We start from the raw sequence: 72,089 nt of genomic DNA on the forward strand, positions 1-72,089 counted from the left end.
CTGGTGTCAAAAGGGGTTCCAAAGAAAACTTTGAAAAAAGTAGTTGCTCTGGCTCACCATGCTTATAACATCAAAAAACCCATCTGTATACTGACTGGAGGGGAGACAACTGTGCAAGTAAAAGGTTCAGGAAAAGGAGGGAGAAATCAGGAGATGGTTGTGGCTTGTGCTTTGGAAATAGACAAACAATGTCAAGGTGATACATCAGTTCTGGCTAATTTTGATTTAATATTTCTGAGTGGTGGAACTGATGGTATAGATGGACCAACCCCAGTTGCTGGTGCAGTGATAGATCAAACATTTATACAAAAATGTAATGACAATAATATGGATGCATTGACCTACTTACGAAACAATGACACATTTAATCTATTTGAGAAAATAAGTGAAGAATGTTTGATTCTAATAGGTCACACAGGCACAAATGTAATGGATATACAAGCTTTGGTAATTAAGAGCAAAAAATGAAATATTTACACCAAAGAGTGAATGTTTATCCTCTAATGCATATATTTTTCATCAAAATGAGTTCGCAATATTTTGAATATCAGCAAAGTTTGAGTCATTCTGGGGATTTAATGAGAAAACACAGGGCCACCTAGTCACATTTAAGATTAAGAAACAAATGACCAAACTGAAGGTTTATTTTTAGATCCTTTTATATTTGTATTTATATTTATATATATATATCTATACAGAAATCCAGACAATTTGTATTCAAAACCATATTTGTATTATGTTTTGTTGAGATGTAAAGTAAAATGTAAAGCACAGCTTTAATATTAAATAATTAGGATTTTTTTTACTCGCATTTATACTGGTGAAAGATAAGCATCAATAGATATGTTTATTTGTCCCTTGAAGAACCTTTGAAATACAAATGTTTTCTCTCAACAAACATACAGTTTAGGGGGGAGGGGGCGGGGCATCAGATAGCAGTGCAAGTTTTTTATAATCATTGATTGTTGAATGAATAATTCCCCTGAAAAACATCTGCTGCCAGTATAGGAAATATTAGCTGGTTTAATACTTTGATTGTGTATAGTATTCAGTAAAGGTCTGTGAGCTTTATTTAATACAGTATTTTATACCCCCGCTTTGAAAAAAAGGGGGGTATACTGTTTTACCTCTGTCTGTCCTTCCATCAGTCTGTCAGTCAGTCCGTCCGTCCCATGAATATTTTTCGTCACATTTTTCTCAGGAACTACACTACCAGGATTTCTGAAATTTGGTTTCAGGCTTGATATAAGTCAGCTATACCGTGTGATGCGTTTTCAGATTCATCACTCAACAACTTCCTGTTTACCGAACACTTGTTTGATTTTACACATGATAGCCAAGTTGAAAAATTTTCGTCACATTTTTCTCAGGAACTACAATACAAGGATTTCTGAAATTTGGTTTAAGGGTTAATATAAGTCAGCTATACCGTGTGATGCGTTTTCAGATTCATCACTCGACAACTTCCTGTTTACCGAACACTTGCATATTTTTACACAATTAATATTATCCAGTTGCCGCTGGGGTATCATCAGTGAGCAGTAGCTCGCAGTTTCACTTGTTTGTAACTATTTAGCTTTTATGAATGTTTTATTTTACTGTTACATTTGTATTTAAGAATAAAGTGCTTCTCTTTTACTGATTGTTCTTATAGTTATATATTCTTTCATGCACCGTTTGTTATTCTAAGCTGTATATTTAAAGAGAGTTGAGATCAAATAAATGGAAAATATGTCCATGTGAGACAGTTGATGGCCCTGCTTGCACATACTGTGATGAAGGGAAATCAGTAGAGAATTGTAAATTAAGAGGACGGAAACCTAAAATTCAGCAATTTTTCCATTTACAAAGGGACATAACTGTAGAACGGTAAAAGTCAAACCACCCAAATTCAAAACTGAGTTTTGGGGTAATACACATTCTGTATATGTTTCATAACATTTGATTGAGGCAAACTTAAGTAAGAGATGAAAACTTATATTGTAGTGTATATATACAGATGAAGGGAATGCCCCCTCCATTGTTGCAGGGGCTTGAAACAATAACGCTTAACCTGCCATCTTCATGCCAACCTGATCAGTGCTTTTATTTTGTATTTTGCTTATTTTGTATGGCCCACCTACAACAGTAGAGAAGCCTAGTGTTTTCCTGTCTGTTTTATCTGCCTTCACAGAATGCCAGACCTAGGGATTACAAAAGTGGTGTTAACTATTTGTACAAAGCTTTATTTTTTAGACGGTAGTAGACTTGGATGCTTGATACCTGGTATGCAGAGACCTCATGTTACTGAGTTTCCCTCTGTCATATCAGGAAAAATATAGGTTTATTGGTCATGTGAAATTCTCTTTATTTTGAGTACATGAGATAGAATGGTGATGATGAAAGTCTTTAACAACCTTGACTGGCTATACAGCCCTCACAGTCAGTGTAATAGAATCACTATATTTGGTACATAGATTCCTAGCAAGGTCTACATGTCTATGGGCAAAGGTTAACCTGATCTCACCTACATTTCATTGATCCCTGATGTGTTTAATTTTTGTTGTCAAGTCAGTTTCTCAATATACTACAAGAAATAGATAAATTTTGTTTGTTGTATAGAATAATTGTCAGGTTTTATGTGACCTTGAAGTTGACCTCAAGTTCATGGTTCATGTAATTTGTGGTTTTGTCAGTTTATCAAATACTGTTAAATGTATTAGCAATAGGTCAACTTTTACATGTCTGACTGGTGGGCTTCATCTGACCTTAACCTCAATTTTATGGTTCATTAGTCAATGTTTAGTTTTTGTGGTTTGAGCTATTTTGTTGACACTATAAGCAATAGCCATAAGAGCCACTATATTTTGTGCATGGAATGACTTCCGTGTACAGGTCTGACTGGCAGGTTTCATTTGACATCATTTCAATAGTTCCGAGATAGTGTTAAGTTTTTGTGGTTTGATCTATTTCGTTGATACTATGATCAATATGGCCACTATATTTTGTGTATGGAATGACTTTTGTGTACAGGTCTGACTTGCAGGTTTCATTTGCCCTTGACATCATTTCGATGGTTCACTATATATAGTGTTTAGTTTTTGTTGTTTGGTCTATTTTTTAAATCTATGAGCGAAAAGCCACTATATTTTGTTATGAAATGATTGTAAGGTGTACATGTCTGTTTGACAATTTTCATATGATGTTGACCTCATTTTCTAATTTCTTGTTTTTTGTTGATGTCAGTTTGTATGTTTTTCGTGGAGTTCGAGTTGATCAGTTTAAATAGTTTTCTTCATTGTGTTTTGAGTACTGTTGTTTGTACTATGGTCTTTTTATTTCAATTTTTTTGCCATGGCGTTGTCAATTTCTATTTTTTTCGCGACAAGTTGAAAACAATTTTTTTCTTTCAATTTTAGCATTACATATAGTGGCAGCTGAGGGTGAAACAAACAATTTTTTTTTTCAGAATCAAAAAAACAAATTATTTTTTTCTCCAAAAAATGGAAACAAACTTTTTTTTCGAAAAAAAACCATAGCCCCCCCAGAAAATCAAATGGTTGCTGCCTAAGCAGCTTCGTGTAAGATTTGTGTTCACATCTTTATTTGGAAGGATGTTGTGCACTATGTTGTGCACTATGTTGCATACTATATCTGTTATAAGTAAAGTACATGTATTTATATACATGTATAGGCTTTGCTCATTGTTGAAGGCAGTAAGGTGACCTAGTTGTTAATTTCTGTCATTTGGTCTTGCATGGAGAGTTGTCTCATTGGCAATCATATCACATATTCTTTATATATTCTCTACCGCAAAAGAAGCGTCGTATTTTTTGAAAACCAAGATTTTCAAATGCATTGAGGAAAATATTGATGTATTTTGGTTTAGGTAAATAACCTGCAAATGATGGTAGGATTATGTCAAAATCTCCGTTACAGCTGACTGTGTTCATTAATTCAGGTGTTCTAATAGTGGTTTTGCTGAGTCCATGGGGCACGTTTCGCAGTCAAATTTTAAGATGATGAGATGCACGTTGAATCCGTGCCTTTATAAGGGTATTTTAGAGGTGCAAAGTTTTTGTGTCATCATAATCTGTTTGATGCAGTACTGATGCCACGACTTAACCCACTACAAAGAGAACAGGCAATATGATGTTTGAATGCTGGACAGCGACCTCAGGTCATTGCAAATGCATTTAACTGAAATGTTTACGTGAATGCCACAATGAAACAAAGAGTACAAATGACCGTCCAATTACTCAACACTAATGGCGGACACACACGCTACTGACTGTGATATGGTGGTGAAAAACTTTATCATGAACTGAAATGATGAGAATTTGTTAAATAACAAGGATATTTATACGCCCATTCAATAAAAAATATAGCATTTATTCTTTCGTTGTTTGCCTTAAATTTCTGCGACGTATCTTTTGTGGTTCAGTGTATATAAAGTCTCTAAAGTACTTATAAACATGATAAATGGGTAAACAGATTTTGCATTTTCTAAAAAAAATAAATGTATATATTTCCAAAATTACTTCATAGCTAATTTAATTTCTTTTTTGTTGAAACATTCAACCAAAGAAGTCTATCTTTATAAAACATATTGAATTCAAAGTTAATATCCAGGAAAACGGCTACAGTTTATATTTATGTATGTTGTATTCAATACGACTAGAATTACTTCAACAGAAACAATTTATTCAATTTCAAACATTCATAGATACTTAAATTTCAAAACACTTGCACAACATATTCAGAGAATATAACCAATCGAATACATATATAAAACATGTTCACTGGATTAAGAATGTATAATCACTAACACTTAAAACTGTCATCATAAATGCTTCTGAATAATTAGAAAAATATGTTTATTACATTATTTATTCTACTGCTGAAGTTAAAAAAAAACTGCATGTCATATGGTAATAAGCATGATAAGACTCTTGTTAAATAGTAACGTAACAATCATGAAAAGTGTTAAATATTGGATGGAAACTTGATAAACTACATACTATGATCTGAACCTTTCCATTTTCTAGAATTCTTCATAAATTCTTATATATTCAAATAATACTCTGTTTAAAGTACTTTTTCCAGTAGAACAAACTGGAAGTAAACCATGTTAACAGGGAAGTGTATTACTTTCCATCCAGAATATACTACAAGGCATGTTTGAATGAAATCTGTTTATTTGGATCTGTTGTACATTGTAGCACTGCAGATTGTTTGTAAGAGATATAACAAGACTTAGTTAATAGGAAATAAGAGATATGTCAAGTTAATAGGAAACATACTCAAGTTCAGTTCAGATTATCATGCCATTTTAAAGATTTTTAAACAGAAGTATGAGTGGGTGTCATCCCAAATTACCAAAAATAAATAACACCAAATCTCTATTTTTAGAAAAATAAAGCATTCTCTCGAGCTCCCTGATATATATATATTTTTTTTATTCCAGATAGGTTTGAATCATTAAATCCCCCCAAAATAAAGATTTTAACCTGAAGTCTAGATAAGGGTCCTTCTGTACATGTACCTCTAAAACAAATTTCTTTGAATTCACATATGAAATATTGTACACTGAAAGCCATTGCTTTAATTCAGAATTGGATATTCTTAAGTTATGCCAAAATCATGTAAACATTTTGAATGAATCAGTCTGCACCAAAATCTTTTCTGACTTCTTGTCTGAAGACCAATATTTTTCAAGGAACAAAATGCCAATATTGATTACGGTATCAAGTACAGTCAAACCTTCACATAAAAGTTAACCATGGAAACAGAGAAAACTGACCTTTATAAGAGAGAGGTTCAAAATATATAATATAATATTCTACAACAAGACAAGAAGAACGTGACCAAAGTGACTGGGCAGGACAAGTTTTCATTTAAAAGAAGTGAATTTTTAGCAGGTTTGACTATGTCACAAAAAATTTGGAATTAATATGTATAATAAATGTTATAGTATTCCCTCAAATATTGTTGTAAATTTATAACATTAAAAAGACTGAATAATATATATATGATAATTATGCAATTTAGAAGAGAACTTTTTGCTGCTTTTTTATAATGACTGAATTTGAGCCATGATATCTGGTTTTAGAATAGAACTTGTAGCTCCTCCTCCTTGTGCTGCATGCACATCCTTCATTACAGATTCATCCCATACAAAATGCAACACTACTGCAGGACATAAACCAAGCTCAGCCATAGTTTTTGTCTCTTCTGTTAACTTACTGCCATTGCTCGTTTGTAAAATAAATGGCATCCAGTCATTCTCTAATGATGATCTTATAAAATCATACAAACAAGATAATTTTTCATTAGCTTTGAATATTCCTTGGATAAGGATACCATCTGGCAATCTTACTCTTATAAGAGTGAAACGATATTTACGTAGTTCCTTCATTTCATCCCTTTCACGCATTGCCTTGGTACGTAGCATGCCCAGTTTTTCCACAGCTTCTTGCCTTCTTTGTTGTTCTTTTTTAAGCTCTTCAGGATTTATAGCGTAAAATTCTTCAGGAATGTCAAATTTGGATGAACCGGAAGATTGATGAAAAACTTTTAAAGCACGATCAAGTTGACATTGTATTGGTTCAGCTGCACTTAAAACTTCTTTTATTCCATTAAGCCTCTCGACATTCTCTGCAGTTTCCCCTGACATTACATAGAAATTTTCTTCTTTATCTTCAAATGGTAGCTGTTTAATTTCAAATCCACAAGCTTGTAAAAATTCATCTGTTCCATTTAACTGAGATACCCTTTCTTTAAATGCTTTATTTGACATCCTTATTTTTCTATATTTTTCTTCACCAGGATTATTTGTTATATTGTCTAAATATTTAATTAAAGTTTCTACACAGATTTTTACTTTTTCTTTGTCTTTATTTAAAGTTTGTATCATAACTGCAGAAGACATTTCTGGCTCTTCGGCAAGCTGAGTAAGAAGGAATTCATGAATATAAGCATCTATTTGGTCCTTTGGAAGTACTGCTGGCCCAATATCGGGACAGGTATATAAAACATGACTTATCACAGGAGAATGATCTTTTTCTATTTCAACTGGTCCTTGCATGGCTTGGGCTTGTGATATCATTTTTTCTGTGGCCTTTTTTTCTGCCTCCATCTCTCTTCTCATTCTAGCTTTCATTGACATAATGTTTTCATCTGTTAAAAAACAATAACTTATAATTCAAAAATACATTACTGGGCAGACCTTCATTAAGTTCAATAAGGCAAACTAATCTTGTCAGATGAAGACATCTATAGAAATATGACTCTACTTATACTGCATTTCCTGTACTGTTTTTTATTGTACAAAATTGTATATGTTCTTTAGAAAATCTATTGTTAGTCCACTGTTTGTCTGCAGATAAAGATTGAAAAGGGAAGGTGTGACATAATTTTAAGATTGCTACATACATTTGTTTTTTTTTTAAATGCCTGTCTAATGTCAGGGACTTTGCCCTTGTATTTTTTCTTATTTTAGGAAATTTTTGTATTGATGGCAGATTCATGTCATGTATAAGACAATTTCTATTTAATTTATTTACAACTTTTTATATTTATGAACTTTTGATGATTTATACCTTTCTAAGGATTATACAAATCATGCACATGTATACCTGTTTTTTTGTTAGACTGTATGTTACCCTCTAGATGTCTTTTTGATAATTTTTTGGTGTCATTAGGTTTATCGAGTGACAACAACCCCACATATTTTGGGGAGCATTTTCGGCATTTACAATGTATGTCTCTAATAAAACTGTTAATCCTTTCCTCCAAGGATTTTTTTTTACATTCTTGATTGGCATAGGACTTTTTCAATAAAAAAAATATCATCAGGTTTAAAGTATTAATGCATTGCAAAAACAAATATTTCATCAATGAAATTCCAGTCAGATATTCTCATGAATATCCTTTTTATATTAGATACAAATTTTATTAATTGGTTATCAAAGGTACCAGGATTATAATTCAGTACGCCTGACGCGCGTTATGTCTACATAAGACTCATCAGTGACGCTCATATCAAAATATTTATAAAGCCAAACAAGTACAAAGTTGAAGAGCATTGAGGATCCAAAATTCCAAAAAGTTGTGCCAAATACGGCTAAGGTAGCACTCCACAGTTAGAAAATAAAATTAAAAATGAGCCACAAAATGTTTTATCATCTCCTATTCCTGGATTTCTAATACATTAACCTAACTGTTTGTGTTGTACATGTGCATACATGTATGTATGTAATCAGTATCTTCCATAGATTTGATTTTCAAAAGTTAAAAGGGTGAAAATTTATTCCTTTTATGTGTATCCATGGCAACATTCTGCATTTATTTCTCATAAAATATTGCAAAAAGGGGGGTGAACATGTCACATTTTCCCTCAAAATTTGGATCAAACTAGAATTTCAATGCCTTTGAGTGATACCTTTTAAGAAACTGTTTTCATAAATCTTCCTAATGATCAAATAAAAAATGGGTGTCTTTCGCCTCATTTTTTCGTAAAATCCAATCACAAAGTTTGTGCGATAAAAAGTTGGAAAAAAACATTACAATAATTGCCGGACCAATGTATGGTAGGTACATGCAAATACCAACTGTCATACAGAAAACAGCCTATATTACATACATTACATAACCTTGATGTTCATATAAACCCAATACAAAGGCTATTTTAATACTCATCTATCCAAAAATGAAATTTATTGCACACTAGCTCTCATATTTGAAAAATCCACAGGGGCCAAAATGCGAAACTACACACCTAACTGTGGAGTGCTACCTAAGGTAATCTACAAATGCATGCCTGGGATAAGAAAATCCTTAGTTTTTCGAAAAATTCAAAGTTTTGTAAACAGGAAATTGATAAAAATGACCACATTATTGATATTCATGTCAACACTGAAGTGTTGACTACTGGGCTGGTGATACCCTCGGGAACGAAACGACCACCAGCAGTGGCATCGACCCAGTGGTGTAAATAGTTATCAAAGGTACCAGGATTATAATTTAGTACACCAGACACGCATTTCGTCTACATACGACTCATCAGTGACACTCATATCAAAAAATTTATAAAGCCAAAGAAGTACAAAGTTGAAGAGCATTGAGGATCCAAAATTCCCAAAAGTTGTGCCAAATACGGCTAAGGTAATCTATGCCTGGGATAAGAAAATCCTTAGATTTTCGAAAAATTCAAAGTTTTGTAAACAGGAAATTGATAAAAATGACCACATTATTGTTATTCATGTCAACACCGAAGTGTTGACTACTGGGCTGGTGATACCCTCGGGGACCAAACGTCCACCAGTTTGATACAGATTTTTCGTAGGTAAGACGTTTCAACTGAGGTACTACACAAGCATTGAAAGGCTTCGTTATGGAGGAAAGGGTTAAACTATAATCATGACAATGGTTTATTTCTCTGATATCATATACATGTACAAAAAATTATTTGCCATGTTGAAGTTCCCCATATTATTTCTTTTTCATATATTAACAAAATCACAAAATGTAGGAATGTTAAAATCATAAAACTAACAGGTAAATTTCCAACCAATCATTACCTTGTTTAGATTGTTTCTCTTTCTGTTCCATTCTTGCCAGTGCTGCAGCTGCTGCCCGTTTCTTCTCCTCTGACACAGCAGCATCTCCCCTGGAAGAAATTGGTGGTTGACTACTGGTTCCTGGTTGTGGTACAGGTCTGTGTGTGGGTGGGGGTCTTTGTGCGGGCTCATCTAATTTATGTCCCTCACCATACTTTTTAAACTTAAAATCCATCTTCTTCTTCTGAAAAAACTTCTTTATGGCCGACATCTTGGTGTTTGGCTTTATTCCCTTTTTAAGTGAAGATCAGGCCTTACTGTAGTCCCAAATAAATCTGTTTTAAAATAATGATGATGAAATTACGGTATTATTTGCAATAATCACGATAATCCAACATTTATTGATTTTTACAAATGTAGTCCATTTCTTTTGCATGTTTAGCCTGGCATAACTTTTTACCCCCAATATACCCCCCTCCCCCCCAAAAAAATAAAGTTTCAACATAATGTGATTAAATAATAATGTTATTGCACATAGTGATACTTTTATTTTGTTCATGTTAATTTAACAAAAATATTTTTTAAATTTTATGAATATATATATTTAATTTTAAATCACTCTTTCCCTTGTAACTTGTTCCGTTAATGTCTGCCGCTTATGATCACAATATAACTTATTACCCCAATATACTCAAATAAAAAGTTTCAATATTATACAATTTTCATGTTATTGGCTCAATATTTAGTTAATTTTGTATATATATATATATATACATGTATTTCAAATGTTTCTACAATGTATCTTTCACTAAATCAGGACATTGGTCAGCTTAACCATTGTTAACATGAATAAACAATTAAACTGTGAGGAAACTGTTTGTTTGGGTATATTGGGGGTAAAAAGTAGAACCCTTAATAGGAGCCTGTTGTTCAGTGGTTGTCATATATATGTCATGTATGTTGGTGTGATTCATAGGTACATTTTATTTCTTGTTCCTAGTTTTTTATAGATTAGACTGTTGGTATTCTTGTTTTATATATACAATGTACATGATATATGCTTGTCATTTTGGTGCCTATTGCAGCTTGCTATTAAGTGTGATGGATAGACAGCTGTCTCAATGGCACTCATACGACATTGTACAACATCTTTTTTTATGTTAAATATATATATTCGAGTGATCAATAACTGCGAAAATGTTTTCTCCATTGTACATGTTGTATGCTGAATACTCAATTTTTTCTCAAGTTTGCATTGATCTGTAGACCTAAAATTTCTATCTTGTAGGTCCTCCTTCATCAGAAGTGTTAGCTTATAGTTAACATATTGAAAATTGCATATCTCAGTGTTCTCCGCAGAATTTTCAAATAGCACTGTGGAAATGAACTAAGCACTGGTTTTCAAAAAGTAATCTAGTGGATGCAGTTTGAAGGTGAAGATAGACTGGTTATGTGTCTAATAATGTTGAAATGTTATAGATGAGATCACATGTGTCTACAATGAACTATTAATCAATTGAAACAAGCACTTGTGCCCAGCAGAAACATGTTATAGGGTAGCTTCATAACGAATAACAGTAAAAAATCTTGCCAAATGACTTTTAGGTACTTTTTAGTGCCTGAGAATAAAATGTACTTTCATTTTGACAATAAAAAAAAATACTGATTTTAACTATAAATCACAATAATCCTCTCCGATTTGACGCTTAGTAACGGTAGCAGAAAATGACTGTATGACAGATGTCTGTAAAGGGCATTCCTACCCTTTTAGTTTTATGGTTAAATGAAACAAATTCAATAAAAAATGTATGTACATTTATGTTATGGACAGATCATATGTTTTCGTACGTCATATGAATTTGTACTATGCATGCTTTTTCAATGGAAATTGTTACGTCACAATGCATTCTTAATAGTGCGAAAAATTGAGGCAAAGAGGATATAATAAAATTAGGAATCTACAGAAATTCTTTTTTTTGTTACTTACTAACCCTGTCTCAAAAACTTTTCACAAATGTGCTGCCCATACAATGACCATGCAATCTTTATAAGGATGACGTTGACCAATAACCAGGCTAATAAAAAGAGCAGTATGGTGCTTTGCACATCTCCAACATCAATTTTTAACCAGGATAAAATTTCGATTTTCACTTGCTGAAACACTGAACCGATATAGTCTGACGTAACTATATCTTTAAAATATGAATAGAATGTTTGGTCACTCATCACATGACAATTGTTAACAATTATGCTGCTGGCCCTGGCAAATAGCAAACTATTTATGACTGTGACAGTGTTTGCAAATCGAAACCGGTGTCAAGGGAAAATGGATCCGGAATTTTTAAACCGGAAGATCTTTTATAAGTTAATTCTCTAATAAAAAGTGTTCTGAATGGGAAAATGTCTTTCAAACAGAACATACTTGAACAATTCATTTTTAATTTAACTTGTTCAACCGTTATATGTTGGTTGCAATCGTTAAACAACAATCGGAAAATCGGAAAATGCAGCGCAAAACCGCATCCACACTGACTTCCGGGATAAATAATGACGTACAAACAAATGAAAACACTTGTGGTGCCGCTTGTGTATACATAGAAGAACCAGTCCATATCTTACAGTATGCCTAACAATACCTCTGGACGACTGACGTCACGAGGATTCTCTTCTACTTCCGTTTACTGTATTAACCACATGTATTATTATATTGCTGTCTACTGATTCATCAGATATACAGAGATTTACAGATATTAAAGGTATTCTGTTTATTACACATACACTTTACTTATTTGTACCATATCGGCACAACATTGGCGTCGTACGACAAAGAACGAATTATTTTTAGCAAGTGAGGCGGACTCCACGAGGGCGCCTTTGCAGATTTGAAAACTTTAGATGCTTCATTTTTTTGTAAATTTATTACGTAAGCATTGCAATAAATTTACTTCAAATTGATTGTAGATTAAATTGCATCAAATTTTTACAGTTTATCACGTATGAAATCTTCATATTTGATATTTTTCATCAGATAATACTAGGAGCTTCCGGTTATAGCCATTAGGTCCTTCTTCACGGAAGTCACTTGTCTGCATTACTACATTGCGCAGACGCAAACCGGAAACGGTCTTGATTTCAGTAACTTAGTTTCGTACATTATTTTACACTGAATTTAGACTGATATTTTATATTAAAGAAGGTATATACACTCATAAATATTTATGAACAAAATCTTATACACCGTATAATAAAGTACAGTGTGTCAGCTGAGTCTCTGTTCCAGTTCTGCCCTATTTTGTTGCCTGCATTTTTGAAATTGTAAAAGTAGTAGCTTTTATAAAAAAGCTGCATTGTTTATGTCTTGAATCGCATATAAAAGTTGTGATTTTGAGATTTATTTGCCTTGAGTAATTACTCAGTGCATATCATATTGTTTTGAGTTGCAGAATATTTCAATTTGAAATATTTTATTGTAATTTGAGAATAAATTGTGATATTCTATTAACAAGTTAAAGGACAAAATGGCAGGAATTGGGGATGATAATGAACTTAGTCAGAAGGAAAACCTTGATGAGTTGACACAGGTAGAGATATTAAGCAAAGAACAAATAGCTGACAACACTCTAACTGAACACAAAAACAACATACCATTAGAGCAGCTTTACCAAGAATTTAAGGAAGAGAGAAAGGCAAACGAAAAAAGAGCTGCTGAGATTGATAGCAGGGTTAAACAAAGCGAGGAACGCATTAACCAAATATTCAATGGTTTGTTGAATTTTAAAGCAGAACAAAAGGAAGCAATGAAAACTTGCTCAGAAAATATTGGAGCAATATCCCAGCAAGTCCAACAGTCGGAACATAGAATTGACCGGAAGATAGATGACAACGCTAAGCATTTAGAAGAATTAACATCTGAAAAGTTTAATGCCTTAGCAAGAAAGTTGGACAAAATGGATCCATCGGAGGAGGCGAGTACAGTCCAATTTAAGAGTGCCTTTGAGCAAACAGGATCATTTCAAGAGATGACATCAGTGGTTAGTGATTTGGTTACCAAGAGGAACAAAGAAGTCCAACTCCCACCTATGGATACCCCAGTGAAACAAAAAGTTGAACCCAGTCAATATATTGCCAGGACACAATTAATGCAAAATAAGCCTCCTGCTTTTGGCTTCTCAACAAGCAGTTCAATTGACCATACAACTACACTGCCTGAATCCAAAGCAGGTGTACTTCCACTTTCAAGTGCCAAAGGTAATGTGTTAGGGCCCTCGGCACTACACAACACAGTGTTGTTTCCACAGCCTCATGGCAACGACATGCTAGAAAGTGTTGGTACTGAGAAGGAAACTTATCACATGCAAGGTTCGCTGTCACTACCTAGTAGCAAGGGTAACGTGCCAGGGCCCTCTGCTCTGCACGGGACGACCTCAGGTATGCTAACACAGCCTCCATTCAAAGGCACAGATGGAGCATACACAGAATATAGACCCACATATTATACTACTCCAGCAATGGTTCCTTTAACATCGTCCTATGTTGGTACACCATATGTAGCTCAAGGTACACATGTTAGTAGTACACCATTACATATAAAACCAGCTGCAAGTAGCGAGTCACATGCAGCTTCCTTGGTGCTGAATAGACCAGCAATGTACGCTAATATGGAATCAATAGTACAACAACCCCCATTCGCGTTCATGACCCCTGTGATGACTACAGACCAGTCACCAAAGCAAATTGATAAAAGAAGGTCAAGATCGCGCATTAAAAAGGAACAGAAACGAAGCCATAGCTCTTCCTCAGATTCCTCTCTTGATAGGGAGTACTCAAGATGGCATGACAATTCTGGGGCTAGGGACAGAAGCAGAAGTCCTCAGCTTCCGAAGATGCAAGTCTTTACAGGAAGAGGATCCCTTAATTGGGAAGCATTTGTTTATCAATTTGAAAGGACTGCAGGCCGAAGACAGTGGGAGGATCGGAAGAAGGTTTGCAGACTGTTAGACTGTTTAGCAGATGTGGCATTAGAATATGCCCGCAAAGTTAATATCAGTGATGATTACAAGGCGCTACGAAAAGCCATTAAGCAACGTTTTAGCCGAAAGGATGAACCAGTTTCAGCAAGACGTCAGTTACAGTATTTAAGGCAACAGGACAGTGAAACCCTGGAAGAGTTTGCCGAACGTGTCCATTTTATAGCCATGGACGGATACAATAAATGTGACAACTCGGTTATTGATCAAATCGGTACAGAGGCATTTCTCAGAGGTTGCAAAGATAAGGAATCTGCCCGTCACGTAATAGAAGGAAATCCAGAGTCTATCAACAAGGCATTGAAACATATGAAAACGTCTATTGCAAACCAAAAAGCTATATATGGGTCAAGAAGTCCGAATTTTGCCCATCGACAAGTTTCATTTGCTAGCAGTATCAATAACTTGACTGACATAGTACATGTCGATCACAGCCCATTGGAGGATGAAGTACAAAACTTGACAGAGCTTGTGTCTAAATTATCAGATGTAATGCTTTCCTCAGATCAATCTGCGTCTAGAAGATCCCCAAAGTTCAATGTATATCGAACAATTACACCCCCACAAATTCAAAGGTCATATAGTCCTTCACAGCAACGATCACCATCACCAGGACCAAACTATAAGAATTCAGGATACCTCAGACAACAGTCTCCGTTATCCAATGGCAGTGTTAAGCATAGCCCTAATCCATCAGCTGAGTCTTTAAACATCAGCGGGAAGAGTGGGTAGGTCAACGCTCGACCCTTAATTCTGATGGCCAAAATGAAATGACAAATGACATATCAGAACAGAGGCCCACGGCCTCGTCTGATGTTGTTAGAAGTCGTGTTTTGACAGGAAGGGTTACATCGTTATATCCAAATGAAAGTATAATTGTGAAGAATGCATCGACAATAACACTGATGAACAATACATTAAGGCCAGCAGAGATAGGCTATGAAACTGTTACAGTGATATTTGGCTTAAGCAAGAAACTGGTTATTAGCCAAGTTGGAATGAAAACACCCCTGAATATTGATAGAATACATATATATTTGTGCATGACATTACTGCTGTCACGCTGTGAGGTTGAGTTTTCCTGGCACATGTACCTATGGGACATAACAGTCACTCAGAGATGCAATCTGGGGCCTTTGGCCTCGTTTGCATGTTTATTTATATAGGAACATTTATTGTATGGACTTTGTAAATATATTTGTTTTTACCAGGACGGTACTGCAATTTGTAAAAACGTTAATTGATTGTATTTATATTCTGCTACTTGTGAATCTGCTTGAATGTTCAAGGATGTTTCTAGTGGCATCCTGCACTTTGGGGTGCAAATGTAGAGGGTAACGTACTTATGTTTTCGGTAGTGTTTTACCTTGTTTTTTAGGTTTATTTTATAGTTTAAATATGTGACTGATTCTACATGAAGGGGACGAATGTGGTGCCGCTTGTGTATACATAGAAGAACCAGTCCATATCTTACAGTATGCCTAACAATACCTCTGGACGACTGACGTCACGAGGATTCTCTTCTACTTCCGTTTACTGTATTAACCACATGTATTATTATATTGCTGTCTACTGATTCATCAGATATACAGAGATTTACAGATATTAAAGGTATTCTGTTTATTACACATACACTTTACTTATTTGTACCATATCGGCACAACACACTGAACAGAAAATAATATTCAACTATGAACATATCTAATATGCTAGCAATCTCGATGTGCTTCTTATTTTTCAGTTAAGGAATAATGCATTCTTCAAAACAGACATGGCTTATATACTTTATTTTTGTTTATGTTACTGCTTGCATGGGAAACTTTGTAAAACCAAAACCAGCTGCTAATATAAATGAACCACAGCAAATCCACATTGGCTTTGGTCAGCGATTAACCGACATCATTATTTTATGGTCAACTAAAAACAATGATTCTTCAGTCGCAGAATATTATACAGGAAACACAAATTCAAAGGTATTCCAAAAGTATTTGTATTATACAGTTATCTTTTTTATAGTCATTCCGTACCAATACACCTTATCGCTAAACCCGGTTGACCCGGCCTCTTGAACTTTTGACGTCAAACTACAATCACTTTTCCATTGTGGCATCAGATATTTTGTTTTATGATGTCAAAATTTTACGGGAACCTGTGTGATATCCAGTAATGGCGGACAAATAGCGATAAGGTGTATAAAAGAGGGTGGTAATACACCTTATCGCTATTTATTCCATTCCGGGAAAAACAGTCATTTATACAACTTCCTGTTTGGGTCACCGGCCGAAAAAATGGAGGTCATCAGTAGTGAGCTGAGGGAGAAAAAACTTTAGAAAGTGATCATCAAGAAACTTTGATATAGTATGATCCACTTATTTCGAAATTAAAATTGAAGTAAAAAAATATTTTGTTTGAAGTATTTACGGTAGTTTAAACAGGTCTCAATAAAAAGTATCATGCATGGTGAATTGTTTAAACAGGGTCCCAGATAGCTTCAACTGGATGAAAAAGTTGTGTAATTTTAGAACTTACCCGGAATGGAATAAATAGCGATTAGGTGTATGGGGGTATCTCCATGACGAATCACGTAAAAATTCTTGCCAAATGACGTTAACAGTATTTGATGCATGACAATAAAATGTACACTTTCTTTTCAACGACAAGAAAATTGACTGATTTTGACAGATCACTTTAAATTTTCCCCCAAAATGACGGCAATGATAATTATTTGAGACCTCTGACGAATAACGATAAGGATAGTTTGATGAATCGCGATAAATTTTTTATCAATTTGATGCTAACGGTAGCTGAACATGACCGTTTGACGCCTGACGGTAAAAGGCATTACTACCCTGTGGCCTCATAAAACTAAAAGGCCTTATTATTTGGTCATATATGTCATTTACATGTATGTCAAGAAATTAGTGCTAAATATTTTTGGGTACCAGGTCTGTTCTCAAAACACATTCACATCCTACACATTGGCTTCTAAAATGTTTGCACCTTGTGTCCTTTTCAGCTTTTGCATTCTACACTTTGAATTCTAGTTAAATTGGCACCTGGTTCAAACAGCATCTGGTAAAATTGTCAGATATTGTCATTTCGGCACATATGTTAAATATCTTGAATATATATCTCTTTTTCTGTATTTTAAGCGTAAAGATTAATATAGTTTAAGAAAAATACATCATTTCAGATTGGTTACAATTGGAAGATAACAGCAAACAATGTCATTTATCCTTTAAAACTGTATTTGCAAGATGAAAAATCTGCCTACATGTAGGTACATGTAATGAAAAATTCTTAAATAAATTCCTTTCTGTTACTATCTACATGTACTATACTAGAATTGCACAATGTTCTCTGCTGTTATCAAAAGCAAAAAACCTATTTTTTCATTCAATATACTGTATGACTGTATATTATTTTGAAATTTATTTGCCAGATATGTTTTAATGAGGGTGGTAAAGGGGGGCTCTGAACACGGAAACACATGAAATAAAAATCGCCAAAACGTTGCACAGTAATGATGCATGATGCCAGTCCACCAAGTTATTCCTTCAATTTTTAAAACATGTTCAATTTCATGGAATCCTGGGTGAAGTAATTGAATCTGATAGGTACATAAATAGGAAAGGATTTCTGCAATATTCTTACCGGCACACATTTTCATTTCTCATTTCAGGCTATTAAAGGGGAGACAATCCATTTTGAAGGAAATCCATTAGGATGTCAATACCTACACAGAGTATATATTTCAAATCTAACTCCTGGTAAAAAGTACTTCTACAAAGTTTTTGGACAGGATTCAGATTCTACAAGCAGTCAATATAGCTTTACCATTCCAGATGTGAAGAAACCTCTGACATACATGATTTATGGAGATCTTGGTTTACTTTCAGCAAACCTTCAGTTTTTAAAACATGAAGTTATTCTTGATCCACAAAAATATAGTGCTATCTTTCATATTGGAGACATTGCATATGATCTTGGTAGTGATGGAGGGAGAAGGGGGGATAAATTCCTAAATGCAATTCAACCAATGGCAGCTCATGTGCCATACATGACCATTCCAGGAGATCATGAATTGTTTCCTGGAAGTAAAGACCATTATAGGTTTAGGTTTTCAACTCCTAATGCTGGTTGGCCTATGCCAATGTACCAGTTATGGTATAGCTTAGATGCTGGACTAATACATTTTGTCTGCATTTCTACTGAAGTGTTTTTCCTAGATAAAGATAATATTGATAGACAAATGAAATGGCTTGAAGAAGACCTGGAAGCAGTAAATGAGGATCGTAGCAAGCATCCATGGATAATTGTTTTGGGACATAGACCAATGTATTGTAGTGTTAATGATGATAGTGAAGATTGTCGGAAGACTGATTCTGTTGTCAGAACGAGGCTTGAGGATATATTTTACAAGTATGGTGTTGATCTCTTTATAAGTGGACATCAGCACTTATATGAAAGAACTTATCCTGTGTATAAAAATAAAGTTCTGGCATTCAGTAATAGGAATCCAAGAGCCACTATCCATTTCATTGTTGGTTCTCTTGGAAACCAGTATTTGACTGAATTTAGCTCTAAGCCAGGTGGACCTTGGTCAGCCAATGTCGTTTCAGCAATGGAGATGGAAATCTATGGTAAAGTGAAAGCTTTTAATGACACCCATTTATTCTGGACTGCTAATAAAGCTATGGACAATGGTGTGGTGGACAAAGCATGGATAATACAGAATCAACATGGGCCTTTTGATCAGGTGGTCATTCCAGATCCACTCGGTGCTGCAGGAAAACAATGGAGGAAACACAATCAAGAGGATGATAACACTTTTATCAATTTGAATTTCTTCTATGTTGATAAAGACGATTACAACACAAGAGTGACAGTGCTAATGTTCACTTTTATTTTTCTTATCTTTGGCATTTGCTTTCGAAAGAAAATCTTAAACAGTTTCAGATATTGTTGTATTAATCATGATAAATGTAAAAATGGCCAGCTCATTCCAATGTAGATTTATTTTTCATGGCTTACTAAAATCTACTAGTTTGTAAATAATGAAAATGTAAAAAATATTAATATATATGCAGCTAAATATAGATCTGAAACATGTGCTATGAAACCGCTATGAAACCTAGATATGAAACCAACATTTTGGTACCAATGCACATGTCAAAATATTTGGAACAACTGGACACTGTTTAATAATAAATGTTCAGTGAATGAATAAATGCAGAACATGATTCAACAACAAATTTTACTATATTTGAAGATTAACTATTACAATCTTGTTTACTTGTAACTTTGAAACATTGTATAAATTCTTATGTATTTATCTCATACAGTTGTCTAGGGTTATCTCCCTTATGATATGTAATTTTTTTTTTCTTCTTTTTATTTTATCATTTTTATTGTCAATATACATTGTAGTTGGACAAAAAAATGTAGGGTTAGCCCTAAAGATACAGTATTCAACAATAGACTGTATCTATATGAAATGTCATACTCTTCTGTTTCTAATATAATATTTGTGAATCAATAAAACAGAAACACTAAATTCTCTAAATAACAAAAAATCAAACATTGACATGATTTAGATATGTTACATGTTCAGTAGGAACCAATTTTATTATAGAATTAACACATTGATGAGCATTTTTTATATAAAAATATACATTTAATGGTACTAGCATTATTACTTCATGCAAGTTCATGGTGTCATTCGTGTATAACTACATGTATTAGATATATTTTTTTTACAGATCTGACTGATCATTAAATGTTGGATTAGAATTCATTCATTTAATTTATTATCATCATTTTGTGGCATTGCATTTAATATCAATCATGTTCATAATTTTCTTGATGACTATTTTATTTAAATTATCATTTGGGATTAATGTCAATTTCATCATCCACATGTGTGTGCATATACATAAATGGTGTTTTTAAAGGAGTTTGCCTTCAAATAATTTGTTGTAAATATGGGAAAAAACTTTATTTTTGATTCCTTGATAACATTATTTCTTTTACTTTGTCTGTTAACTCATATACTTTGATAGACATGATAGAAAGAAAGAAACTGTAGACATTGCAGTCAAAATTGAATCTAACATTTTTTTACAGTTTTTTTTATTTCATGCATGTTATTGCATATTTCACGCGTAAGGCATTTGTAATTTATTTTTAAAACTATTTTCCCAATGAAGATCTAGAAGAAACACCAATTTAGATAATTTTTTTTTTTTGTTGTTGATGACAAATTAAAGTGCATTCCCAATCTTCAGTGTCATAATTTTTATAAAGAATCAATAAATGATCAGGTAGAAAAATTGCATACCTATGTTTAAAAAGGAAATATAACACGGTAATTTTTTAGTAAAATAATAATGAAAATGATAAAGTTTTAAATTTAATTCTTGTGTTGTCTGGGTTTTTTTTAACATATGATATACATGTAAGATTGTCCCTTGGTATCTTTTTGGATTGAACATGTGTACACAAATTAACATTTTCTGCATAAAATAACTTATTCAAAGTTGTGATTGTTGTCTCTATGAAATGTCTTGCAGGAGCATGGATACATTAAAAAAAATGAGATCAGAAAAAAATCCATCTGTCTACCTGCAATAACTAAAAAATCACTTTTATCTGTTGTCTTTGTTTAAAATTGTGATGACTTATAGGAGGAGGCCACTTGTAAAAAGGAGTGGTTGAGTGGGGACTTAAAGCATTTTGATTGTGAAAAAGTAAAGATAAATATTAAAATGTCATATTTTTGCAAGGCAAGCAATTCAGGCATTAAGGAGCATCTAATTTTAATTTTTATTAGTTGCTTATTTCTAATTCTGTTTTGTGATTTGCCTGTACATATGAAGTTTACAGACTGTAATATTGATAATTATACTGTAAATAAGCATTTTCAATCAGACGACAAAATTATACATATTTTTGTTAAAGATTTTCATATATAACTAATTATTACAGAACTACAATTATTGTATGCTAGATTAAAATGTTATTTACTGGTTATTATATAAGTCTGGAGATTTTTTAGGCTGATATTACAAATGAAATATTCAGTAGACAAAACTAAATTTATGATTTGCTTTAATCAAGTTAATTGATTGGAGTTTATGGAAATCAGTGCTATTTCTTCATTAATGTCATTGATAATTGTTAGCTATGCCTATATTGATGACTGTATTTGTATAATTGGATGTATTTACATTTGTTTATGTACATTTTATTGAAATTTATATTGAAATTTGTATTTTTTATGAGATTTTGAATTTTGTTAATTGATAATTGACTGGTGTAGTTCACTGCCATTAAACACTATACATGTAAGTCTAATCTTTTTATTACTCCATAATGATTTAGGTATTTGAATTTTTTTAATTTTATTAATTACAAAAATATGAAAAACAAACACCCTACCAGAAAAGTGCCATTTGGCTGAATGTACATTGTAACATCACTTGACAGACAGGAGTTATGTGATAACATTGATCCTGTCTTATTATAAAACAAGGAGACATGGTATGACACATCAATTAATCTACAGGATCCAAATGAAGCAGATATTTTTAACTATAGGCCACCTTATATCATAGTCTTCAATAATGAGCAAAACTCATTCTGTATAGACAACAACAAAAGCCCTAACATGACAAAATGTGAAACAATTCAAATAAATCAATCATGGTTTATGACAAAACAATAATTGAAAATCAGATATGACAGACAGTACAATAGCTGGCTTCTGCCTTGGAATAGTTACTTGTAGAAAGTGGCAGAGTTCATACTGCATTGTTACATTTTGAAATTAAGCAAAGCACTATTTTTTTTTGGAGTACTCAATAAATGGAATATAAAAATTGATAAAGTATTCTTTATGTATTTTAAATTAATTACTAAAAGAACTATATGATCAAGCAACTTAAAAAAACAAAACAAAAATACATGATATGTTCAAAATGCTGGGCCACCCTTTTGTGGGAAAAATTGGGTTGATTATGTAGGGAATCACTGAAGCATGACTGGAGTGGCCCCCCTTAGGTCAGTCAGTGTTATGAAAAGTTCTAAATCCGCCACTATTAATGGACCAGAAATTAATTATTAATGTAACTCCGAGGGAAACACATTATTTATATTGTTGTATATAACGACCACCACTATTAGCTATCTCATGGCATTAAGTATCTTTAAAAAACGGAAAAGAGAATCATGTGGATTATATTAGCATTTAAATGAGACAGAAATCCAACAACCACATGAAAACCAAAATACAATTAGAAGTCAACTATCCAGTCTACAACAGTATAGTTGTCTATACATTTAAAGATCTTAACAGATATAAGAAGATGTGGTATGAGTGCCAATGAGACAACTCTTCATCCAAGTCACAATTTCTGGCATAATCCTCGACTGAATCCATCAGTATTTTGAAGTTGTATTTCCAATTGATGCATTTAGGCGCACGATATTTCAGACCTTTGGATACCAAATTTCGCAGGGAAGTTTTATTGACAATGTTGAGTTCTCAGATAATAACGTGGTCAGCAAGATTATATGTGAATTTGAAACTAGCACAGGCTCCCCCCGAGAGCACAGGTGCAATCAGGAGGTTTAGACTTGAAGTCGTCAATGTTGAGATCCTGCAAAACGTGTTTGTAAATGAAAATTGTAGATGCAATTGGTTTGGTATAGGTATAAAAAAATTATTGGTACAGACTGATCTTTAGAATAAGGAGGTATTTTGACTGAACTGTTTTATGATGAAGGATATTGTCCAAGTTGACGTCATCGAGATCTTTGTTGGCAAAGGAAAGTTTACATCTAAAAGTTTAAGAAAAAATATTTTTCTCTTTTTCATCTTTTCCAATGCGAACTGGTTTGAAAAGTCTGTGACTTGCATTATCCGAAATGTTGGCTGTAAGTTTGTATTGGTTTGAATAAGGTTTTGTAACAGTGGTTTCCAAACATGAATTTAACAGAGAATGAAGTTTTGAAAGGGGTAATGAATAAAGTTTCGTGCTAATGCGATGAATACCTAACGGCTTTTATATAAATGGCAGCAAGTCATTTATAAAGACATCATGCAAAGTAGGTGACGTATAATGACGATGACCATGACTGCATCTACGTCGAGGAGTCATGAGAGTTGAAAATATCCATCACATTCACCGAGCTACAGGAAGGACTGGATAGAATACCTTTACAAACAATTTTGTCATTGCAACCATATGGTGTCGCAGTTCCCAATTGCAGAACCCAGTAGTCCTCTTTTTGTCTACGGAGAGGCGTTGCAAGTTGAGGATTGTTAGTCTTCTGATGATTTTTTTTTCGATAATACGAACTGTCATAGAAACGCTGGAATGATCAGGCTGATTAAAATGCTGATACAGAATGACGTTTGCATTGATGTTGACATCTGATATATGACCGCATATGCGTTTGTTTAGCCTTCCTTTCGTTTCACCGACGTATGTATACCACGTTACACTCTAATCCGTAGACGACATTTATAGATTTACAATTGGGGAGCTGAAATCATCTCTTTTGTCGTAAAGTTTTGTATTCAACCTGCCCTCATTGGCAATTTCTAGATGAAAGTCAAGATATGAGACAGACTTAACTGTAGCAGCTGCTGTAGTACCCTTTATCTCTAGTTCGATGGTATAGATTCGTTCAACATAGTCACCAAATTTTATATTATTTAGTAAAAGAACATCATCTGTATAGCAGAACGTAAAGTTAAAAGATATTGCTAACTTCTTATCTTTCTTCCTAAGAAGTTCCTGTATGAAGTCAGCCTCATAATAATAAAGAAACAAGTCGGCAAGAAGAGGGGCACAATTGGTTACAATTGGAATTCCGACAGTCTGTTGGAAAACACGTCTTCCAAAGGTAACAAATATGTTGTCAATCAAGAAATCAAGTATCTTAATAATGTCAGTTTCAGACAATTTTTTGTTTCAATCAAAGTGATTCTTTACAAACGGTAGAATTGACTCCTTGTATCTACGTTGGCCATTCTTTTTAATGAAACAAAGTAATACCAACTCTTTCAATTTGTCTTTAGTTTGGAATGGGGAATACTTGTGTAAAGTGTAGAAAAGTCAAATGTTTAATACTTTTGCAAGATGAGAGAGTCTTATACAAAAAACAAAGCGGTTTGACTGAGCAAATCTGACATGGATTGCTCAGCATTATTTTAGACGTATAACCATACAACATCTGTTCTAGAAATGTATACAGAGGCCGTTCTGACTGGACCTGTAGTATTTTACAGCCTTATCTATCCATCTGTAGTGGATAGTTGCGATTGTCATATCAATCATACCAGATCTCCTTATTTTTTTATAGAGTAATAAAAAAAATCATTAAACTAAATTGATTCTGAACCGTGATTTAACAGTGATATAATTTAACTGAAATTAATTGAAAAATAAAATATCAATCCAAATGGAATAAAATACATTAATCAAAACATGACAGCATAAAAGTTTCCGAAATGATTGTAAATGATGAAATAAATTTTCTAAATAATCTTAGATTGCATAATATGAGATAATTAATACGTTATTAGATAAAATTATTACAGCATTGACGATTTTTTTTACCATAAATAAAACAAATTGATGGTAGCTGCAAACATTAAAAGATTATTTTATTTCAGTCATATATCCCTGTTAAATCATAAAAATGCAATTTTCAGAATTTAAGAATAACATTGGTCGTATTTTGTTTTAACAGGGAATTCTTGTCTGAATGACAATTATTGTAAAAAGTAACGTCACATAAACCCTACTGATTTATTTCGAGGTTACGAGAATTCTGTTTTTAATTTCAAATATCCTCGTTTAGCGTTTATATTATCCCTAAAATCGTGAAAAGGGTATTAATATTTCGAGAGACACTCTTAAACGCAAACTGGTTAAGATGTAGCAAAAAAAATCGATTTTTTTTTGTTAGGTTTTTAGATATAAGTTAAAAAATAAAAATCAACATATATGATTTTCAGACCATGATTATAGTTTAAAAAGTAAAGACGGAAAGACAACATAAGAAATTTCAATAGACAAAGGGGTCAAGTTTGAGATTACTGTGTTATAGTAGTTTCATGTAAATTAAACAAACAAACGACTGTTCATACGATGGGAAATAAAGGCAAAACATAGTTTTTGTTATTGATGTGAAAGCTGACGGTAAAACACTGATCATTATAAAATAAAATATCAGTAGAAGAATTCACACAAAGTGGCAACGTGTTTTATCATTTCAGTGTTTTACAATAAGTACTAAATGCACATAAATGCGGTTGACACACGTGAAACAGCTGGCCAAACCTCCCGCTTATATGGCAATGTAAATTTACTGTTAAAATGGCAACATGACGTGACAGGAATAAAGTACAAATAAATGTGAGAACATTCAGGACAGAGAAATACATAAACATATAATATAATAAGACATTTCAACATGTAAACCATTGAATGACAATTAACGAACACCTAAAACTAATTTACGACAGAGCACAAATACAGCACAACAGAATAATGAAATGTGCGTCACAAGAATGTATTAACGCCACAAACAATGGCGCCACATGTAAATTTATAAAAATAAGAATTTAAGTTTATAATAGTGTCATTTGAGTTTTTTTTTCTAGTATTTACAAGAATATTAGTATAGAATTGTGTTAGAAATGGTGTAGTCATTTGTAATTTATAAACATGGCTGTTATTCTAATTCAAACAGTGTAAAACAAATAATTGCAGAGATTGTGATCTATGAGATAGCAGTAGATCTTTAGAATTTTTAAGAATCCACATCTGATTGACACTACTGGTGGAATATATCTCTTCACAATGTTTTTGAAGTAAGTCTAATCTAAATTTGATTTCAAAAGAATAACACATGGAACAGTTATCTATACATATAGATTCCACCACTGCATCGAGTGTAATACGATATTTATCCACTCGAGACAGTTAAATTTTCAATTTTAAAGTCCGAGCCGCCTCGGCGAGGACTTTAAAATTAATAATTTAACTGTCGAGAGTGGATAAATATCGTATTACACGAGATTTGGTGGTGGAATCTGTTTCTCTAATGATTTTCTAACATTATGCAGGCAAACTTATTCCTTCTTTTCGAATGATCTGCAAAAAGATGTGTTCTTTCTATGTGACGTCGTCAGGCATGGTCGCCTTTTTTCATGTCGTCACAATAGGAAATTCAGAAGACAGCAAGAAAATTCGACGTCACAATCGGATTTTAACCAATGAAGTAGTGAGATCAAACGAACCACACGTTGATTAAATTTTTATATTTATACAATGGGTGCAGAAAGGGATAAATTGACGAAGAATTAGAGAAATAATTTAATTACACCGATTGATGGAGTTTACCCTGGTTGTCTGCAAAAGTTATCATCAATATAATCGATTTGCAAACATCCATTAATTTGAAGGGTACTTTACCTAGAAATTCTATAAAAACTTGAGGAAAATCAGTTGAAGAACTGAAAGATACAAACTATTAGTTAACTCATACACTTATAATCATCTTTAAAATTTGTGGTTCCGACTACCAAATACGCATTCAAACATGGCTGCTTAAACACAAAAACAACCATTTATAAACAAACTCGATGTAAAAAACAAAAAAACAAAACAAAAAAAAAGCACCATGTTTTTGAAATATTAAAAACATTATAAGAATTGTATTCAGTAGTCGTTAAAACTCCTCAATGTTGCACTTACTGGTGATAATTAATTATATTAATAATTCGTACATTTAAACTAATTTGACTCGTTCAGGGAAAGTCACATGTTAAACTATATTTTCGAAGGTAGACAGAAAACGGCAGATAGCAAAAAGCATATTGCATGTGTAGCAAAAAGCATTTTGCAAGGTTATTTTTAGAATATATAAAAACCGATATACTTTGTGACGTCATATAATGAATTTCATGATATTTTTTTAATTTTTATAAAAAAATATCTATGATCGATTATTTGAGGGAAAAAAAATCTTCAAATACATAAGATGTAAAAAAAAAAAATAAGAAAAAAAAATGAGAAGATAATAAGATAACAACTAATATGTTGTTTTTGTCTAGGATACAATATGATATCTATCAAATTCCAACAAAATCAAATGACGATTTTGATACAAATATGGTCGGAAATTAATGTTATAACAATTATAGCCCATTTATGAGGTCAATACAAGATATATCGAGCCAAAGAACTATATCGACCTCGGACTTCGTCCTCAGTCAACATACTTCTTTCAGGTCAATATATCCTTGTATCGTCCTCATACAAAGGCTATAATTGTATAATATTCAAACTTGAAAAGAAAGAGCAGGGATCCAAATTAAATAAACTGTCGAAATACACCCCCAAATCTGTTTAGAACTGATACTTTTTGACGTTGCAATATCTGTTATTGACACCATGCAGAATAAAATATGTTTCCACATCTGTCATTCAGTTTTATAGAAAGATTTGCGGTAACGATACATATAACGATGCTCATACGGGTTCTGACAACGTCTCGTGAGAGTATGCCTACATAAGATATTACCACAATGGGTTAAGTAATCGGTTTCCACTCATTCGATGGTATTAAAATGGCATAACACTCAGTATGATTACTTAATCTAAAGAGACAAATGTTTATAGTTTTAAATGCAAGACAAAAACAAATAGAACCTTGCTTATTACAGAGTTGGCATTTGAGATTTATCGTTTTCGATAATAAAAGATTGTTTTTGTAATTGTGCATTGATAATTTGATTTGTTTAGTTTTATATTTTTAAAGCACAAATATCAACTGTCGTTACAAATTTTGGGAAAAAGACCACAAGTAGTAAAGATTAGTTGGAATATAAATGATCCCGCTAACATGTTTAACCCCGCCACTTATTTATGTATGTGCCTGTCCCAAGTCAGAAGCCTGCAATTCAGTGGTTGTCGTTTGTTTATGTGTTACATATTTGTTTTTCGTTCATTTTTTTCTCACATAAATATAAGGCCGTAAGTTTCCTCGTTTGAATTGTTTTACATTGTCTTATCGGGGCCTTTTATAGCTGACTATGCGGTAAGGGCTTTGCTCATTGTTGAAGGCCGTACGGTGACCTATAGTTGTTAATGTCTGTGTCAATTTGGTCTTTTGTGGATAGTTGTCTCATTGGCAATCATACCACATCTTCTTTTTATATACATATACGTCATCCGAACATATACAAAAAGAACTCATTTATCTATACTGAAAGAGGGGCGAAAGATAACAGAGGGACAGTCAAAGCCATAAAGATCAAAATAACTAACAACGCCATGGCATAAAAAGAACAAGACTAACAGACAAATAATAATACACAAGACACAACATGGAAAAATAAAGACTAAGCAACACGAACTGTTCTTTTTCTCGAAATATTCGAAAATTTGTTCTAAGAAGAAACGGATAGCGTCATTGGTATATTTATATGCATGCGATCGAGCGTAATCACCATTGTTCTTCAAGTTCCTGGTTTTGTTGCATCTTTGTGTGTCTTGCATACTGATTGGAATATAATTAGAAGTCTTATCTCCATCTTTCTGTCTAATATTATTGAATTTATTCTCAAAAGAAATATTTAACAGCGTTGTTCAATGTTTTCAATGTCACATAAACAACATGTACCATTGTTCTATAGTCTATTTACACGAAAACATAATTATATTGAAAACACAGTGTAATTGATCGTATTCTTCTCGATGGTTTGGAAATCATTTTGAGATAATTGACTGCAATTTTATCAAGGTGGAAGAAAACTTTAAATAACCCCGTTATATCCAGATATTAGTCACTTGTAATTGAAAGTTTCATGAAACTCATTTTAACGGCTACTCCACCGCCATGCTGATCATTATATGTCTGGTACTGAGATGTGATCTGAAACAAATTGCAGTATATAGTATGATGAAATGAAACTTCTACCAACCCCTAATTGTCCAGGCATTTATCTTGTATCAATGTGTAAAGAACAATATGTGTTGGCTACTTTGTTTTTTTTTTAATTTTCCTTCATAATTGTTCATATGGAACTCTTTAAATAATGAATCCTTTTTTATTTGCGAGGATAATATTTCCACTGATTAACATTCTTCCACCAGGTCTTTGACAGATTTAAATGAGAGGAAAGTGAGATTGTAGAAAAAGTCCAACCAATTTGTTGGTTTCTTATTTCAAATATTCGGACTTGTTTCTAATATTATTGACATTTTCTGTGTACATTTCATACTCAATGTAACAGACAATATTTTTAAAGGAAAAAAGTAAAATAAAATACAATACCGAACTCTGAGGAAAATTATAAACGGAAAGTACATAAGCAAATGACAAAATCAAAAGCCCAAACACATCAAAAGAATGGATAACAACCGTCATATGACTGATTTGGCACATGTATTTTTGTAGGTAACAAATAACGGATTAAAGTTGGGTTTATAGCTATCTAAACCTCTGACTTGTATGAAAGTAGCATACAATTCAATTATATTGACATCGATGTGAACAAAACAAACATACATAATATGATAGGTAGATGTCAAAATATGGATACAGCAGTCAACAGCGTGATATAATCTTAATCACCATGAAAAGAAACAAATATGTCAACACATAAAATAAAAATGCACATGGACAAAGCACATTAACAAAAACGAAAGACAAAATACACAAATTTACCAAAGCACAATAACACAAGGATTTGCATTCTTAAATGTTGTTTGATTAAACAATCAAGTTTAAGGCAAAGCATAACATGCAAATAATATAAATGGAAAATAGCGACCACAGAACACTTTGAATTATCTAACATGACAGATAGCAGAATATCGGCGTAATTGATTTAAATGACAAGTCTTTGCCCCGTTGGTTACAACTGATGTTCAAGTTCTTCTAGATGTTAAAAGTTAGAATCACCCTTTTGAATTGCACCTATTGCCCTTTGAAAGTGAAAATAAAAATCCATACCGAAAACAATCGTTTGTATCCGCTCCACCAGTCTGTGAATTAGTGGGAATGTGTAATATAGACAGCGGACCAGTTTCGGTTGCTGTCTTTCGTTTCGGCCTCTTCGTCAGCAGAACCTGTTACACTGTATCAAACATTCCCGTAACAACATCTTGAAATTTGAAAAAAATCTTTTATAGCAACACACGACGTTAACATTGCATTTAACGGTTTATGCATCTAAGATCACCACGTGTTTCTGGTTAATTTCGTGTTTATTTCAGTTTTCAGTTTTCCATGTTGTGTTTTGTATACTGTTATTTGTCTTTTAAACTAAAAATCATATTTATGAACTAGGTGATTAATATCTTTACTTTTACCAAAGATTTGTATAGTATTACTATACAGTGACATAAAACAACATCCAACCAGAATTACAAATGAAACATCATGGCTATAAATACATGAATGTAGGATGTAAAATACCGAAACACGTCTAATATCAATGCGAATTTACACTCAGCAAATAGGTCATAATCAGGAATAGGTCACGTTCGGTATTTAGAAGACCAGACGGCGTAGATGGTAAAACACATGTAAGACGCGGTAAAAATGTCATTAGTTAGTTTAGAAACAGACAAATCGGATAGATTAACCAGTTCGTGATGGTGTCCACTGATGGTGTCCATAAAATTTACGGAGTGTCATTTGTGTCAGTATTAAAACAAAGATAAAGTTATGAAGAAGTCCTTCTCGTATCAGTAGTATCTTTGATTTCAAATTCACTGGTATATATAAGATACAAGTACTTGCTGAACTATTGGTTATGCAGTGATAGGATATCATCAATAGTATATATAGTATCTGAAAGTAAATCAAATAATTTCGCAAGGTGATTTTCCTTTTTGCAATTTTGAAGGTACTGAATGAATTCTGCTTCATACCAGTACAAAAACAAATCGACCAGTAGATGTGCCCACTCACTACCCATTGGAAAACCGACTAGCTGTTGAAATATCAATCATCCAAACTCCAAAAAAATAGTATCGATAACAATGTACAGTATTATGTTGATATCATCTTCTGAATGAATCCGTGTGGTTCTTATAAAAAAATATTAAAACAAAAAACAAGAAATTTATATCTACGGTTCCCAATTTTATAGAAAAAGCCCTGTTTAATAAGATGATGGAGTCGATCTTTTAATAGAACATTTAAATAGTAGTGTAAAACGTAGAAAAATCAAAAGTTTTAATTTGCTGCAAAATTGCAGAGATTGTGATCTATGAGTTAGCAGTAGATCTTTAGAATGTTTACGAATCCACATCTGTTGACATCACTGGTGGAATATATCTCTTCACAATGTTTTTGAAGTAAGTCTAATCTAAATTTGATTTTAAAAGAATAACACATGGACCAGTTCTCTATATATAATTTAATTACACCGATTGACGGAGTTTACCCTGGTTGTCTGCAACAATTATCATCGATATAATCGATTTGAAAACATCCATTAATTTGAATAGTACTTTACCAAGAAATTCTACAAAAGATTAAGAAAAATCAGCTGAAGAACTAAAAGATACCAGATATAAGTTGAAGCATACACATATACTCATTTTTAAAATTTGTGGTATTGAATAACAAATACGCACACAAACATGGCTGCTTAAACATAAAAACAACAATTTATAAACTAACTCGATATGTTTAAATAAAAAACAAAACAAAAAAAACCAACAAAAAAACCCCTATTTTTGAAATATTTAACGTTATAAGTATTGTATTCAGTAGCCGGTAAAACTCTCTTTATTCTCCTCAATGTTGCCCTTACTGGTAATAATTTATTATATTCTAACTTGAAAAGAAAAGAGCCGGGATCCGAACTTAATAAAGTGCCAAATACGCCGTCAAATCTGTTTAGAACTGATACTTTTTGACGTTGCAATATCTGTTATTGACACCATGCAGAATAAAATGTGTTTCCACATCTGTCATTCAGTTTTATAGAAAGATTTGCGGTAACGATATGTATATAACGATGCTCATACGGGTTCTGACAACGTCTCGTGAGACTATGCCTAGATAAGATATTACCACAATGGGGTACGTATTCGGTTTCCACTCATTCGCTTTTGTTAAAATGGCATTACAATCAGAATGATAACTTAAACCAAAGAGACAAATGTTTATAGTTTTAAATGCAAGACAAAAACAAAAAGAACCTTGCTTTTTACATATTTGATATTTATCGTTTTCGAAACATTCGAAGGAGATTATAAAAGATTATTTTTTTGTAATTTGTGCATTGATAATTTGATTTGTTTAGTTTAACATTATTAAAGCACACAGATAAACTGTCGTTACAACTTTTTATGGAAAAGACCACAAGTAGTAAAGATTAGTTGAAATATAAATCAGATACGTCATCCGAACATATACAATAATAACTCATTAACCTATACTGAAAGAGGAGCGAAAGATAACAGAGGGGCAGGCAAACCCATATAGATAAAAATAAACTGTCAACGCCATGGCTTAAAATGAACAAGACAAACAGTCAAATAATACACAGGCAAATTTCATTCACATCAATTTCACGTTAATATAAATTCATGTGAATCTCACATGTGAATTTCACCTAAAACGAGCTTATACATGAATCTCACGAGAAATCCATTTTTGTGAGTTTCACATGAATTTCATGTGAAACTCATATGAATTTCACATGAAAATTACATGAATTTTGTTCACGTGAAGTTCACATGAATTTTTAAAATAACGTTATTCAAACAACATCTAAATTTCATCTTTAAGTAAAATCATGAAAAATACCTTTTTTTTTTGAAAAGTTCACGTGAAATTCATGTGAAAATGTTCATGTGAGAATCATGTGAATCTCAATTCACGTGAAATTCATATGAATAATTTTCACGTGAGTTTCATGTATAAGCTCGTTTGAGGTGAATCGCACGTGGAATTTTCACGTGAATTTCATGTGAGATTCATGTCAAATTCATGTGAGCAAATTTTGCCTGTGTAGTACAAAAGACAAAACATCAAGACTAAGCAACACGAATTGTTGATTCGAAAGTTTGCTCGAAGAATAAACGGATCGCGTCGTTGCTATATCTATATGCATAAGGTCGAGCGTGATTCTCACTGTTCTTCCAGTTCCAGGTTTTCGGGTCCTCAATGCTCATCAACTTTGTACTTGTTTGGCTTTACAACTATTTTGATCTGAGCGTCACTGATGAGTCTTATGTAGACGAAACGCGCGTCTGGCGTATTAAATTATAATCCTGGTACCTTTGATAACTATTTACACCACTGGGTTGATGCCACTGCCGGTGTACGTTTCGTCCCCGAGGGTTTCACCAGCACAGTAGTCAGCACTTCGGTGTTGACATGAATATCAATTATGTGGTCATTTTTATAAATTTTCTGTTACAAAACTTTGAATTTTTCGAAAAACTAAGGATTTTCTTATCCAAGGAATAGATTACCTTAGCCGTATTTGGCACAACTTTTTGGAATTTCGGGTCCTCAATGCCCTTCAACTTTGTTCTTGTTTGGCTTTACAACTATTTTGATCTGAGCGTCAATGATGAGTCTGATGTAGACGAAACGCGCGTCTGGCGTATTAAATTATAATCCTGGTACCTTTGATAACTATTTGTTGCATCTTTGTGTGCCTTGCATACTGATTGGAATATAATTAGAAATCTTATCTCCATCTTTCTGTCTAATGGTATTGAATTTATTCTGAAAAGAAATATTTAACAGCGTTGTTCATTGTTTTCAATGTCACATAAACAACATGTACCATTGTTCTATAGTCTATTTACACGAAAACATAATTATATTGAAAACACAGTGTAATTGATCGAATTCATCTCGATGGGTTGAAAATCATTTTGAGATAATTGACTGCAATTTCATCAAGGTGGAAGAAAACTTTAAATAACTCCGTTATATCCAGATATTAGTCACTTGTAATTGAAAGTTTCTTGAAACTCATTTTAACGGCTACTCCGCCGCCATGCTGATTGTTATATGTCTGGTACTGAGACGCGATCTGAAAAGAATTGCAATATATAGCATGATGAAATGTTCTAAGTTCTTCTACCAACTCCTAACCTTTAAGGCATTCATCTTATATCAAGGAATCAATGTGTAACGAACAATATGGGTTGGCTACTTTTTTTTAAATTTCGTTCATTATTGTTCATACGGAACTTTATAAATAATGAATCCTTTTTTTATTTGCGAGGATAACATTTCAAGTGATTAACATTCTTCCACCAGGTCTTTGATAGATTTAAATGAAAGGAAAGAGAGATGGTAGAAAAAGTCCAACCAAATTGTGGGTTTCTTATGTCAATTATTCGGACTTGTTTCTAATATTATTGACATTTTCTGTTTACATTTCATCCTTAATGCAACAGACAATATTTTTTGAAGAAAACAAGTAAAATGAAATAGAATGCCGAACTCCGAGGAAAATTCTAAACGAAAAGTCCCTAAGCAAATGGCAAATTCAAAAGCTCAAACACATCAAACGAATGGATAACAACTGTCATATTACTGACTTAGCGTAGGCATTTTCTTACATAGTAAATGGTAGATTAAACATATCTAAACCCCTCACTTGTATGACAGTCCCATAAAATTACCTCATATTGACAACGATGTGTGAACAAAACAAACAGACATAATAGGTAAAAATGTCAAAATAGGGGTTCATCAGTCAATAGCGTGATATAATCATAATCACTATGAAAAGAAGCAAATATGTCAAAAAAGAAACTATAGATAAAACACATTAACTAAATCGAAAAACAAAATACACAAATTTACCAAAGCACAATCACACAATGATTTGTATTCTTAAATGTTATTTAACTAAAGAATTAAGTTTCAGGCAAAGTATAACATACAAATGTTTAATGTTGAAAATAGCGACCACAGTTCACTTCGAATGATTTGACATCATAGCAGAATGCCGACGTAATTGATTCAATTGACATGTCAGTGCACCATTGGTGATAATGGATGTTCAAGTTCTTCCAGGTTATAAAAGTCAGAGTCACCCCTTTTGAATTGACCCCTATTGTTCATTGAAAGTGAAAATGAAAAAATCATACTGAAAGCCATCGTTTGTATTCGCTCCATGAGTCTGTGAATTAGTTCCGCCAGTGGGAATGTGTAATATAGAGAGTGGTCAAGTCTTTTGTTGCTGCCTTTCGTTTCGGCATCTTCGTCAGCAGAACACGATGTTAATATTTATCAAAGGTATCAGTATTATAATTTAGTACGCCAGACGCGCGTTTCGTCTACATAATACTCATCAGTGACGCTCATATCAAAATATTTTTAAAGCCAAACAAGTACAAAGTTGAAGAGCATTGAGGATCCAAAATTCCAAAAAGTTTTGCCAAATACGGCTTAACATCGCATTTAACGGTTTATGCCTCTAAGATCACCACGTGTTATTGGTTAATTTTGTGTCTAGTTCAGTTTTCAGTTTTCCATGTCGTGTTTTGTATACTGTTGTTTGTCTTTTGTTTTAGTATGACTTTGATAACTATTTACCCCACTGGGTCGATGCCACTGCTGGTAGACGTTTCGTCCCCGAGGGTATCACCAGCCCAGTAGTCAGTACCTCGGTGTTGACATGAAAAACAATTATATGCATTGGTGTTTTTTTATAAATTTACTGTTATAAAAATCTATCTTTTTTTTAGAAAACTAAGGATTTTCTTGTCCGAGGATCAGATTACCTTAGTCGTATTTGGCACTACCTTTTTAGCATTGTTTGGTCCTCAATGCTCTTCATCGTTGTACTTGTTTGGCCTTATAACTATTTTTATCTGCGCGTCAGTGATGAGTCTTATGTAGACGTAAAGCGCGTCTCGCGTATTAAATTATAATCAAGGTACCTTTGATAACTATTTACACCACTAGGTGGATGACACTGCTGGTGGACGTTTCGTCCCCGAGGGTATCACCAGCCCAGTAGTCAGCACTTCGGTGTTGACATGAATATCAATTATATGATTATTTGTATAAATTTCCTGTTACAAAACTTTTAATTTTTCGAAAAACAAGGATTTTCTTATCCCAGGAATATATTACCTTAGCCGTATTTGACACCACTTTTTGGCATTTTTGGTCCTCAATGCTCTTCAACTTTGTACTTGTTTGGCCTTATTTTGATCTGAGCGTCACTGATGAGTCTTATATAGACGAAATGCGCGTATGGCGTATTACATTATAATATTGATACCTTTGATAACTATTTGTCAATTTGTTACCGATTGTTTACGAAGTATTTGTATTTCTATGATTTCTTTTTATATCACATTTTTATGTACTATTATCATATATTACGGATTACAAATGTGTCGAGGTTTGTGATTGGATAACAACACAGAGATGTCAGTATATATTCAGGGAACTGCCGGGGTATATACGACGTTTTTATCCCCAATTGGAACCTCAAAAACGTCATCATAACACCGGTTACTATGTGACGTAGTCAAAAACTATCAGACTGTCAGAGGCTCACAGAGGGAAAATAATGACGTGCTTCAGTCAATAATACATTTTTGATACAAAATCACGCATTTTACACTTTTAATACTGAAATTTAATGTCAAAAGTGTTATTATAAATTATTACATACACGATAAAATTATGTTCACAGCAAATTAGAATATCCTTCACGTATGCCGAACATATCAGGTTGGGTTTTACAATATATATATGTTGTCAACAAATACCTGCACTGGAAAATAACATTAAGTCAGGGGTAATCCGTAATATATGTGTAATTCAGGTCTCAGAAAGGGTATATACTGTGACATTCCCGGCTTAGGGCTTATATCCCCTTCGCCTTCGGCTCAGGGGATATAAACTCTAAGCCGGGAATGTCACAGTATATACCCTGTCTGAGACCTGAATAACATATAATACTTAGCATTGATATGATAGCTTTTGCATATGTGTAATGAGCGGAAGTACACAAGCCATAATTTCCCACCCGGGCTGATAACCCATATCAGGTGCATCTCGTGCACAAAATCCATAATAGTGCCTCTCGTGCAAGTAACTTCCGGTGTTTCCGGTATCGGTTGTTTACTTTTCCATTGTGACGTCATATATTTTTTATGACGACGTCAAAATTTACGGGAACGTTTGTGGAGACAGTTTAGTACTTGCTAACAAATGCCATTGACAATTGTGAATCATTTTATAGTACAACAAACATGGAGTAATAATTATCATAAAACTCTTCCAAATTTTCAATGTTTCAAAATGCCTCTATAGGAAATCTTACCATACATATATATGGAGGTAGTGATGCTGTTGTTGGGCAAGTTTAGTTTATTTGATTCATAATTTAACTTCTTTATACAGTTTTTGACTGTTTTAGTCATTGCATTTGTTTATTTGCCTTGCACAAAACTATTGTCGGAAGTATATGATAAAGCGATTAATACATTGCCTTTTCCATATCAGCCTGGGTATCATCCATCGACCCATATCAGCACCTCGACTCCGTCTCGGGATGATACCCAGGCTGATATGGAAAAGGCCATGTATTAATCTCTATGTATCTCATCTATAACTTTTTATGATATATCAAGATTTCGATTTAAAAATGAATTTTGAATATCATTTATAACTATGTTAATGTTTATTTTTTCGATCTCTATTTTTTGCCGTACTGAAATAATGTTTAGGTTATTTCCATATCGAATAACCTTGTACAAATCAGAAAGTAGTCATGGTCCTTTATTCTTAACGCATATATGACAGTTAAAGGGACCCAGTCTTGACCCTTTGGTTTCTATTATAGTTTTTGCCTACAAAACTGTTTTTACATTAGATACTAAGCTTGTTCTAGATACACGTGTAGTGTATCATAGTTTTGTTAATACTCATGGGTCGTTTTAGAAGTTGGTTGACGATTGGTCCCATTATCATTATGTATCATGCATCCGATGTTTATCGATTGTTTTTGCGGAAAGAATGTGTAGATTGTATTAATGCAAGTCAAAGTAGTTCACCCTCTACTTTCCTGCTTAAAAGCGTAAATAAAAAGGTGTATATGTTACAGGGAATTTGTGAAATCAGAGATTTTGTAAAAATCACTGAAATTTCAGGAAATTTGACAAAATCCCTGATTTTGACTAGTGATTTTTCAAAATCCCTAAAATAATTAAGATCTTTTTTACAGATTCACTGATCAAATTCAGGGAATTTGTAAAATAAATTCATTCATTTTTATTAAGAATTTCTGTGAAAAAAGACTACAGCAGTAACACTCAATAAGTTGAAGGTTAATCTAGCCTTTATTTTAATATTAAGTGAGCGGTTTTCATGCGCTATACAACTGACATACTGTAAAACAATGTTTCAGGCACAAATGTCTTTAAATCAAGAGCAAACATACACACTAAAGTTACTTCAAATAATTGAGGTAAAATTAAAGTGCAACATATGGAACTGGGGAAAATATGATGAAATTTCGGAATATTTTGTCAATGAGCCTCAGAAAGAAGACAAAACAAGCTCTTATCACTACCTTGTTTAAAAGAAAGTTAATGTTTATTATAGTTTTTCTGTATAATTACTGTAAAAAATAAAACCAATTATATCAAATTTTTAAAATCGTATATAAAAACGGAACATTAGGTTGTTTGCTGTCATAAGAGAAGAAAGACACATATGTAAGGTATGTAAGGTATATGAAATTATGTAACAGTAGATATCACCCAAACTTGCCATGTAAAAATAAGCAAATTCACAGTGGTCTAAATGTCCGTTTATATGCCTTTAACTCATTATCATTATACACTGCATTTAGTTCTAGCTCATAGTGTTTATCAAAAAAAATTATTTCCAAATTATTAGTGACCATTGGTCTATTTTTATATTACAATTTCAGGGATTTTACAAATTCACTGAATCTTTTAGTGATTTTACAAAATCACTGATTAGTCCAGTGATTTTACAAAATCCCTGGTTTTACAAATTCCCTGTAACATATACAGTTCCAATCATCAATTTTATTATTTGCATTTCACTTAATACTTGTACTGTATATCTAAAAAAAAAAAAGAAGAAGAAATGTTCGGCATTCAGACGCACGAACATGACAATTTTCTTCTTAATCTGGAACCCAGTGCATTTTAAGCTAGACGCACTGGTTCATATTTTTATTTAATTCACTTTACCCAAATTACACTAAATATGCATCTATTTTACAAAACAAAAACAAAAAACAACCATGGAAATCATGCAAGCCTTGTTGGAGACATTCGTCTTTCAAAAGAGCATTATGTGGTGAAATATGAACAAATCAGACACATTATATAACAACGGATATCCAATGAAAAAAGTAAAATCTACGGAAACATCGTACTTCCATAAGAAAAAATGAATGGCAAGCATGGTCTGTTATTAGATTTGTTCTAAATATGTATCAAAATAAAACAAAACATTAGCCTTTGGTTTTAACGATGTGAGGTTAAGCATGAATGCAATATAAGTACTCCTCATTACAAAATCTTGAATCGTTTGGAGGTAGGTTCAATCCCGTTTATTTTATGATTTATAATGGATTCCAAATCTTAATATGTATACAGTGAATAGGGATGCATTTACAACATAAACAAAAAATATAAACTTTTGTCTGGGTCTTGAATAAACGTAGGCCAAACAACTGTCACGGTAGGTGCAATTTGGGTACCCTCATAATTAGTAGAGGACTACTATACCAGAATCAGTATACTTAATTGACGCCGTGATATATGAATAATTTGAGTGAACTGGAATTAATTGAATAAAAAAATATCCATTCAAACTGAACTAGGGAACATAACATTTTTTGTAGCACAAAAATTTCCCAAATGTGTTGGAAATGAAGAAATAAATTGTCTAAACCGACCCTAAGTTGCATAATATGATGGAACTAACATTTTATTGAACAGATGTATGACATCAACGACGACTTTTGTTAATTGAAATCAATACAAATGCATACTTTAGCTGCAAACATGTCACATTAGTAATTTCTGTTATCTGTTTTAGAAAATAAAGAGATTATCTTGTTACAGTCTTATATTTCTGTTAAATCTTTTGTAACATTTAGTATATATTTCAGAATATTCGTATTTTGACAAGTATATGATAGAAAAACTGTTACACATTGAGGAAACCTACTGATATCTTTCGCATTTAAAAGATATCGGTTTTTAATTATCTAAGTCAAGCTTTCATATTTAAGTCTAAGAAAAATAATGAATATTTCAACTGCAGACAATTTAAAATGTCACTAAAACTCTGTTTGGACATACGTGTAAAGAACTAGTACTAGTAACCATAATTATTTTCAGGTCATAGTTTCAAACCACGAGAACACACGCCATGACAGTAAAAAGAATCAAAATAATACCTTTATTTTCTTACACTTATAACAGAAATTACTACAGTAAATAACTGTGATATGTTTGCAGCTAACCTCTATGTTTATATTGTCTCCGATTTACGTCCATCTGTTAAGGGGTAGGCCTTGGTAACACCAAAATTTACCTATCGTTTAATTTTTCTTATATTTACATCATTGAGAAGGTAGGGGTCCATACATCATCTGCCAAAGTCTGAATGAAATATTCACCGTTTCATTTTATGTTCCGAGTATGTTGAATATGTCCAGTTTTGGGGTAAACTAAAAAACGGTCGAAAACACTAGAAGTTAGAAACCATTGTTTTTGCACATTTTGTCATTCGAAATACCCTTAACTATTAAATTGCATAGAAGAAACATATTTTGAAGTAAATCTGAAACATCATGGTGATACAAATAGGCTGAATGTAATAAAAACCTCTGTTTTTAATAATTAATACGGCGAAAAGTCTGGACAGCTCAGATAAACATTTTTTTTTCAAATTTAGCCAGAAAAAATATTTGTCGTTTAATTCCTGCAAAAAACTGTTTAAACATTTATTGGTTATTAATCTTCAAATCACAAAATGTTATCGAATTCGACCGTTTGAAATTTTCGAAATCTTTCAACAAGTTGGCTAACAAGGCACACGAAAAAAGTAGAATTTTGGAACAGAATTCATTTCCCCCCTTACAAACCTCCTACAGACTGTCTTTGCATTCTTATATGTGTAATAGTCAAGGGAGTACTGTCCCAATAATAATTGTAATACATTTTATAAGGAAAAAAGTAATATTCAGTATGGGATATGTATCCTTGGGGCGGGTTGACATAATTTTTTATCGCAACTATTTATTGTTTTTTCTCCCCAGACTACAAAATGCCCTTGTCATCAATAGCAGACGCTATCAGAATTCATCCTTTTGACAGTCTGTCACTATCTAAGTACTATCTTTGTGTCAATGTAGATTATCTATTAGCATAAGCTTGTACTAGGATTGATGTTCAGATCATACCTTCTAGAATAGTGCCTTTTATATTTGAAAAAAAAACCCAAACACAAACAGTAGGTACAAACTCTGTATCAATGACTTAGAAATTAAACCATATTTCTTCATTATTTTATTCATATATTTAAATCGAATTTCCCCAAACTTCCAAGTTTGTTTTCTTCTAAATGGTGCCACAAGGTACTTTAGACAGTATAGTTGCTCCAGAACTCCTCAGACTCAGTTCATTGGTGTTTGTTTTAAGCATTTCTTGTATGAATGGTAATTTTTTCTACCTTTTCATCCACGTCATTAAAAAAAGATGTTCTTTCGTTTTATTATGTTTGGTGGTGTCAAACATGTACAGCTTACTGGATCTGTTTACATAATTCTCACAGCCAAATGAAAACAACATAAATGCTTGGTCACTGTTTAATTTACTGCTATGTTAAAATGCACTAATGACTTGCAATACATGTGTAAGAATTGTCTCGCATATACCAGGTCTACCCCCTTAATAGACAGAGGAAAGTTTCAATAGACATACAGGTAAAATCTGACCCTACGTAAACATTTCAGAAAAGAAACGGTACAGAGAAGAAACGATGGGAAATGAAGGCTAAACACAGTTTTGTTGTTTATTTGAAAGCTACATGTTAGATATTGAGCATCATAGTGCGTGAACCATTTGAGATGACATATCAGAAGAAATAATTACATTAAATGGCAACATTTTAGCAATAAACACTGATTGCAAGCCAATGAGGTTGACGCATGCAGATCAGGACCACATTACAGATGGGCACCTAATATAACCTTGTCTTAAATATGTGAATTCATATTGTTAAAAATCAAGTGTTTTTGTGTACGTGATATAGAATGCGTCTGTATTTATAGGTCTATGCATCTGTTTTGTTGATTGTGATTTGTTTGTGTTATATTCACAAAATTTCTATTTCTTATCCTTCATTTGTTGTGTCACGTAATTTGTAGGTCTAATCTAATATTATCAAATCACATTTTAAAATAACAGCATCGGTAAATATTACATAAATATCATGTAATGGTTATCTATAATCTAATTACTTCGATGGATATTGATGCTGTCTGCAATGGCATGGTATTGAAATCCGATTACGACAAATATCTTCAATCAAATCGATTTTTAAACAAAATCTGAATTATTATATTTCTTCCAACTTGTCAAAAAATAGAAGTTACTTGTAATGCAATTTTATACCGATACCATTTTAAAACTAAAAGTTGTTAATATCATGTGCATTTATTCACACAAGACGGAGATGCGAGCAAAAACTTACACCAGTGATAGATTAACTTAGCTGTTTTGTCAACATTTTAGGAATTTTAGGTCCTCTTTAACTTCGTACATTAACTTTTTAGATTCGAGCGTCACTGATGAGTCTTTTGTGAACGAAACGCGCGTCTGTCGAACACAATTTCAATCCAGGTATCTATGATAAATATAGTTATAACAAATAATATAAAAAAGAAATGTGGTATGATTGCCAATGAGACATCTGCCCACAAGAGACCAAAAATGACACAGACATTAACAATTATAGGTCACCGTACGGCCTTCAACAATGAGCAAAGCCCATACTCTATACTAATAAGAAACTGAACCTGTAATTGATATACGGGTGTCATTTGGTTTAACGAGAGAAATAAAAGAATATCTAACGGAGAGACGATCGTAAAAGCTCTGGTAACGGATCGTGAAAGATATTTAACCGAGAAGACATATCAAAGGTCAATAAATATTCTAATTTAATTAATCACACAGACAAATTAACGACAAAATAAAACTGTCTGTCAAAATGGTGTAACATTATGATAAGTATGTGAGAATATCCAGTTTTAAAAGTACATAGTTATTACAAAACAACAAAAGGCAGATTGCTTCTCGACATTTCAATGACATAAAAAATGTAAACAAACATGATTTTTTTTCTCACAAATTCGAATAGAAAAACTACTTTTATCCGAATAAGGGCATTCTATTTGAATTAATCAATTGGTTCTCATAGTTATTTTATATACACATAATCTAAAACTTGGTAAATAAAGAACTATTTACACAAAAATTAATTTTTCGGATCGTGAAAGATCACGTACCGCATTTTTGAAGATCGTGAAAAAGGATCGTGAAAGATCGGATGCTTAAAAGACGTTCAAATTATTCTTCAATTATATCATAATTATGTCACCCTTTTGAAAAAGGGGGGATATATTGTTATTCTACGAATTTTTTCTTCCACACTTTTTGTCCAGCCGAGTTCTCGGAGATGCCTTGACATACATTTATAAAACTGCACCATAATGACAATCCCCATGTGCAGATGTGCACCTTGGAATTTTCAAGATGGCCGCCGTTACCATGGAAACGACAAAAATGTAAAAAACCGAAAAATGGTCAAATTAAATGAAACTTTAGGAACTAATAACTCATCGATAGAAGGCGTGACATCCATCTTGAAAACTTTCAAAATGGCTACCGTTGTCATGGAAACAGTCCAAACGTGAAAAAAACGAAAATAAATCCTGAATTAATTCATAGAAAATAAACCGCTACAGATACGACCAAAAAAACCCGTAACTAGAAAACAGTAGAATAAACTGTAGAATTCATTGCCGTTGGAATTTTTAAGATAGCTGCTGTTACCATGGAGATAACGCTAAAAGTGCACATTGGACCCATATGGTAAAAAACGTCAAAGTAACATTTTCGTACAAATTTTAAGCTCATTCCCGTTTAAATGCTATTGTATTGTCATCTGTCTTTGAAATTTTCAAAATGGCCGCCGTTGCCATGGAAACAGCCTAAAAAAAAAAAAAAAAAAAAACCTCGAAAATTTGAGACAATATTCTGTGATTAAGACTATGTGCAAAACATCTTCTAGAATATGCTAGAAGAAAATTAATACATAATTTGAAGTGCTTCTATTCTATACGAAAATCGTGCTTTAAAGAGAAAATCGCCACTGAGAGAGAGAGAAACCAGAGAGAGTACACATAAGTGACATTTCTGCACTTGCATTAAAGTACACATCCGTAAATCACACATGCACCTGCTTAAATATACACATTAGCTGAAATCAATCGATGAACATGTAATTAAATTGTACACGATAAGATACATGTATTGTGTGTCACACGAGCTCTTGAAGAATAAAATTAACAGTTAGTACGTCGCTCCGTCAATATATACACATGTTGTCTGTCCGAGGTCCCCTCTAAAAAGAATATTAAAGTTCTAAGTCCACGATAATATACTTCAATATCACGTGACACCACCTTTCTTCCTCGTGCGTGTGTCTAATTTAAGATTATAAAGAGTTCCCCAAATATATAGACATCAATCTTGTTATAAGAGAAGAGAAAGGGGGGGGGGGGGGGTGTCAAAGGCATGTATACTAGACGTACCCTGTGAATTTGGTACATTCAAACTGGTTGCTGCTACTGTGACAATGTCCAGAACGGGGTGACATCCTCCGCTATTGCTTGGAATTGAGAAAAGCTAGATAGGTTAACATCCTCAATAGTTTTAAGCATTTCAAAGTATTAATATTTTCAGAAAGTGAAATGTAAAATAGTTGGATGATTGTAGGATGAAGCCTTTTATTGTCATGTGAAGTACTCACTTATCACGAGTTATAGGATACCCACATTTTGTATATTGGATCCTATAAACTACATGTCCGTCAGACAGGATTTACCTGACCCCGAAATTGCCTTATTTCATTGATGAAGATTCATTTCTGTGGTCAAGTCCGTATTTGTCTTTTTATAGCAAACATTTACAATTAGCGTAGCTCAACTATACCATTTAATGCTTTATCAAGATTAGCATTTCAACAATGTATTTTGATCAACTTATACAACTATGTATGTGTTTTCCAATCTCTATTCATGAAAACTAAGCGCTACTGAAATAAGATTTTAGTTATTCCCATATCAAATAATCTTTTATAATAAAAAGAATTAGGCGTACCGCAGTAAGTCATGTTTCTTCATTATTTATACAAAAAAAAAAAAAGGATCACGATTAAACGCACTATGCTTTGAACCGTTTGGTTTTCATGCTCACATGCAAAGGGTTTATAGTGTTTGCTTCCCAAACTGTGTTACCTTATAAACGAAGGTTGTGCAAGGAACTATTGTCGTGTATCATGTTTTTTTTAAATACTCATGCGTCAATAAATCATTTAATTGATTTTCAGTCCCATTAGGCATCCGGTAACCAGTGTTTCATTATTGGCACATCTTTTGTCTGTAAATGTCCAGTTAAAAATGTGATAAAACAGAATAGTAAACAAGTATAACTACACGTTTTTTCCTGTTAGTCCGACATTTCGACATCCATTTTGTCAAACAGATTTTTTTGTCCTAAAAATCTTAATCTGTGTATCAATAAACTAGTGCTTTCATAGCAAACTATTAAGAACGTAAGATTCGTGAAGTGCTACTTACTTTAAAATAGCTCTTACACATACATTTCAATATACCTCATTTTTTAAGAGTTATTTATTATCTTTAGACTAGTTTTTGACAAGCTGTTAACTGAGTAGTTTATATTGCTAAGATTGTTATGTAAATTAAATGTTTCTAGTGATTGCTTGGTGTTTATTGTGTTTTATTGTGTTTTCTCTTGAAGGGGGTTTCTCAATATGTACCGCAGGTATGTTATTGATTTAACACAGTATATATTGAACAAACTGTTGTGGCAGAGTCATGTTTGAATGATATATTAAATTATTTTTTTTTATCGATTTTATTGCGATCTTTTGTATGTTAGTTGCTTATTGTTTCTGTTTCTAGCATTATTGTCATAGTTTCATTCTATTTCCCCTTTGGTGAACTTCTTTTCTGTAGCAATCTAACCTATTGATATGTCAATCTTTGGGTTATAGGCTTCACCATAGGTCTGTTTTGTTTCTATTAGATTTAAATTGTTGACATATTGATATGTAGTTTTGAAAAATGACTTCCTTGATAAATTTAGTTGTTAGATTAATAATTCGTCATATTGTTGGATTTTCTATATCTATATATTCAGGATATGGACTGCCTAAAGTAGTGCATATATTTTATACACAGCACACTGATATTTCCACACCAGAACACTGATCTATGAAACATATACACGGGTCTAGATAGTATTAAAAGAAACATCGTATGCGATTGACCAGGAAAATACCCCGTTACACTATTACCAACTAGGTACCAACGGTTGTTATTTTATTTTAAATTAGCTAACTCATGGTGTTCTCTGTAAAATTATTTCACACTTAACATACAAATGTGTTCTCACTTTTATTGACAAATTTGGATATTTTTTATTACACTCAATGTTTATTTTCTGTATAATTTGGTTAAACAGTCTACGTATGCAATAGTATGTAGTCATTGGACTTCGATGGAATTGTAGTACTGTATAACTAAAGAAAAAAGAATTACTAAACATCAGACGCATGAACAGGAAACATTTTTTTTTATCTGAAACCCACTGCATATTATTATAAAGTTTTCTAGACGTTTTCGTTTATGCTTATGCATATATAAATATATTAAAAAGTTATTGTCTGGATGAATATTCTACTTTTATAGAAAAAAATGCTATACTTTAGAAAACCTGCTGATATCACGAAAATACAATCTAACAGAAAGACATAGGAAAGTTTCTACCTTAATCTTATCCTTGTGATTTGAACCGTTCTTTTAGATTTTATAAACTTATTTGTGTCTACTACGTATAATCTAATATTATCAAATTTAATTTTCAAAAAACAACATCGATATATGCTACATCAGCAACATGTTACGGTTGTCTATATAATTTAATTACACCGATTGATGGAGTTATCTTGGTTGTCTGCATGCAATGTAACAGTGTATTAAACAAACATGTTCAATTAAATCGATTTGAAAAAAAAATTCAGAATAATGCTATTGCTTGCAACTTCTTCCAAATGTAAGATTTTTTTAATTCAATTTTACCGAAAATAAGCCATCTTTACACTTTGTGGTTTATAATCAAATCAACCAATAAAACATGACTGCCAACATGCAGATGAATAACGGAAATAGTAGTATACTGGTGTTTAATAAAAAAATAAATTGACTGGATTAATCTAAAAACCAGCTTCTTGATATTTCAAGATTTGGATCCTCAATGCTCTTCAACTTTGTACTTGTTTGGCTATATAAATATTTTGATATGTGCGTCACTGATGAGTCTGATGTAGACGAAACGCGCGTCTGGCGTACTAAATTATAATCCTGGTACCTTTGATAACTATTGTATTCAGTTGTTTCATTCGTTAACCGTTATTTCAAAGGTATGAACGAGTAGGCAGGGCCTCGAAATAGTCGTTAAACTTACTGTCCTGACAAACTACAACTTTAAAGATCTATCACAAGTAGTTCCTATCAAACTAACTCGACCCGGATTTGTTTTCTCTCAACTGATTTATGCATGGCTTTCGAACAGGGGTTACTACTGTTGCCTTTATTAAGCAAACAACTTCCTTTGAACATTGCTTCTGAATTGAAAGTGGCTGGCCCATCAACTAGGTGACAGGGCCTCGAAATAGTCGTCAAACTGGTATGAACTGATAGTTATGTAATTTCATAGAAAATATCATTGATCTATTACAATGGTTCTTATCAAACTATCTTGAGCTGAACACTTTTAATAATTGTTAACGATCACTACGACGATGAAGACGACGTCGCCGGAAAAGGAATATCCTTGATTTTTGTCGCAGACAAGACAAAACAAAAAACACTCTTTTAAGAGTTGGTACTTATGATTTTTTTCTCGTTTAAGAAACACTGAAAGGAGATTGGAAATAAAAAAATAATCGATTTTTTTTTTAATTGGTGCATTTATTCTTGTATTACCTTTTATACTAATTTTGTTTAACTGCTAGAAAGCTTACAGAAAAACCTTCATTACATCTTTAGAAGAAAGAAAAAAAGTTGGAACAATCTATAAAAAAAACGTTCAGAAATTTTATTCGACCAGATAAAAAAAGAAATCATTTACCTAAACTCAAACTGAAAAAAGATTTGAATGATTAAAAAATTATGAAGAAACTGAAACAGTAATTGATATTGATATATATACAACGTCAAATAAAGGCAACAGTAGTATACCGCTGTTCAAACTCATAAATCCATGGACAAAAAACTAAATCGGGGTAACAAACTAAAACTGACGGAAACGCATATTCAAGCGTGTTCAGAATAGTTCATCATGTTCCATGTTTTGTTGCAATTATGTGTGACTTGCATTCTAATTGCAAAATAATTAGAAACTGTGAAAATCTTATCTCCATCTTATCTGTCTAATGTTATTGAATTTATCTCAATGAAATCCTTAACAACATCATATAATGTTTTCAGTGTCACATAGACCACATGTATCATTGTTCTATAGCATATTTACATGGATATATAATTAAATGAAAACAAAGTGCGATTGATCGAATGCATCCTGGATGTCAGTAGTCTAAGACTTGGAAATCTCGTTCTGACAATTGGCTAACCAGTGCAATTTAATCAAGGTGGGATAAAAACTCTGAATAGCCCCGTTACATAAAGATATTAGTCATATGTAATTTCACATTTTCTTGAAAAACGTTTTAACGGCTTCTTCATGCTAATTATTATCTGTTAGGTACTGAAATGTGATCTTCACTTAATAACAATAAGCAGAATGATGAAATGTTCATAGCACCATCCCCATAACCAAAAGTTAGCGTGCAATAAATTCCAATATTGGACTTGTGCAAAAAATTTTCAAAATTCATGGCGTCATAAACGACAAAATCTAAGTTTAAACCAATTTTTACTTTCAAATATTATATTGTTATACAATAAAAGGGTTATTGCATGAATATTGCGGTATATTGTCCCTCGTAGAACATATATTGCACTCGCAAGCTCGTGCAATATACAATTCTACTCGTGACAATATTCCCCAATATTCATGCAATAACACCTTATTATTTTTAGTACTAATTATTATCTTTTTTGTACTGGAATGTGATCTACAATTAATAAAAATGAGCAGAATGATGAAATGTTCATAGCACTACCCCCATAACTCAATAATTTTAACGCATAGGTTTTGTATCTTAGGACAAAAAACAAATGCATTGGTTAATTTTTGTGTGTTCGTTCATCATCGTTCATGAAACTATATTCATAATACATATTATTTTTAGTGAGGATATTATTTCAATGTTTGGTTGCAATTTTGTTTCATTTGCATACTAATTGGAATATAATAAGTTATCTCATCTCCATCTTATCTGTCTAATATTATTAAATTTACTTTCCATGTTTTTTTGCAATTATGTGTGACTTGCATTCTAATTGCAAAATAATTAGAAACTGTGGAAATCTTATCTCCATCTTATCTTTCTAATGTTATTGAATTTTATCTCAACGAAATCCTTAACAACATCGCATAATGTTTTCAATGTCACATAAACAATCTGTATTATTGTTCTATAGCCTACTTATATGAACACATAATTACATGAAAACACAGTGGGATTGAACGAATTTGTGATGGTTGTCAGCAGTCTATGGCTTGGAAATCTTATTGTGACAACTGACTCACTGGTGAAATTTGTCGAGGCGGGAGCAAACTTTGTAAAACTCCGTTACATCAAGATATTAGTCACTTGTAATTTAATATTTTCTTGAAATTCTTTTTAATGGCTACTCCATGCTAATTAATCTCTGTTTGATACTGAAATGTGATCTTCAACTAATTACAATAAGCAGTATGATGAGATATTCCTAGTACCAACACCATAACTTTAACGCATTGATCTAGTATGGAAGGACCAAGAACAAATGCGTTGGTTACTTTTTTTGTTTGTTCATTCATCATCGTTCGTGAAACTCTATAAACAATAAATCTTTATTTAGTGAGTATCACATTCTTAATAATCAAATATTCTTCCATAAAGTCTACGAAAGATTGCCTTGAGGAGAAAGCAAGAAATTTTTAATGATTATTTTGTATCAAATAAACAATATTATCGTTTCATTTAAGGTTTTATGAATTCTTCATGACCATTTTATAACACATATTTGTGTTTCTCATCTATAACTATTGGTTGTTTATCATGATTCTCATTTGACACCACAAGGTATTTTAATTATTAAATAAAACTATGTAAGTGTGTTTATTTTCCCCATCTCTTTTCATGAATACCAAGCGCTTCTGACATACTGTTTTATTATTCCCATATTAAATAGCCTTGTACAAATAAGAATTTATGTGTACTACAGAGAGTCAGTCTATTTCATTATTAATACAATACAAAGATGTCATTTAAAATGACTAAATTTTGACCCTTTTGGTTTTAATGCTCGACAAAAGATTAACAGTGTTGGCTTCCAAAACTGGTTTTACTTTTTATAAGAAAGTGGTTCCAGAAAGATTGGTCAAGTATCATCTAATATCCATCTGTTGCGGTATGAGAATTTAGTTGACTATCAGCCGCAGTATATAAAATTCTCCTGGTAGCAGGTGCTTCAGAAATGCAATACTAATTGTCTGTTCATGTTTAGGCAAACAAATGTGCAACTGTCCTAAATTCAAGTTTCAAACTCGCTCAAACAAAGCTGACACTTGTAGTTTTATTCATCATTTTTAGTTTTATTATTCGCAAACTCTCCATATTGCTCGTTTCTCAAACATGAGTTCTTGATTATTCTGATTAAATTTATTCCAACTAAAAAGTTATATCATGGAAATCGGTTCCATAAGACTTTTCTCAATAATTGTTTCGTGCAGAAATCGGTAACATACGTTTTGTCACTTGTGGGTCGGATCATTGAACCAATACAAGATCCTAGAAAGTTTGAATAAATCTCATTTATGATATATTGAAACATTCAAGGCTTATATAATGTAGAAGATATGTAAATGTTATTATCATTTTAGATTTTACATTAGAGGCAACACCAGTTTACCGATGTCGAAAAGATACAAATCAAAATAAAAAGAGGAAAAACCAAGGGAATCGAATGAACTTGAAAATGCTTCTCCTACTATGAATGCATAACCCGAATCTTCACTCGGGGAAAATGTCAAACGTTTGATTTAAGTGATTGCTTGGTGTTTTTTGTGTTGTTTTTTTAGGAGGATAGATCTTAATATGGACAATTATATTTAACGAGGTATGTGGAGGTGCAATGAATATTGCTCAAACAATCAACTACTAAATATTATCAAAGCTATATGTCCAAACACATATAATCGCAGCCGCTTTAATTAACTGTATTTGTCAGATATAGAGATCAATCTTCAAATGAATTACTGCACCACTTCACAAAATTTCATTTCATTTTGAAATCACCAGATTAATGAACACCCATTTGAAGATTTTGATGGCTCGACTTATGTCCATTCAATATCGTAAAGTACACATTTAGACAAAACATTTCAATGTGAATGAGGAATTTCATTAACTTTCACAACATAAACCACCGGGCAATATCCGTTTTTTAAGGGTGTAAATCTGCAACTTTGATTGCATTTTAGTTGCTATCAATACTGTTAATCTGGACATAACAGATAATTAAATCCTCTAGAAAGGTTAATCATGGAAAGGCTTCTTTCAAATTTGCAGGTTTACTCCTGCATTTTCAGTTTTGAAATAACCCATTAATGATACCAAACTTTTACGCCAGACGCATGTTTTGTCTACAACAGACTCATCAGTGACGTTAGAATTAAAATAAAATACTGGTAAATATAATATGGTTGCAAATTAAAAAGGAAAAATATATACAATATTGAGGATGATTTTGTTGCCTTTTTCCAATTTTAATTATATATATCTGCAAATATTGCATACATTTGCGCATTCTTCACTTAACTGCGTCAGTAGTATAGAGCCATATGTCTTGTTGAAGACTGTATTTTGACCTCTAGGTGGTATTTATCCCGTTGATATGTCACTAGGTTGCTGTCTCGTGGATTTTTATTCACATCTTCAATTTCCATATCAATGTTGTTTTAAAAAAAAATTTGAACCTAAATACTATTTTGAAATAAAATCTTTCTTAATTTGTAAACATCGACCATAATTTTTATAACTTCAAGCAAATTCTCTTTTTTTCTATGTTAAAACGTACTACTGATTAAGCAATATTATTGATTTTTCACCATGATACACTTCAGGTGGTTCATATCACACTGACTTTACTACATATAATTCATTTAATAAGTCAATTATTCTGCTTCTGATTTATATAAGGCGTTGTTTTGACACTGTGTTTATATTGATGTATTCGCAATGACAAGTTGTGAATGTATTTACGAAACTATTGCTTTCAAGCAGTATTTCTTACTGCCAAAGAAAAGTAAGATGAATCAATCAACAAAAAGTTGACAAGAAAGCCAAACGACGAAGAAAAGCTGAAATTGTCAATTGGTTGCACACAGGTTCTCCTGAAAGAAAACAAGTCTAAACAACATAAAGAGGTTAATACTTGGAATACATTCATATAACTTTAACATTGCTAATACTTTAGTACAAAAAGAGAGTAAAAACTACTGAAACACCATACAAATGCAATGAGATTAAAAGCTTCATTCAAATACCAAAAGTAAGTTTACTTATTGAATTTAAGTAGTTAAAGATTGCTAACCGCACCTTTTTCCCCCCACTTGATTTGTTTAAAACTATAGCATACATGTGTGATAACCACTATTTAGCTTGTTTATCTTTTTTGTTAAAGCAATTATGATCTTTATTTTTTTTAGTTTTATGATATGTAGAAGTTGGAAGATTTGTCATTATGCCAGTGCGCTAAGTAGTAGTAAAGTGTATACAAGCATCTGTAATCGTCAAGTTTTATCGGCCACAACTGCTTCATCTGGCTAACAGAATCCCATAAAGGCTTCCCTTTCATGTAAGATTCATTCTGTAAAATTCCGTAAAGATATCCTATGCAAAACTATGGGTCATATAAAAGTAAGAACATGTGGTATGAATTCCAATGAGACAACTTTCCACAGGAAACCAAATATAATAGAATTCAACAAAAACAGGTCACCCTACGGTCTTCAAATATAAACAGAGCCCGCATAGTCAACTATGAAAAGCCACAAATATGACGAATGTGAAACATTCTAATGCAACATCGTTTGTAACGTTCATTTTGATTGGATAACACCGTCGACAGTTAAATTTATTTGTGACCATCAATTCAAAAATTGATGCCTTCGGGGTTTAGAATACAATTCAGTTATCTTCTCAATATAAGTGGGAAAAATAACGGTATAATTTATGTACTAAACAATGAAAGAAAACAAATATGTAGCAAAGCAACAAACGACAACCACTGAATTTCAGGCTCCTCAGTGAATTTGGACTGGAACATACAGAATTCGGCGTTAAATTCGTTTGAAGTCGCCAACCCTTCCCCTAATCTAGGACAGTGGTGTAAAATTCAGAAAAAGAACAAACTATAATAATCAGTTTAAATGGTTTAAAAGAGAGGCGAAAGCTGTATCTGTTGCATCCTTTATCTCAAGTTCGATTGGATAGATGCGTTTACATAGTCACCAAATTTTTAAATTATTTTATGAGATAACATCATGTAGCGTAACGTAAAGTTAAGGATACTGCTAACTTCTTTTCTTTCTTCCTGTATGCAGTCAGGCTCACACGAATAAAGGGACAAGTTGGTTGGCAAGAAGAGGAACACAGTGCCCATGGAAATGCCGATTGTTGAAAAACACGTCATCCAAACATGACAATCAAGAATTCAAGCAACTTGATAATGTCAGTTTCAGATTTTTGGGTCATATCCAGAGTGATTTTTTTATAAATTAGGATTTCTCATTTCATTAACACAAATAAAAATACATCCAACAAAAATAGAGTAGGCGTTGAATGATGATACTTATACATCCCCTAAAGACACTTTTTGCAGTTCTGAGAATACTCGCAACTACTGACAGCTGTTTCGAGTCGATAACAACTGATAAAACAATCACGCATATAAGACTTAAACATCAATCAGTTCATATCAAACGTCCAATGAATTTAGTGTACAGACGTCCACGTGTTGAATTGGTTACCTTTTAGAATAATTTTATTCAAAGGATCGATAAGTTTACAGTTATTTCTGTTTATGTTTATATCTGTCTCTTAGACGACTTTTACCTCTACCATCTACATGAATACAAAAGTCTCCTTCAAATAAGTTGTTCATTAGATGAGTTTTTCTAATTGCTGACGAATATTCAAAAGAATAAACATTTCTAGCATAACATTTTTTGAATCAAACTAATGTGATCATATATTATATAGGTATAATGTCATATTATTAGCTTGGAAAAGAAAAATGCATTTTTTAGTAGCAATAAACAAAAGCACTATGTCAATTGGACATGCTTTGATACTATATATGCGCTTGAATTTTTACTTGATAACATTTTTGTTCGCTTTTGAGATTCTTTATATCGTCAAGTTATTGGAATTCCAATGCGGACTAACTGTGCACCACTTATTGCGGACCTGTTTTTATATTGTTATGAGCTACAATTTATAACTAAAATTAACAAAGACCCATCGAAACAACATTTGATACAAAAATTTAACAATACTGTTAGATATTTGGATGATATATTGGCTCGCAATAATGACGACTTCAGTATGTATACTAAAGAAATTTATCCTGTTGAACTTACTTTAAATAAAGCTAATACTAACAATGAACACTGCCCTTTCTTCGATCTTGATATCTATATCATTAACGGGAAGCTTTATACAAAAATTTATGATAAAAGAGATGATTTTTCATTTCCTATCGTTAATTATCCATTTTTAGATGGTGACGTTCCCTTGTCACCATCTTATGGTGTTTATATATCTCAACTTGTACGATTCCCTCGTGTATGTAACAACGTATTAGATTTTAGCGAGAGAAATTTATGTATTACTGAAAAATTATTTTTTCGATATCACAAACTGGTCAACACATTTACTAAATTTTATCACCGGTATCAGGAAATAATTCGTAAATATAACTCAACATGTGGACATCTTATACGTTCAGGTATTTCTCATCCAATCTTTTATGGTAATATTCTGTACAAAGCACAAAAATGTCAGTATTCACCTCAAAAGCTTACAAAACCTTTAAACAGACTTATTAAGAAGGGATATAGTTACGATACTGTTGTCAACATTGCTGCAAGTTTTGTTAATCTAAAATCGATTTTACATATATCCCTATTGGTCAATCAATTTTTCCCAAATTAAGTTAAGAGGGGGGGGGGTGTTGGTCAGTGATAAAACTATGTGAATTAAGTTTTTTATCCTTCATTGAACTTTTGATGTCGTCCCTTATAGGGTCTTTGAATCGGAACTAAACCCATTTTTTTTTTTTTTTTTTTTTTTTAAACAGTTATTGGCATGACACGGGTTGTGTTCTTCTCGTATACTTTATGATAGTATGATACTAAACCCCTAACGGAAGGGATTGTGCCTGATATTCATGATGAAGACATAATCTTTCAATCAGTTTAATTGAGGTCTGGAGCTGGCATGTCAGTTAACTGCTAGTAGTCTGTTGTTATTTATGTATTATTGTCATTTTATTTATTTTCTTTTGTTACATCTTTTGACATCGGACTCGGACTTCTCTTGAACTGAATTTTAATGTGCGTATTGGTATGCGTTTACTTTTCTACATTGGCTACATAGGGAAAGGGTTGAGATCTCATAAACATGTTTAACCCCGCCGCAATTTTGCGCCTGTCCCAAGTTAGGAGCCTCTGGCCTTTGTTAGTCTTATATGATTTTTAATTTTAGTTTCTTGTGTATAATTCGGAGTTTAGTATGACGTCCATTATCACTGAACTAGTATACATATTTTTAGGGGCCAGCTGAAGGACACCTACGGGTGCGGGAATTCTCGCTACATCGAAGACCCACTGGTGGCCTTCGGCTGTTGTCTGCTCTATGGTCGGGTTGTTGTCGCTTTGACACATTCCCCATGTTCTTTCTCAATTTTAAATAAACAATTAACAAACTACTAGCATTAACCGAAAGTGATGAGATATATACGAGAAAATGACCGACTGTCTTTTTTTGGGGTAAAATTAATTAAATAATTTTATTTTACCAGGTTATATTTTTGTCAATAAAGTTGCAAAACTCTTTGACTTTAAAATATTTTTCTTTTATCTGTAGCACCGTCATTTTAAAAGAATCTGGTAATTAATTAGTTTGTTTGTTATTTGCTTGTTTTCTTATGACTCTTATACACCTTATCGCTAATTCCGGCTGACCCGGCTACCTGAACTTTTGACGCATATAACAATCACTTTTCCATTGTGGCGTCAGATATCTTGTTTTATGACGAACCTGTGTCCTATCCAGTAATGGCTGACAAATAGCGATAAGGTGTATATATCAGTTATTTCCCCTGTATTTAATGTAACATTAAATAAAGGCAACAGTAGTATACCGGTGTTTAAAAGTCATCAATCATTTGAGAGAAAACAAATCCTGGTTAATAAATAAAACCAAGGGAAACACATCAGCCATAAGGCCTCAGGTCACAATTAATTCCCTTTGTTCGTGGTCTAGGAATATGATTCCCAAATATTATCTGGGGTATTTCTTTCCATGTAATCTGTCTAATGTTTTTCTTTGAAATGTTTACTATGTTAGTGGTCCTATCAGTTGCATATATATTGAAATAAGTAAAACATGTGGAAAAAAGTCAGTGTTGAAAGTGAAAGTAGTGATTTGGCCAAAATGAAAGTAGGGTAGTAATTAGCTTTCGTCATTTATTTAAGATTCATATCCTACCATTGACATGTTAATAGGGCTCTCAAAACAAAAAGCACTGATGGATTGTCCTGGGACAAGCATATTTTATGAGAATAATAATGGTCTATAATCAGTTAAATTTATTTCATGTTTGAAGCGGTGCAAATTTTTTAATTCAATTTGACTCTAACCAAAAAATGCATTGTAGCCAAGGGGAAGAATAATTGTGTTCTGAGACCATAACAGGAAAACACAGGAACCACGTGAACACTGAAGTGCAACAAATACAAACGCCAACACTCATTAACCTTTTTTCAATGGAATAATTGGCGAATTTACATCACTGATCTGATGATAGCCTTTTTACCAGTGAATATTGATCCCTGCTAAATAATTTATGATTCCATTTAGTCCCGATAATAGAAGCAATCGGATGTAAAACCTGTTTGTGGTAACAGCGAAGGGATTTCAAATTCCGCACTCCATGCAACCAACAGACACAAAATTCGACCAAAGATTACACTGTTTGGGTTTTTTCATTTTTATACATACAAATAAAAATAAAAATGATAAGAGCGAGAGATTCAAATCTAAGAAAATACCTGTACCAAGTCAGGAGTATGACAGTTGTTATCAATTCGTTTGATGTGTTTGAGCTTTTGATTTTGCCAGTTCAGTATTTTTGTGATTTTACTTTTTACGCCATTACCGCCAATCTAACTAAAATATAGAGCAGCAAGCCAGTTACTATACGTTTGCATTCAAATCTGTTTATATAAATGCTCCAGACGTATCTGTGAAGCAACTTTCAGTCACAATGTCACATAATATAGAATAAGTCATGATCGGTAGATTTAAGATCAGACGACTTTAATTGTATATAAAGATCTAGACCACAACAACTTATGAGTTTGTGTTGGTCAACTAAATTTCTATGGTGTCCTTAACACTGATGTAATATTGATTTCGAACTTTCTTCCTCATAATCTTTTTGGAGTAGTTTTTGTGTCTGGAGACATACTATGAAAATTCGATAGCATTTGTAATTTTTAACCTTTAATTTAATTTGAAAGAGGGGAGAAAAATACCAGAGGGATATTCACACTCATAGATCAGAAATAAACTTACAACACCATGGCTACAAATTTCATTCCTCGTGAAAATGATTGGTGTATTTTTATCGGAAGGTTTCACGACGACATTAAGAAAAAGACAAGTATGATAATATCTTTTTCTCATTTTGATTAATTCCTAAAGTCGCTTTCCATCTTCAAACACAAGTTAAAGTTACGATAATAATTTTCTGTTGATTCCACAATCACTTCAAACTACTTGGTATTTACTTCAATCATATCTATCTCCTACATTTGTATTTTTAATCATCATATTGTTGGGGGAAGTTTTCAGTGTTTTAATGTCTTGAAAAAGGTAACAAGAATACAATAGGACAGATTTTATTGAAAATAGCTTGATACCATCATGGTCAGATAATTGGCATTGAGATGTAATTTACATCTATTTTTAAAAATGTACTATTCTGATATATTCTATTAGTTTAATATCGCTATTTATATTTAGAATATCAGTAAATACCATAGGCTAGTTATACATATTCTTATGTGCAATATTAAAGTAGATTGATAATTTATTTATTAAATCATTACAGTCATAGTAACAACCTAGAAGTCCAATTCCAACTGCTGACAGTTTTAGGCGATTCATGCTCTTATCCAGAAAATATTTCTGTTCATTAAATCATCCCATTAAAAGGTTTTCAAAGTCATCATATCTTCCAATGCTATCACAACAAATATTAGATGCAATATTTAAAGATTAGAGTAAGATTAAAGGATAAAGTTATTTATTCTTATAGCACATGATCCACTTATTGTGATTCGCCATATACGATGCATCGAAGCTTACTTCTAGCGACATTTTGTTAGTGGTATAAGATCATATATACCAGTTGATCGTCTGATTTGCAATTTTACAGATTGTGTCCTAATCTTGATTGTGACACTAAGACTGAATATGTACTCGAATAGTGGGTGATGCGTGGACAACAGGAGAAACCTACCATGATGACGCCACCTGTCTCACTCCTTTCGGCGTTCATGAAATTCCTTCTCGACTTTTGTTTGTTACCTTAATTTGTCTCTTTTTAATCGTTTAAAACATTTGAAAACTATTAAAACCTTTTTACACCCTATGTGAAGTTGCTGTTACACAGAAATGGGATCTTACAATGATTGAAATCATCTCTTTTGTAGTAAAACTATTTTCTCAATTGACACTCACTGTTAATTTGTTTACTTTTATTTTGCTTTGAAGCTGACGTATCTATATTGTCTTTCATTGCATTTTTATATAGATGTGATCAACCTAGTTATCAAACTTTACGTATTCGGTAATAGGAGATTGTCTATAAAGCGAAATGTCACGAAGCTGAATGATAATGGAGGATTATATTCAGTCTCCTTAAGGGGGCTCGCAGGTATAAATCATTTTTTTTCTAATATAGGATTTCGCTATATTTTTTTATAAATGAACTTTATCATATACTTAATAGAAAAATGAAATACAAAAATGGGATCACCGTTCAATTTAAGCTCACAATCTGCCTCCGAAAGAAGCATACATTTTTGTTAATGTTCTTTTTTATCTGTTGAACTAATAGGAGGAATAGAGATAAAATCGAAATAAAAAAAGAACTGAATGCTTGGTCCGTTTCTGTGTGTATTGCAATGTAGTGTTGTGTCGTTGTTCTCCTCTTATATTTAATGCGTTTCCCTCAGTTTTAGTTTGTTACCCCGATTTTGCTTTTTGTCCATGGATTTATGAGTTTGAACAGCGGTATACTACTGTTGCCTTATTTACAGAAATCGCTTAAATTTTACAATTATTTAGTTTATGTACAGCTTATTTGAAAACAATAATAAAAAAAATAGGTCACCGATGAGATAAAAAAGATAAATTTCACTGCATTTTTTGCAGCAAAGGGAGATAATTTGAAGCTTTTTCAATGATATAACCATATTAAAAGTCATCTGGGGCCGAACCTAGTCGATTTTTTGGGGTGATTTTTGTATCATTTCATAAATTAATAACTAATTGTGTAATGAATAAAATTTGTATCGAAAAAACAAATGTTTGATTTTTGCTGAAATTTCTGTACCCGCGAGCTTCCTATAGGTTGCAATTTGTAAATACAGCTGTTTCTAAAACCACGCCTCTTTTGGGGAGATCTTGAATATTCATAGAAAATTAATTTTGGTTACATACTGGTTCCCAGTTATGCTCTCACAGAGACAAAACTTGGGAATGTTACCAGTAAATAAACATGTGCATATTGTTTACATTAAAATCTGTGGTAACCTTTCATTCGAGGTAGGGGTAGTTAAGAAAATTAATGTTAGTTTAAACTTTGAGAAGTTCAGGGTATATACACGTTGAAAATATGCCGCACAGCCCTATATTTTGACCTTTGAAAAAAGTTGTAGTGCATACGAAATTTCAATTCTAGGATAAGATTTTTTCAAAACTTCACGGTAAAAGTTGTACAGTTTTAGCCGTAAAAGGAGTTCCTATGGGAAATTGCATTGTCAATATTTGCAGAAATGCAACGTTAAGAAGCCTCATGATTAGGTCTTTCGAGTAATGGCCCAACTCAACAAACTGAAATGCTGACTACTGGGCTGTTTATATCCCCGATTAGTACAACTCAACCTGCAATGTCTAGTCGAATTACAGATTCTCGGTGCATTATTCGTAAATTTTGAAACAATTTCGATATACATATCGAGGTCAATGAAATCAAACAAAATTTTGCCTAAGAAAATTCGTTTTCATTTCTTGGCTGAATTAACTTACAAATGATATAAAACGAAAGATTGATGTCCCGTGATATCTTCCATGTAATACTTTCTATGATTTTCGTTGGCTGTTGTCTGAATAACTCTCATTAATTTTCTTTCTAAAATTGTTCTATTTGAAGTCATTTATTGAAGTGTTCACACCATATAAATCGGATGTCGATAAATCACCTTAACTGATTGTAGGAATAATATACTTGTTGTCTCATTTAATTAATATTTATTGTTTTTATATGAAGGTCGGTTTTCTCAATTTCTTAATAAACAGTCTTTCTATAAATACATTTAAGAAATTGTGCCCTGATCATTTAAGATGCACCAACATATACCGAATATGTTATTTATGTTTGTATATAACACAATAGAAGTATTGAAAAAAGTCAAATCTCAAAAATACTAAACTCTAGGGAAATTCAAAACGTTATATTTTCATAATGTTGTTTTATATTTTATATTCAAAGCTGTTTTTGTTTGAAGGACAGTTGAACATCAAACATGCAGCTGGAAAACATAATTTCCACTTTCAAAATAGATTTACTTTTCAACATGAACTTAAGTTCGTTGTCCTAGCTGCCTACCTTAATAGAATTAGTTGTCTAACTTGATGATGGAATTATTTTCTGTAATAAAATTCTTGTATAATTGAACTCACCAAAGATACAAGGCTTAATTATAATAATAATTGAATAAACGGTACCAATTTCATTGCAACAGACGCGTATTTTGACAATCATAATCTCTTCAGTGATGCTTGAGGACAGCATATTTGAAAATCCAAAATCTAATTTATTAATTTCAAAATTATTAAACCAAAAAATAAAAAAAACCAAAAAAAAAAACCAACAGTATTTCTATATCCAGGCAAGGAAGGATATGTTGTTCGTATAATTTTAAATGATTTACTATTTTTAATATCAAATTTCATTCAAACATTATCTTTATTTTCATGTCATTGCCAAAGTACTCGCATCCTGGATTAAAACTAACTCAACGCATGCTATTTCTGCCACAATACGAGAACATAGATGTCTCAAAACAGTAAACAGACAGGAACTTTGTAAATGGAAGTTTTTTTCCTGCCTCGATGTGTGGTTTTTTCCTTTCATAGTACTGATGTCTTAAAATTAAAAGTTACATTGAATGATATTACGACTGATGAAAATTTGATGTGAATTTCACTACACGTGGAGGATACTTGTGGTCATATGTGACAAATTTGATATTAATATTTCATGTTGGTCAACTAAATCTCAGATGGCGTCTTTGAAACTTTTAAAGAGATGCAATCAACTTGATTGATAACTTACTTTGAAGCATCTAACTTTTATCGAGATTAAAAAAAGTAATATAGGCATATCAACTGGAATGCTGTTACATAGAAATGGAAAGTTAGCAATCTAAGAATCACAATCATCTCTTTCTTGTCGGTATATATTATTTCTCAAACGACTCTTAATGTCAACTTCGTGACTTAGATGAGATGCAGCAGATACCAAAGTGACATGCTAACGCATAATTAGAAAAAAAACCGACAACGACACGACAAAAAGAGAAAAAGACATAAAAACAAACTACAGTACAAAAAAAAAAAAACAAACAAAAAAACACACAACATAGAAAACAAAAGACTGAGCAACGCTAACCCACCTAAATCTGGGGTTATCTCATCTGCCCCATAAAGGTAAACATCTCCTCTTCCACTGGTTGCAACTGTTGTACTGCTTATGTTGGTACAATTCCGGTGATAAGTCTTATTAAGTAGGTCACGTTTGGGGAAAAGAGGATCGGAATGTTAATACGATAATTGGACCGTATCAGTCGTTGTCTGTGAGAAAGGTACCCCATAGCAGTCAACTTAGTCGCGCTTAAGTCCGTAAAATTTACGAAGGGAGGATTTCGGCATCACCAATTGAAATTCTGATTTTGATACCTTTCATGTGAGTAGCAATCCTCTATCAGGGAAATCATAACAGGAAATAGAAGCCCTAAAATATCGTACCAACTAGGAGATGTATACTCCATATGCATGCGCTGCGGAAATGTAGAAATGGAATGTTCACAATAGGAAAGCTTTCATTCATCTCTGTTGTCGTAAAATTTTGTTTTCATCCTACCTCTATTCTTCATTTCTATATATAAGTCAAGATATGAGGCAGAATTTACTGTATCTGTTAATTTAATTTAAGTCTTTATTTATTTTAAGAGGATTACCAACAGCCATACTGTATCTGTTGTATCCTTTATCTCAATTTCGATGGGATAAAGAAGTGTTCAACATAGTCGCGTGCATTTACTTGAATTGTCAAGTTAGACAACATAATCTATAGAGGGGAAAGTAAGGAGGAAAATGCTAAATTCTATTCTTTCTTCCTTATAGGATCTTGTATGGCGTAAGTCTTTTATATAGAAAGGACAGTTGTGTCCCATAGAATGCCAAATTGATTGTTGAAAAACACGTCTTCCAAGGTTCAATTTGGACAGTATGCAGACGTTTTCAGAGCAGCTGTGATATCCTTTATTACTACTAGTATATTAAGGTAAATGACTTTCAGTTAGAGAAAATTTGTAGAGGAACGTAAAGTCATATGATTATCATAATGGCAAGCTGTTTTTATATATTTAATAATAATACAAAATAAGAAAAACAGTTATAACAATTCCCTAATGACAGCAATGCTGATTGTCAATTTTGAGAATTCAATTTGCCGAATAATTCGTACAATATAGAATCATAGTTTTCCAACCACTCGCTTAACATTGGAATGGAAGTGACGACGCCCCTAAACGCAAAAATGACGTTCACTAAAACCAGAGTTTTTGACGGAAATGCTTCGAACTCGAAAGTTTATTACACCGATCGATGGAGTTTATCCTGGTAATCTGCATGCAATGTAACAGTGTATTAAAAATCTGTCTTAACGAAGATGTTCAATAAACTCGATTCGAAAACAAAATCTGAATAATGCTATTACTTGCAACTACTTCCAAATATAAGTAATTTGTAATTCAATTTTCAATAATTCAGCTGAAGATCTAAAAGCGATCGCACGTTAGTTATATAATATACGTATGGTCATCTTTAAGCTTTGTGGTTTATAATAAAATCAAACATACAAACATGTCTTCCAACATGCAGATGAATAAAGACAATAGCATTGCTGTTCGATAAAAGAATAAATTGATTTGATCAATCTAAAAACCAACATGAAATTTTATATTCTTGAAATATTAAAATTTTCAAGAATTGTATTCAGTTGTTCCAATTCATTAGCAATTATCATAAAGGTATGCACTAGTGATCAGGGCCTCAAATTATCGTCAAACTGAGAATTGTATTCAGTTGTTTCCATTCATTAGCAGTTATCATAAAGGTATGAACTAGTGAGGAGGGCCTCAAATTATCTTCAAATTGAGAATTGCATTCAGTTGTTTCCATTCATTATCAGTTATCATAAAGGTATGAACTAGTGAGCAGGGCCTCAAATTATCGTCAAACTGAGAATTGTATTCAGTTGTTTCCATTCATTAGCAGTTATCATAAAGGTATGAACTAGTGAGAAGAGCCTCAAATTATCGTCAAACGGATATGTCCGGACAGAATACAACTTTATAGATTTATCACAAGTAGTTTATTTTAAACAAACAAAAGCAGAAAAGTTAAATTTGAAAATTGCTTTTTGATTGACGGTCATCAACTAGGTGACAGGGTCCCGAAATAGTCATCAAACTGGTATGAACTGATTGTTAATGCATTTTATAGAAAATAACATTGATCTATCACAATAGTTTTTACCAAACTATCTTAAGCTGAAAACTAAACAATTGTTAACCCCACGACGACGTCACCGAAAGAGAAATATTTTTGTTTCGTCTTCCTTGATATTTGTTGCAGACAAGACAAAAATAAACTCTTTTACGACAGATTTTTTCCTCGATCTCGAAACACTAGAAGGAGATAAAGAAATGAAAAAATAATCGAAATTTCAATTATTTTTTTATTTGTGCGTTTATTCTTTGTACGTATTACTTTTTAAGACTATTTTGTTTAACTGTTTGAAAGCATACAGAAAAACCTTCATAATATTACATCTTTGGAAGAAAGAAAAAAAGTAATCTTGTTATAAAATACATGCAGAAATGTTATCCGACCAGATAAAAAATGAAATCATTTACCTCAACTCAAACTGAAAACAGGATTTGAAAGATTAAAATCTATAAAGAAACTGAAATCATAATTGATATGGTTATATATACAACGTTGAGCCTATTCATTATTGTTCATTCAGTAGTTTCCTCTAAGTTCAGTATTTTTGTGATTTTATTTTTTTCCATGTTTTGTTGCAATTATGTGTGACTTGCAAAATAATTAGAAACTGTGGAAATCTTATTTCCATCTTATCTGTCTAGTGTTATTGAATTAAATCTAACAAAGAAATCCTTAACAACATAGTATAATGTTTTCAGTGTCACATAAAGCACATGTATGATTGTTCTGTAGCCTATTTACATGAAAATGTAATTACATGAAAACAAAGTGCGATTGATCGAATTCACCATGGTAGTCAGCAGTCTATGACTTCGAAATATTGTGCTGACAATTGACTCACTAGTGAAATTTAATCAAAGTTGGAAAAAACTCTGCATATCCCCGTTATATGAAGATATTAGTCACATGTAATTTAATATTTTCTTGAAAATCTTTTAACGGCTACTTCATGCTGATTATTCTCTGTCTGGTACTGAAATGTGATTTACAATTAATAACAATAAGCAGTATAATGGGATGTTCCTTGTACCAACCCCATAATTTTAACGCATTTTTTTTTTTTTTTTTTTTTTTTATCATAGGACAAAGAAGAAATGTATTGGTTACTTTTTGTGTGTTCATTCATCATCGTTCATGAAACTATATTAATAATACATATTATTTTTAGTGGGGATATCATTTGCATGTTTTGTTGCAATTTTGTGTGACTTGCAAACTAATTGGAATATAATAAGAAATTTTATCTCCATCCTATCTGTCTAATATTATTGAATTTACTTTCAAAAGAAACCCTTGACAACATCGCATAATGTTTTCAACGTCACATAAGCAACCTTTATTAACCAACTAAGTACATTATAGCCAAAAATGACTGTTTATTAAACATTACATGTTTTCTGTAACGGCCCTGTTTTTTCTGTAATGGCCCTGTTTTTCTGTAATGGCCCTGATGTCCTGTAATGGCCCTGTTTTTCTGTAATGGCCATGTATTATTGCCCAGTGTGTCTGTATTAAGCCCAGTTAGGGTTTTTAATAAAATTGATATAATAAAGTTGTAAAGAGTTTAATACCTTTTTGTATTTTATTTAATTTAGTAACCAGCACCCAACATTAAAGAACCATATAAAGGGATAACTTTTCATCCTGTTTTTTCAACACATAACTTCTTTCAACTTAATATCTTGGATATTTGGTATATTTAAAGCTTTATCATGGTGAAGTACAAATTATTTTTTTCAAACTAAACTGTCATTAAAAGTGTAAGAGAGTCGGGGCGGATCCAGTCGTTTTAAAAAGGGGGGTCCCAACCCAGAGTAAAGTCCAACTACATGCTCCCATTCAAATGCATTGATCGTCCAAACTGAGAGTACATCAAGTTGGCAGCAGCACATACACTTTTGTTCAGTTGGTTGATAAATGTATTAAGAAATGGGTGTTTTTATAATGGCCCTGTTATAGTCCTCGGTTAGTAATAATGGCCTCGGATGTCTGCCTCAGCCCATTACAGACTTTCTCGACCATTATTACAGACCTTGGACATATAACAGGGCCATTATAAAAACACCCATTCATTAATACCATAGTATTATTGTTCGATAGCCTAGTTATATAGACACATAATTACATGAAAACACAGTGTGATTGAACGAATTTGTGATGGTTGTCAGCAGTCTATGGCTTGATGTGACAACTAACTCACTGGTGATTTTGTAGAGGCAGGAGCAAAATTTGTATAACCCCTTTAGATCAAGATATTAGTCACTTGTAATTTAATATTTTCTTGAAATTCTTTTTAATGGCTACTTCATGCTAATTAATCTCTGTTTGGTACTGAAATGTGATCTTTAACTAATTACAATAAGTAGTCTGATGAGATATTCCTAGTACCAACACCATAACTTTAACGCATTGATCTAGTATGGAAGGACCAAGAACAAATGCGTTGGTTACTCTTTTTGTTCATTCATCATCGTTCGTGAAACTCTATAAACAATAAATCTTTATTTAGTGAGTATCACATTCCTAATAATCAAATATTCTTCCATAAAGTCTACGAAAGATTGCCATGAGGAGAAAGCAAGAAATTTTTAATGATTCTTTTGTATCAAATAAACAATATTATCGTTTCATTTAAGGTTTTATGAATTCTTCATGACCATTTTATAAGACATATTTGTGTTTCTCATCTATAACTATTAATGGTAAATCATGATTCTCATTTGACACCACAAGGTATTTTAATTATTAAATGAAACTATCTAAATGTGTTTATTTTTCCCATCTCTTTTCATGAATACCAAGCGCTTCTGACATTCTCTTTTATTATTCCTATATCAAATAGCCTTGTACAAATAACAATTTATGTGTACTACAGAGAGTCAGTCTATTTCATTATTAATACAATACAAAGATGTCATCTGAAATGACTAAATTTTGACCCTTTTGGTTTTAATGCTCGCCAAAAGATTTACAGTGTTGGCTTCCAAAACTTGTTTTACTTTTTATAAGAAAGTGGTTCCAGAAAGGTTGGTCAAGTATCATTATCTAATATCCACGTGCCGCGGTATGAGAATTTAGTTGACTATCAGCCGCAGTAGATAAAATTCTCCTGGTAGCAGGTGCTTCAGAAATGCAATACTATTTGTCTGTTCATGTTTAGGCAAACACTTGTGCAACTGTCCTAAATTCAAGGTTTAAACTCGCTCAAACAAAGCTGATACGTGTTGTACTTTTATTCAGAATGTTTAGTTTCATTTTTCGCAAACTCTCCATATTGCTCGTTTCTCAAACATCAGTTCTTGATTATTCTGATTAAATGTATCCAACTAAAAAGCTATATCATGGAAATCGGTTCCATAATATTTTTCTCAACACATTTTTTCGTGAAGAAATCGGTAACATACGTTTTGTCACTTGTGGGATAAATCACTGAACCAATAAAAGATTCTAGAAAGTTTGGATGAATCTCATTTATGATACATTAAAACATTCAATGTAAATATAACGTAGAAGGTATGGAAAAGTAATCCTTTAGATTTTACATTAGAGGCTATACCAGTTTATCGATGTCGAGAAGATACAAATCAAGGTAAAGAGGACAAAAACCGAGAGAATCGTATGAACTTGAAAATACTTCTTCTACTATGAATGTATAACCCGAATCTACACTCAGGGAAAATGTCAAACGTTAGTGTCTAGTGATTGCGTTGTGTTTTTTTGTGTTGTGTTTTTATGAAGGAAGGTCTTAATATGAACCATACTATTTAACGAGGTATGTGGAGGTGCAGTGCATATTGCTCAAACAATCAACTATAAAATATCATCATTTGGTACCTACCAAATATCCAATACAATCAAAGCTATATGTCCAAACACATCGTATCGCAGCCGCTTTAATTAACTGTATTTGTCAGATATAGAGATCTTTTTTCTAATGAATTACTGCACCACTTCACAAAATTTCATTTCATTTTAAAATCACCAGATTAATGAACACCCATTTGAAGATTTTGATGGCTCGACTTATGTCCATATAATATCGTAAATTACACATTTAGACAAAACATTTCAATGTGAATGAGGAATTTCATTAACTTTCACAACATAAACCACCGGCCAATATCCGTTTTCTAAGGATGTAAATCTGCAACTTTGATTGCATTTTAGTTGCTATCAACCCTGTTAATCTGGACATAACAGATGATTAAATCCTCTAGAAAGGTTTATCATGGAAATGCTTCTTTCATATTTGCAGGTTTACTCTTGCACTACCAGTTTTGAAATAACCCATTAATGATACCAGACTTATAACTTTTACGCCAGACGCATGTTTCTTCTACAAAAGATTCATCAGTGACGCTATAATTAAAACAAAATACTGGTAAATATAGTATGATTGCCAATTAGAAAGGATAAATATAAACAATATTGAGGATAATTATATATATATGCAAATATTGCATAGATTTCGCATTCTTAGCTTAACTGCGTCAGTTATGAAATGCATTTCTTCTTGATTCATTTTGGGCTTTATATAGTATAGAGCTATATCTCTTGTTGAAGACTGTAATTAGACCTCTAGGTGTTATTTATACCGTTCATTTGTTACTAGGGTGCTGTCTCATGGATAATTATTCACATCTTCCATTTCCATATCAATGTTGTTTTTTTTTTAATTTTTGAACCTAAATACAATTTTGAAATAAAATCTTTTTTAATTTGTTAACATCGCCTTTAATTTTTATAACTTAAAGCAAATTCTCTTTTTTTATGTTAAAACGAACTACTGGTTAAGCAATATTATTGATTTTTTACCATGATACACTTCAGGTGATTCATATCACACTGACTTTGACCACATATAAGATATTTTTCTATTATTATTCATTTAATAAGTCAATTATTATGCTTTTTTTTTTTTATATAAGGCGTTGTTTTGACACTGTGTTTATATTGGTGTATTCGCAATGACAAGCTGTGAATGTATTTACGAAACTATTGCTTTCAAGCAGTATTTCTCACTGCTGAAGTGTTAAGAAAAGTAAAATGAATCAATGAACAAAAAGTTGACAAGAAAGCCAAACGACGAAGAAAAGCTGAAATTGTCAATTGGTTGCACACAATTTTTCCGGAAAGAAAAGAAGTCTAAATAACACAAATGAAATATATTACTTTCTTATTAAAGGTTAATACTTGGAATACATTCATTTTAACTTAACGTTGCCAAAACATTAGTACAAAAAGAGAGTAAGAACTACTCAAAACACCATTCAAATGCAATGAGATTAAACGCTTCATTCAAATACCAAAAGTAAGTGAATTTATTGAATTTAAGTAGTTAAAGATTGCTAATCGCACCGTTTCCCCTCACTTAAAACTATAGCTTACATGTGTGATAACCACTATTAAGTTTGTTTATCTTTTTTGTTAATGCAATTATGATCTTTATTTTTTTCTAGTTTTATAATATGTAGAAGTTGGAAGATTTGTCATTATGGCAGTGCGCTAAGTAGTAGTTAAGTGTATACAAGCATCTGTTTTCTGCAAGTTTTATCGGTCACAACTGCTTCAAGCTGGTTACCAGAATTCCATAAAGGATTCCCTTTCATGTAAGATTCATGCTGTAAAATTCCGTAAAGATATCCTATGCAAAACTATGGGTCATATAAAAATAAGAACATGTAGTATTCATGCCAATGAGACAACTCTCCAAAAGAGACCAAATATAACAGAAGTCAACAAATACAGTTCACCCTACGGTCTTCTATAATGAACAGAGCCCACATAGTCAATTATGAAAAGCCACAGATATGACGAATGTGAAACGTTCTAATGCAACATCGTTTGTAACGTTCATTTTGATTGGATAACGTCTAAAATTTTCATGGCATTAATTTATTCACAATCAATGCTATGAAAAGTACACGCAAGCGCAGACGACGTATGGTAGATTTTAAAATGTAGGATTTGACGTTGTGTTTTGTCAGTTTATTAGAATGGAGAAAACAATATTGTATTTTAAGCTCCTTCGGCAAATAACCGTTAACTAACTTCGCTTACGCCGTCGACAGTTAAGTTTATTTATGACCATCAATTCACAAATTGATACAATACAGTTGTCTTCTCAATATAAGCGGGAAAACTAACGATCTAATGTATGTACAAAACAATGAACGAAAACAAATATGTAACAAAGCAACAAACGTCAACCACTGAAATCCAGGCTTCTGACTTGGGACAGGCTCATACAGAATGCGGAGGTAAACTCGTTTGAAGTCGCCAACCCTTCCCCTTATCTAGGACAGTGGTGTAATAGTACAGCATAATAAAACTATTTTATCAAGTTTTAAAAGGTTTAAAAGAGAGGCGAAAGCTGTATCTCATGTATTCTTTATCTCAAGTTCGATGGGATAGATGCGTTTTATAGTCACCAAATTTTAAATTATTTATTGACATAACATCATTTATGTACGCATGTAGCGTAAAGTAAAGTTAAGGATACTGCTTATTTCTTTTCTTTCTTCCTATGTAGTTCCTGTAGGCAGTCAGCCTCCCACGAAGGAACAAGTTGACAAGA

At 32.5% G+C, this 72,089-nt stretch overlaps 3 protein-coding genes across 7 annotated transcripts in view; 2 read left to right on the forward strand and 1 right to left on the reverse strand.

Annotated features, from left to right (window-relative positions):
- Positions 1-1,638, forward strand: part of LOC139516828 (glycerate kinase-like) — a 9,483-nt gene extending 7,845 nt beyond the window's left edge. For 2 of the 4 annotated variants that reach the window (XR_011663031.1, XR_011663030.1), the window contains exons 5-6: positions 1-1,080; positions 1,553-1,638. The exon at positions 1-1,080 is cut by the window's left edge and continues 453 nt beyond it. Coding sequence is in view for 2 of the 4 variants with exons in the window: in XM_071307159.1 (XP_071163260.1) it covers positions 1-468 (468 nt within the window). In the remaining 2 variants the exon portion in view is untranslated. The other 2 variants (XM_071307159.1, XM_071307170.1) reach the window with 1 other exon arrangement.
- Positions 1,639-4,662: 3,024 nt separating this feature from the next.
- Positions 4,663-11,868, reverse strand: LOC139516851 (UBX domain-containing protein 6-like). Of its 2 annotated transcripts, none has more exons than XM_071307208.1 (3): positions 11,527-11,868; positions 9,561-9,874; positions 4,663-7,158 (listed from the first exon to the last, which is right to left on the reverse strand). In XM_071307208.1, the coding sequence occupies exons 2-3, from the start codon at positions 9,808-9,810 to the stop codon at positions 6,053-6,055; spliced, it is 1,356 nt and encodes a 451-aa protein (XP_071163309.1). In that variant the 5' UTR covers positions 9,811-9,874; positions 11,527-11,868; the 3' UTR covers positions 4,663-6,052. The 2 variants fall into 2 exon arrangements, with proteins under 2 accessions (XP_071163309.1, XP_071163301.1); XM_071307200.1 differs by having other exon boundaries at positions 11,531-11,782.
- LOC139516846 (acid phosphatase type 7-like) lies at positions 11,776-21,913 on the forward strand. Its single transcript, XM_071307188.1, has 3 exons — positions 11,776-12,116; positions 16,242-16,539; positions 18,249-21,913. The coding sequence occupies exons 2-3, from the start codon at positions 16,318-16,320 to the stop codon at positions 19,578-19,580; spliced, it is 1,554 nt and encodes a 517-aa protein (XP_071163289.1). The 5' UTR covers positions 11,776-12,116; positions 16,242-16,317; the 3' UTR covers positions 19,581-21,913.
- Positions 21,914-72,089: the final 50,176 nt, after the last annotated feature.

This window comes from Mytilus edulis, chromosome 1 (assembly GCF_963676685.1).
Source record: "Mytilus edulis chromosome 1, xbMytEdul2.2, whole genome shotgun sequence".
In the NCBI taxonomy this organism is placed as follows: Eukaryota; Metazoa; Mollusca; class Bivalvia; order Mytilida; family Mytilidae; genus Mytilus; species Mytilus edulis.

Coding starts and splice junctions, on each gene's coding strand:
- LOC139516851 (XM_071307208.1), bottom strand. CDS start 9,810: ATGTCGGCCATAAAGAAGTTTTTTCAGAAGAAGAAGATGGATTTTAAG. Junction 7,159..9,560: donor AGAGAAACAATCTAAACAAG/GTAATGATTGGT, acceptor GTTTTTTAACAG/ATGAAAACATTATGTCAATG.
- LOC139516846 (XM_071307188.1), top strand. CDS start 16,318: ATGCATTCTTCAAAACAGACATGGCTTATATACTTTATTTTTGTTTAT. Junction 16,540..18,248: donor CAGGAAACACAAATTCAAAG/GTATTCCAAAAG, acceptor TTCTCATTTCAG/GCTATTAAAGGGGAGACAAT.